At 44.5% G+C, this 72,089-nt stretch overlaps 2 protein-coding genes across 2 annotated transcripts; both read left to right on the top strand.

Annotated features, from left to right (window-relative positions):
* The first annotated feature begins 29,022 nt into the window (after positions 1-29,022).
* Positions 29,023-37,283, top strand: LOC127318731 (F-box protein SKIP28). Its single transcript, XM_051349213.2, has 3 exons — positions 29,023-29,490; positions 35,988-36,304; positions 36,743-37,283. Exons 1-3 carry the CDS (start codon positions 29,143-29,145, stop codon positions 37,032-37,034), a joined length of 957 nt encoding a protein of 318 aa, XP_051205173.1. The 5' UTR covers positions 29,023-29,142; the 3' UTR covers positions 37,035-37,283.
* A 3,970-nt stretch (positions 37,284-41,253) lies between these two features.
* On the top strand, positions 41,254-42,582 carry LOC127318627 (uncharacterized). Its single transcript, XM_051349114.2, has 2 exons — positions 41,254-41,534; positions 41,624-42,582. Exons 1-2 carry the CDS (start codon positions 41,272-41,274, stop codon positions 42,279-42,281), a joined length of 921 nt encoding a protein of 306 aa, XP_051205074.1. The 5' UTR covers positions 41,254-41,271; the 3' UTR covers positions 42,282-42,582.
* The last annotated feature ends 29,507 nt before the right edge of the window (positions 42,583-72,089 follow it).

The raw sequence follows: 72,089 nt of genomic DNA, 5'->3' as shown, positions 1-72,089 counted from the left end.
CTAAGGAAGACTATGGTCTCTCTCCCAGGGCAGCTCTGTAGGTGGGTGAAAGCAATAAATGATCGATCCCCCGCACGAGAGGGGGTAGTGCGGCTTATATAGGCACCGGCACTTTACATATAAGACCCTAAAGTTTACTGGCCGGCTGGGCCGGCTCCGGCTTCCGCTCCTTCCCGAGGCGGTGACGTCAGGAGTGGTTGAGGCATCGTGGCCTGTCCCATCCGGCTGCCACGGTCAGCGGTATGGAGGAGGTGTCCCTGTCGCCGTCAGCCACCACCCGGTACGGATCGTCGTAAGCCCCGACGGCACAGTCCGGTGCGAGGCACTATTGCTCCACGGTGCCCCGCGTTTCACGGGAGATGGAGTCGGCGTGGACTTTGGGAACCCGGATCACCTACCGGTTCCTTCCAGTGCAAGACTCGCCGACCTCGAGTCGGTCCGAGGTACAAACCCCGATCGGATATGGCTTGTAGAAGCCGGCCCAACTACAGCATTGGTGGCCGTAGCCAGGCCGACTAGGACCTAGAGCCAGCCGGCTTCCAGACCAGCCGGCCACGGCGCCAGCCGGCTGCTCCTCAGCCGGCCTTTGCCGCGAGCCGGCCAGTGGCCGGCCGGCTGCTCCGCGTCCATTGCCCTATCCGGGGTCTTCCCCCCGACAATTTCCATTCTGGAATGGGTAAAGGTTGTAACTTTCCTGCCGGACTCTGGTGTTCAGCCTTCACCCTTTGGCAGGTATGGCATTCCGCCACATATTGTGCTATCTCTCTCTTCATGTTGTTCCACCAGAATAGCTCCTTTAGATCCATGTACATCTTTGTAATTTCCGGATGTATGGAGTATGGTGTTTGATGGGCTTCCCGGAGTATTACTTCCTTGATTTCAGCAACATCCGGAACACAAATCCTCTTCTGGAACCATAATGATCCCAATTCTCCTCGGTGAAATTCTGATGGTCTTCCTTCATCTATCCTTCTCATCTCCTCCACGATGAATGGATCGTCCAATTGACCCATCATTATCTCATTCTTCAAGTTAACATTTAGCTCATCGGCTACTTGTAAAGCCGATAGTCCTCCATGAGGTTCTTTCTCCCAAAGTTGTATTTGGGCTTGGCTTATTTCCTTCCTCAACTCCGGTGATAACTCTTGTTCCACTCCTGCAGTGCTCTTCCTACTCAAGGCATCTGCTACAACATTAGCCTTTCCTGGGGTATAATTGATGGTCAAATCATAATCCTTGATTAGTTCAAGCCATCTTTTCTGCCTCATATTGAGTTCCTTCTGAGTGAAGAAGTACTTGAGACTCTTATGATCCAAGTTTTGAGTGCAAATACAACTACTGCTAATTCTAAGTCATGTGTTGGATAATTCACTTCATGAGGTCTGAGTTGCCTCGATCCATAGGCTATTACCTTCCTATCCTGCATGAGTACGCAACCCAATCCATGCTTGGATGCGTCACAGTACACGGTGTAATCCTTGCCAACTTCAGGAACTGCTAACACTAGTGTTGTGGTGAGTTTCTCCTTCAGGGTTTGAAAACTCTTCTCACACTCCTCTGACCACACGAATGGTGTGTTCTTTCTTAACAGCTTCGTCATTGGTCCTGCTATTTTAGAGAATCCTTCAATGAATCTCCGATAGTATCCTGCCATTCCTAGGAATCCTCGGATTTCCTTGACAATCTTGGGTGCTTCCCATTCTAAAACTGCTTCTACCTTGCTCGGGTTAACAACTATTCCATCTTTGCTAATGACATGACCAAGAAATTCCACTTGATCTAGCCAAAATTCACACTTGCTGAACTTGGCATAGAGTTGATGTTCTCTTAGTGTTTGCAACACTAACCTCAGATGTTCAGCATGTTCTGCTTTGTCTTTGGAATAGATCAGGATATCATCAATGAATACGATGACAAACTTGTGTAGATATGGCATGAAAATCTTATTCATGAGATTCATGAAAATTGCTGGGGCATTGGTTAATCCAAAAGGCACTACAAGGTATTCATGATGTCCATACCTTGAGACAAAGGCTGTTTTCGGAACGTCTTCCTTCTTGATCTTTATCTGGTGATAGCCGGATCTTAGATCAATTTTGGAAAAGACTCCCGCGCCTCTAACTTGATCGAATAGATCTTGTATTCTTGGAAGTGGGTACTTATTCTTGATTGTGACATTGTTCAAATTCCTGTAGTCTCCGCACATCCTTCTACCACCATCTCTTTTATCCACGAAGATCATAGGTGATCCCCATGGTGAAACACTCTCTTGTATGAATCCTTTCTGTTCCAAGTCATCCAATTGCTCCTTAAGTTCTTTCAACTCCTTAGGCCCCATCTTATATGGTGCTTTAGCGATCGGAGCTGTTCCTGGAATTAGGTCGATAGTGAATTCTATCTCCCTATCTGGTGGCATTCCAGGTAATTCCTTAGGAAACACATCCTGGAATTCATTTACTACAGGTATATCTTCCAACTTCACCTCCTTCATGCTGTTCAACTGTAGCTCAACTTCAATCTGTGTATGCTTGTCTCCTTGGTAGATCATTCTACTTCCATCGGGGCTTTTCAAGGACACAGTCTTGTTCACACAGTCGATCAATGCTCCGTTAGCTTCTAACCAGTTCATACCAAGAATGACATCAATGTCCTTCATCGGTAAAATGAACAGGTCTGCGTCAAACGCGCATTTGTTGATCATGATGACTTGTTTTTGTTTGGTATGGGTTATTACTATCGTCCCCCCCCCCCCGCTGAAAGTATGGTTATGGGTGTATCTAACTTAGTGCAACTAATCCCATGTTTGATGATGAATTGCTGAGAAATGAATGATGTAGTTGCACCAGTATCAAAAAATACTTTGCCAGGATGAGTGAGTATCTGGAGCGTACCTATCACTGCCTGATCGGAGTTAACCACCTCCTCCAGGCTGGTGCAGTTCAATTTGCCGAAGGGTTTCTTGTTCTTCCAGTTCCCTCCGTTGTTTCCTCCTCGGCTTCCTCCCCCTCCAGACTGACCTCCTCCAGTATTTCTCTTGGGGCAGTCCTTCAGCATGTGCCCCTCCTGGCGACAACCAAAGCATATTATCCTTGGCTTCTTGCAATCCTTGGCAAAATGTCCTGTGAGTCCACAACTTCTGCAAACTATTTGATTTGCAGTCTGAAACGCTTGGTTCTTCCTGCTATTGTAGTAGTTGCTGTTGTTGTTGTTGTTGTTGTTGTTGTTGTTGTTGTTGTTGTTGTTGTTGTTGTTGTTGTTGTTGTTGTTGTTGTTGTTGTTGTTGTTGTTGTTGTTGTTGTTGTTGTTGTTGTACCTTGGCTTGAAACTCAAGCTGGTATTCTTGAGTTGTTCTTGGTCTCTGATGGCTTACCCTGCTGCCTGTCGATGGATGAAGATAATGGCTAGGGTTTTGGGCTGTGAAAAGCTTTTATACCAAGCTCTACTTGCTTCCCTGGTCGACAGCTCCACCATTTCACTTTGGTGACTCACTGTGTGTGTGCTGCATGCACACAGCCTTGTGAGCAGGCTGTGTGTGTGTGTACACCAGATGCTGTGCACTTGGGCTTGGAACTTGGTGGTGAGCTGATCAGCTCGGCAGCTTTGGTCATATCCTCTCCTGATTCAATATTTTTGCTAACCTGCCAAGTGGCATTGCCACTTGGCATAATGTTGTGTTGGTTTTGTTTGTGTGCAGGGATCAAGCAATTGATCAAGATGAACATGAAGATCATCAAGTCTAGGATCAGATGATAATTACCTTGTAGTATTTAGGATAGAATCATAACTTGTACTTTTCTTTTCTTTTCATTTTCTATTTTTTTCCAATTTGTGTAATGTGTTGTAATATATCATATTTCTATTCTGGATATTGTAAATGACATTGTATTATGTGTGATTATCAATAAAGCTCAAGTTTTCCTTAATGAGCTTTATCTAAGTGTTATATTATTTATATTCTTGATTACTTATAATTATTTATTGTATTATCTCAAGTTTGGATTATGGAATATTAATTTGATGTTTGAATTTGAAATTCAAACTCAATTTTTGGTTTGCATCCAATCATGCAACTTAATTTTGAACTCAATCATGCAACTTAAGATTGTGATGCAATATCTCTTCTCTCTTCTCAAAACCCTAATGTAGTTGAGTAGGAACAAGTTCGTCGCACTCTCGAAACCCTAACCCTGTAAGGTGTCGAGAGAGAAACCTGTCCCCCTTCGATGCAGTTTTGTTTTAAAAGCGTGAAATTTCCCCGGAATTTACGATGCAATGCACATCCCTTTCTGAAATCTACCCCTCGATCGTCTCTAAACCTGGGACATTACAGGACATGGGTGAAGTCTAAATGTTAGTAGTGAATTATGGTTGAGTAATATTCAATGTTATGATATTTAAGTTGTGGTGTTATTCTTCTAGTTGTGTCATGTGAACGTCGACTACATGATACTTCACCTTTATGGGCCTAGGGGAATACATCTTGTATTCGTTTGCCAATTGCAGGGTTGCCGGAGTGACAGAAACCTGAACCCCATTGGTATATCGATGCAGGAGGGATAGCAGGATCTCAGAGTTTAAGGCTGTGGTTAGATTTATCTTAATTACTTTCTTGTAGTTGCGGATGCTTGCAAGGGGTATAATCACAAGTATGTATTAGTCCTAGGAAGGGCGGTGCATTAGCATAGGTTCACCCACACAACACTTATCAAAACAATGAAGATTAATTAGCTATATGTAGCGAAAGCACTAGACTAAAATCCCGTGTGTCCTCAAGAACGTTTGGTCATTATAAGTAAACAAACCGGCTTGTCCTTTGTGCTAAAAAGGATTGGGCCACTCGCTGCAATTGTTACTCTCGCACTTTACTTACTCGTACTTTATTCAACTGCTACATCAAAACCCCCTGAATACTTGTCTGTGAGCATTTACAGTGAATCCTTCATCGAAACTGCTTCTCAACACCTTCTGCTTCTCGTTGGGATCGACATTCTTACTTATCGAAAATACTACGATACACCCCCTATACTTGAGGGTCATCAAGACTATTTTCTGGCGCCGTTGCTGGGGAGTGAAGCGCTATTGGTAAGTGGAATTGGTAAGGGAAACTTTTACTGTTTGTGCTGATTTTATTTTTCCCTGCTGCCATAATTCATTATGGAGAGATCTTCTCTTGAATTTTTATTTGGAAAATCTACTACTACTTTAAAGGTAGTGGATGAGGTGCCAGGTGAGGAAGAAATACCATACAAATACCTATGAAAATTATTGAACGTGTAGTGGATAACCGTTATACAGGGGATGGAACTGTCCACCCTGGAGATCATTTACTGTTCTTACATGAATTATGCGGTTTATTCAAGTGTGCAGGTATTGCTATGGATGAAGTGAGGAAGAAACTATTCTCTATATCGCTGTCTGGTAAAGCGGCGCATTGGTATAAATTACTGGATAATGGGGATTCTCTTGAATGGAATGATATTGTGCCCCGGTTTTATTCTATGTTCTATCCTCCAAGTGAAATTCACAAGGATCGGAACCGCATATATAATTTTTGGCCTCATGATGGAGAGAGTATTGCCCAAGCGTGGGGGAGATTGAAGTCTTTAATGCTCAAATGCCCCATTCATGAGCTTCCTGGTAATATTATTATTGATAATTTCTATGCAAGACTTTCTTTTCAATACAAGACCTTGCTGTATACTTCTTGTTCTGGATCATTTACACGCAACAAAGAAGAGTTTAAAAGGGACCTTCTTAATCGGATCCAGGAGAATACTGAAGGATGGGAGAACGACAAGGATAGAGAATCAGGTATAAATTATGATTATAAATGCATTGAAGCTTTTATGGATACTGATAAATTTCGTAATATGAGTGCTACTTATGGTCTTGATTCTCAAGTTGTTGCAAATCTTTATAAAGCTTTTGCCTCTCATTATGAATTGCCTAAGAAGAATTTTGATAAGTATCATGAACCGTATAAAGATAAAATTGATTCATCTATAAATAAATGTGTTGTAGTTGAAACTGTTGATCATGTTATTCCTGAAGCTTATATTGAAAAAACTCCTTTTCCTGCTAAAATGAAGGAGTACTCTGTTATAAATAGTGCGGTTAATAAAAGTGAAAAGAAACCTATAGAACCTGAAGAACAAATAAAGGTTGAACCTGTTGTTGCAATAGTTAAAGATCTTGTGACTGAAAATGTGGAGGATGGTCATATTATTTTCTGTGAAGATGCTTCTAATATTGTTTCACATCCTAATAAGTCCAAGAAAACAAGTGTTCCTATGCTATCTGTTAGAATTGGTGATCATTGTTATTATGGTTTATGTGATATTGGTGCAAGTATTAGTGCTATTCCTCATGAGCTTTACACGGAGATTATGCACGAAATTGGTTCTTGTGAACTTGAAGATATTGATGTGGTTATTCGGCTGGCTAATAGAGAAACTATCTCTCCAATTGGTATTGTTCGAGATGTGGAAGTTCTATGTGGTAAGATTAAATATCCTGCTGACTTTTTGGTACTTGGTTCTGCTGCTAGTAAATATTGTCCTATCATTTTTGGTAGACCTTTTCTAAATACTTGTGGAGCTATTATAGATTGCAAGAAAGAGAAAATTTTGACTAAATTTGCTGGTGAATCTTATGAGTTTAATTTCTCTAAATTCGCCAAAACTCCTTATAAAGCTGATTCACCTAATAATGATTTTAGAGTTGAACAGTGTGCATCTATTGCTCTTGCTCCTAATAATCCTTTGCAGCAACATTTGGAGAATAGTGAGAGTGAAGTTTTTAGGGAAGAAAGAAATGAGCTTGATGAAATTTTCCTTCGTCAACCTATTCTTAAGCATGATTTACCGGTAGAAGATCTGGGTACAACACCACCACCAAAGGAAGATCCTGTCTTTGATTTAAAACCATTGCCTGATAATCTTAAATATGCTCATATTGATGATAAGAAAATATATGCTGTTATTATTAGTTCTAAGCTTTCAGAGTTTGAAGAAGAAAGGTTATTGGAAATATTGAAGAAACACCGAGGTGCTATTGGCTACACTCTTGATGACTTGAAGGGGATTTCTCCCTCTATTTGCCAACATGCCATTAATATGGAAGATGATGCAAAGCCTGTTGTTGAACATCAGCGTCGTCTAATTCCTAAGATGAAGGATGTGGTAAGAAATGAGGTATTAAGACTTCTTGAAGCTGGTATTATATATCCTATTGCTGATAGTAGATGGGTTAGTCCTGTGCATTGTGTTCCTAAGAAAGGAGGAATGACTGTTGTGCCTAATGATAATGATGAGCTCATCCCTCAAAGAGTAGTTGTAGGGTATAGAATGTGCATTGATTATCGAAAAGTTAATAAGGTTACTAAGAAAGATCATTACCCTTTGCCTTTTATTGATCAAATGTTAGAAAGGTTGTCTAAGAATACTTATTTTTGCTTTCTTGATGGTTATTCTGGGTTTTCACAAATTGCTGTTAAAACTAAGGATCAAGAGAAAACCACTTTCACTTGTCCCTATGGAACTTATGCTTATAGACGTATGCCTTTTGGTTTATGTAATGCTCCTGCTACTTTTCAAAGATGCATGTCTGCTATTTTTCATGGCTTTTGCGAGAATATTGTGGAGGTATTCATGGATGATTTTTCTGTCTATGGGAATTCTTTTGATAATTGCTTGCGGAACCTTGATAAAGTTTTGCAGAGATGTGAAGAAACTAACCTTGTTCTTAATTGGGAGAAATGCCACTTTATGGTTAATGAAGGAATTGTATTGGGACATAAAATTTCCGAGAGAGGTATCGAAGTTGATAGAGCTAAAGTTGAAGCAATTGAGAAGATGCCCTATCCTAGGGATGTTAAAGGTATTCGTAGTGTTCTTGGTCATGCTGGTTTTTATAGGAGGTTTATTAAAGACTTCTCCAAGATTTCAAAGCCTCTTACTAATCTTCTTCAAAAAGATGTACCTTTTGTTTTTGATGATGATTGTAAGGAAGCTTTTGAAACTCTAAAGAAAGCCTTAACAACTGCTCCTATAGTCGAACCTCCTGATTGGAACTTACCATTTGAAATTATGTGTGATGCTAGTGATTTTGCTGTAGGCGCTGTTCTTGGACAGCGAGTAGATAAAAAGTTGAATGTTATTCATTATGCTAGTAAAACTCTTGATGCTGCTCAAAGAAATTATGCTACTACTGAAAAAGAATTGTTAGTTGTAGTCTTTGCTTGTGATAAGTTTAGATCTTACATTGTTGATTCAAAAGTTACAATTCATACTGATCATGCTGCAATTAGATACCTTATGCAAAAGAAAGATGCTAAGCCAAGGCTTATTAGATGGGTGCTTCTGTTACAAGAATTTGATTTGCATATTGTAGATAGGAAAGGTGCTGATAATCCTGTTGCTGATAATTTGTCTAGATTGGAAAATATTGCTTATGATCATGTTCCTGTTAATGATAGTTTTCCAAATGAACAATTGGCTGTAATAAAGGTGAGCTCGCGAGACAGTCCTTGGTATGCTGATTATGCTAACTTTATTGTTTCCAAGTACTTGCCTCCAACCTTTTTAGCCCAGCAAAGGAGGAAATTCTTTTATGACTTGAGGCATTATTTCTGGGATGACCCACACTTATATAAAGAAGGAGTGGATGGTATTCTGCGAAGATGTGTTCCCGAATATGAACAACAAGAGATATTGAGTAAATGTCATGGTAGTGCTTATGGAGGACATCACGCCGGAGATAGAACCGCGCAAAAGGTTCTACAATCAGGTTTTTATTGGCCAACTCTCTTCAAGGATGCAAGGAAGTTTATTTTATCTTGTGATGAATGTCAAAGGGTTGGTAATATCTCCAGACGCAATGAAATGCCTATGAATTATACTCTTGTTATTGAACCATTTGATTGTTGGGGATTTGACTTCATGGGACCTTTTCCCTCTTCAGAAGGTAACACTCATATACTTGTCGCTGTTGATTATGTTACTAAATGGGTGGAAGCCATACCTACAAAAAGTGCTGATGGTGAGACCTCTCTAAGAATGCTTTTAGATATTATTTTTCCTAGATTTGGAGTTCCTAGATATATTATGACTGATGGAGGTTCTCATTTTATTCATGGTGGTTTTAGAAAAACTCTTGCTAAATATGGTATTAATCATAGAATTGCTTCCGCTTATCATCCTCAAACTAGTGGGCAAGTAGAACTATCAAATAGAGAGATTAAATCTATCTTGGAAAAGACTGTTAATAAAACTAGAAAGAATTGGGCTAGTAAATTGAAGGAAGCACTATGGGCTTATAGAACTGCTTATAAAAATCCCATGGGTATGTCACCTTATAAAATGGTCTATGGAAAAGCTTGTCATTTACCTTTAGAACTAGAGCACAAAGCTTATTGGGCTGTAAGAGAATTAAATAAAGATCCTAAACTAGCCGGTAAGAAGAGGTTGCTACAATTAAGTTCTCTAGATGAATGGAGAAGTGAAGCTTATGAAAATGCTAAACTCTTTAAAGAGAAAGTTATGAAATGGCATGATAGAAGAATTATCAAAAGAGAATTCAATATTGGGGATAAAGTCCTATTGTATCGGTCTCGTCTCAGATTCTTTGCAGGGAAATTATTCTCAAAATGGGAAGGACCATATGTCGTTGAGGAGGTGTATCGTTCAGGAGCAATTAAAATTAGCTCTCTCCAAGGCGACGCCACACATGTGGTGAATGGACAAAGACTCAAGCATTATATCTCAGGTGATTCTTATAATGAAGATGTTGATGTTATTCGAGTGGAAACACCGGAGGCTTTCATCAAAGGTCAAATTGACAGTCCGCCAGAACTCGACTTTGAATAGGTAACAGTACGGGTAATAAAAAGTTCGCGATTTACTTTCCGAACAATGTTTTTGCTGGTTTTGGAAAATATGAAAAATTACGAGATCGAAACGGAGTGGAGGAGACACACGAGGGCGTGCCCCCATAGGCCGGCGCGGGCCCCAGCCTGGCCGCGCCGCCCTCGTGGCCCCTCTCCGACTCTGGTTCGACCTGGTACTTTCCTTGTGTCATAAAAATTCCTGCTATATAATCTCCCGGACCCCTGGAGGTCCGTATATCGTTTTTCTCTACGTGTTTTGTTTCGAGCTGTTTCTGCCAGGATCTGTCTTTGATCTAGGAGCACCATGGCCTCCAACAACAAGGGCAAGGGGCTTTCGGAGGAAGAAGTGAAGAGGGTGTCGTCAAAACAAGAGCAACAAGCCGTTGGGAGTAAGCAAATCTTGGTGGGATCTGTTGACACTCGACGTTCTTTCTCTCATAACTTGCAGGGACCCTTACCACCTGCTCTTAGCCTCGACTCTTTCCCTGTGTTGGAAGAAGCTCTACGGGCTACCGATGAGTTTTGTGATCAATACCGTGCTCTAAGAAGAGAAGTGGAGATACTTCGGGAGGAGAATTACCGACTTCGTAGAATGCTGGAATATTACTCGATTCCCATCAGAAGGCTGCCACCGTCACTTTCAGATAACAATGAATCTCTTCGAGTCTTAGTGCAGAACTGCCAAACTGAGAAGCTGAAGCTGAAGGAGATCTGTAAGAATCGCGGGAAGGATTCATCACCACCACCACCGAAGGAGTAATTCATCATCGGTATTGGCATCCCCTTGGTTTGTTCCAAGCTTGGGGGAGTGCCGCGGTATCACATCATCACTATCTTTTACTTTTTACTATCAAGTAGTGTCATATCATGAGTAGGGAAGTTATCATATAAGATGGGTTGCAGTGTGGAAGTATCTCTCCTTTAGTTGGTTGTCTATGTATTTCTTGGTGTGAGTTATCGTTATGGAATATTAATGAGAAGTCTTATCATTTACATATTGCACATCTTATTTTAGTTTGCAATCTATATTATATGATTGATCTTGTTATTAGTATTGGTATCACTTTGGGAGCATTGAGTTAATCTATTTGGTTTTGGCAAACTTAGCATTGGTCAATAGCAATAACACTTTGAGGTTTAAGTAGAAAAGAGAAATACGTGTAGATATGTTGTTTCATTGTCTTTCTTTCTTGTTAGCTCCTTAGCTTATTATTCTGAAGTTAAAATTGTTTGTGCTTACAAGGAAGATGCATGATTGTTTCTATCACATGTATATTTGTTTGTTTCCCTCAACTCTTGTGCTTGCTAATTAACCTTGCTAGCCAAAAACCTGTACTGAGAGGGAATGCTTATCGTGCATCCAAACCTCAACCCAAACCTATGCCATTTGTGTCCACCATACCTACCTACTACATGGTATTTCCTGCCATTCCAAGTAAATACTTCGTGTGCTACCTTTAAACAATTCAAAATTTACTATCTCTTATTTGTGTCAATGTTTTATAACTCATGAGGAAGTATGTGGTGTTTTATCTTTCAATCTTGTTGGGCAACTTTCACCAATGGACTAGTGGCTTCATCCGCTTATCCAATAATTTTGCAAAAAGAGTTGGCAATGGGGTTCCCAGCCCCAATTAATTAACCTTCATAATTTTACAAATAGACACTCCTCCATGGTATGTGATTGTTGGACGGCACCCGAGGATTCGGTTAGCCATGGCTTGAGAAAGCAAAGGAGGGGAGGAGTGTCATCTAAATAAAACTAAAATAAAAAGGCACTCCTTCATGGTATGAGATTGCTGGCTGGCACCCGAGGATTCGGTTAGCCATGGTTTGTGAAAGCAAAGGTTGGGAGGAGTGCCAACCTAAAATAAAACTTTATGGGAGCCGCTCTTCGAGAGTTTGTCTGGCAAGGGGGTTAGAGTACCCGCTACCATTCGTTGACAACAACAAACACCTCTCAAAATGTTACTTTTACTCTCTTTATATGATTTCAAAACTGAAAAAGCTCTAGCACATGATTTAATCCCTGCTTCCCTCTGCGAAGGGCCTCTCTTTTACTTTATGTTGAGTCAGTAAACCTATTTCCCTCTATCTCAAGCAAGCATTAGAGTTGTTGTGATCAAACCATCTACATTGTGATTTACTTCATCATGTCTTTTACTCTTCCTTGTTTAGTACAAGTTTTATCCGAATGAATATAGCTTTGAAAGTTATCAATGATTATGAGGAGATTATTATGATTGAGTATGCAAGTTGTGCCATATAAACTTTAACATGAGAGCGTTGCTCAATAGATAAGTATAACCTGTTAATTGTTCTCTGACCAAGAACGAAGTTTGCCATCACCAATTATGATTTCTTATGCACCTTTATTTGTGATTACCTTCTACTTGTTTCAAGTTGAATTATATGAGGAAGTTGTTTACTAGAATGTCTTGTGTGAATGAATATGATGCTTCTTGTCCGTATTTTATTTATCGACTCTTCACTCCATAAACATGTGGTCCTGTTTACCGAGTTCAGTTTCGCTTGGGGACAAGCGAAGTCTAAGCTTGGGGGGAGTTGATACGTCCATTTTGCATCACTATTTCATATCATAATTTGCTGTTATTCATTGATATATTTCATATTTGGAGATGATACTTATGTTATTTCATCTATTTTGCATGTTTCATGATTATTGGAGGATCGCGCACCGGAGTCAGGATTCTGCTGGAAAAAGCGCCGTCAGAATGCAATATTTCGGAAGATCAACAATTGACGGAAATTATATGAAAATTCCTATTTTTCCAGAAGACGAAGGGAGCCAGAAGGGGGAGCCGAGGAGGGCCGCCATGGGCCCACCTTATAGGCCGGCGCGGGCCAAGGCCTAGCCGCGCCGCCTTGTGGGGAGGGGGCCCACAGCCCCCTCTGGCCTCCTCTCCTTCGCGTATTTCTTCGTCCCGAAAACCTAAGCTCCAGGGGGACAGTCGCGAAGAGTCACAGCCGCATCTGCGAGGCGGAGAACACCAGAGAGAAAAGAGCTCTCCGGCAGGCTGAAATCCGCCGGGGAAATTCCCTCCCGGAGGGGGAAATCGACGCCATCGTCACCGACATCGAGCTGGACATCATCTCCATCACCATCATCATCATCTCCATCATCATCACCGCCGTCTCCACCGCTGCACATCGTCACTGCTGTAACAATTTGGGTTGGATCTTGATTGTTTGATAGGGGAAACTCTCCCGGTATTGATTTCTACTTGTTATTGATGATATTGAGTGAAACCATTGAACCAAGGTTTATGTTCAGATTGTTATTCATCATCATATCACCTCTGATCATGTTCCATATGATGTCTCGTGAGTAGTTCGTTTAGTTCTTGAGGACATGGGTGAAGTCTAAATGTTAGTAGTGAATTATGGTTGAGTAATATTCAATGTTATGATATTTAAGTTGTGGTGTTATTCTTCTAGTGGTGTCATGTGAACGTCGACTACATGATACTTCACCTTTATGGGCCTAGGGGAATACATCTTGTATTCGTTTGCCAATTGCGGGGTTGCCGGAGTGACAGAAACCAGAACCCCCGTTGGTATATCGATGCAGGAGGGATAGCAGGATCTCAGAGTTTAAGGCTGTGGTTAGATTTATCTTAATTACTTTCTTGTAGTTGCGGATGCTTGCAAGGGGTATAATCACAAGTATGTATTAGTCCTAGGAAGGGCGGTGCATTAGTATAGGTTCACCCACACAACACTTATCAAAACAATGAAGATTAATTAGCTATATGTAGCGAAAGCACTAGACTAAAATCCCGTGTGTCCTCAAGAACATTTGGTCATTATAAGTAAACAAACCGGCTTGTCCTTTGTGCTAAAAAGGATTGGGCCACTCGCTGCAATTGTTACTCTCGCACTTTACTTACTCGTACTTTATTCAACTGCTACATCAAAACCCCCTAAATACTTGTCTGTGAGCATTTACAGTGAATCCTGCATCGAAACTGCTCCTCAACACCTTCTGCTCCTCGTTGGGATCGACATTCTTACTTATCGAAAATACTACGATACACCCCCTATACTTGAGGGTCATCAGGCTCTTCTCATCCGTAGCATCTGGATGGCCTCTACGTCGTTGCAGTTGTAGATGTTGTTTAGGTTGGCAATCCTCTCCTGATCTCGTTGTAACATAGGCCCGTAAGTCACACGAGGAAAAGCAGCATGCCTAACTGCTCTCTTGTGCACCATCAGGATCCAGGCTTGTACGCAAATGATGAGTGATGCGGCGTGATGCACAAGCCGAAGCTGGTCGGTCTACTCAAATAAGATCTATGTATTACGAACGATCTTATCGAACCCAACTAGTTCTACCAACATGAATCTAACACTACAATAGAGCAGAGGAGTTCCCACTTACCTCCGTCATGGTGAACGAAGGATAGGGCCGAAAGCCGCCGCAGATGTGCGCAGGCTCCGCCGCGGCTGGAGAAGAGGGCCCTTGTCCGACGCCAGAGAACGAAGGGAGATGCGCGCTGCCAGATCTGGGTCACCGCCGCCGCCGGTGCGAAATTTGGGGGAAGGGAAATTTTGGGAGGGGGCTAATGGAGAGGGTAACCGAAGAGGGAGGTTGCCCCTACCTTTGCCGCGCAACGCCGCTGGGATTTTGGCTTCTCCCGCCATGCCGAGGCGGAGCTCCCGCGCGAACGGCGTTGTCAATTTTCATCTCGCCAGGGCCTGGCCCTGGAGGAACTGTCAAACCGGGCGTTCCTCCGGGGCATGTACCAGGGGTGCTTTAAAACCCGTGCTATGCAAGAACGCGACTGCGCCCAGGGAACCAAACGGCCCGAAAAATGCTGGGCCGATGCGAGCCAAGGGGCGCCCAGGCTACCAAACGCGTCCACAATGCTTCCGACCACGGCGGCCGCCTCAGCGCCTCCGCTGCTACCTGCCCCGACGCCTGGCGAGCCGCACGCTGCCCTGTTCCTTGCCTGGGCTACATGCGGCTGCCCGAGTTGCTGGCCTGCTGGCGGTATGCCGCCTCCTCGGCGACACAAACGTGCTTCTGTTAGCTATTAGGGGCATCTCCAACGGGACGATGAGCGTCCGTTTGGGTTCGCTCGGGCTGAAAATACATCTGGTACCACCTCCAGCGGGGCGACGTATCGTGACCGGGCCGTCCGCGGCGACGCAACGCTGGCGCATATTTGCGTCTAGAATGAGTCGCGGAGGACGCTGCGCGGACGCACTAAGTGACCGCTCGCATCTCCACCGGCCCCGCCTGGTAGCGAGCAAGCATCGAGGGCATCGCTTCCGCGTCTGCGCCGCAGCCTTCGCCATCAATGTCGCGGCCGCCTCTTCTGCGCACGCACTGGCGGGCGGCGGCTCTGCTTCTGCGCCGCCTTCAATGGCATTGTTTCCCGAGCGCGCCCGGCCTTAAAATTCCACCGGCATCGTTCCTCCATCGCCCACACCTCCACTCCCACCACCACCATGGGGAAGAAGAAGAACGACTTCGAGGCGTCCGGCAGCGGCACCAAGAAGGATGAGCGGGCGAACAGGGTGCCACTGCCCGTCAGCGTGGGGAGTGTTATCACCAGAATTTGACCGAGTCGGAGGTGGGCCACGATTGAGAAAGACTTGAAGATATACATGGAAGGAAAAACAAGAATTGGCCTTATACACGAAGTTGGGCTGAATTGCCCATTGTATCTGTAATTTAGTGGATCGTATCTTTAGATTAAAAGTTAGAGTTTTACTCGTGCACGGTTAGGTGCACGTCCGAATTAGAAAGTCCGCCGGACTATAAATATGTATCTAGGGTTTATGGAATAAACAACAACACAACGTTCACCCCAAAAACAAACCAATCTCGGCGCATCGCCAACTCCTTCGTCTCGAGGGTTTCAATCAGGTAAGCGACATGCTGCCTAGATCGCATCTTGCGATCTAGGCAGCACAAGCTCCACGTTGTTCATGCGTTGCCGTCTTGAAGCGTCTTTGATGGCGGGCAACGTAGTTATCATAGATGTGTTAGGGTTAGCATAGCTCTTCGTATAAACATGCTTACGTAGTGCAACCCTCGCATGTCTAGCCGCCCTCACGCCTATCTCAGGCGTGGGGGCGGCACCCTGCTTGTTCATCATCTAGTAGATCTGATCCGTTACGATTGCTCCTTGCTCTGCAAGGATTAGTTTAATATCTGCAATAGTTAGGCCTTACGAAGGGGGGGAGGATCCAGCGGCACGTAGGGTGGCGTTCGCAAGTCCTAAACAGGATGTTCCGATGATCAACGTCACGTTGGTTGTGTGGCCTTGTTTAGGATCGGCTTACGAGCACCGTGCGTGGCCGCGAGGCCCAACCTGGAGTAGGATGATCCGATTATGCGGTGAAAACCCTAAATCGTCGTAGATCTCATTAGCTTTATCTTGATCAAGCAGGATCACCAAGTATTCGTGCACCCCGTACAGATCATGGGTGGATCGGCTCTTTGAGCCGATTCACGAGATAACCCGAGAGCCGATCGAGGCTCTTATTTAATGTTTACGTGTATGCCATGCAGAACTAAGCGAGGCATCCCCATCACCTTCCCGACCAGGTATAGGTCAGGTGGCACGCCCTTGCACTTCGCATCGCCGCGTGTGACCGTAAGAGCATTGCGGGCCGTCGCTCGGAGGGGTCTCGGCCAGCCGCAGCTCTAGGCTCTTCCGGCTCTACCGTGTTGACAGCCGCTGCCCGCCGGTGGGTTACGGCGATCAACACATTCGGCACGCCCGGTGGGACAATCATCTACATCGACCACATCGCCATCTACATCCGAGATGGCGGCGGACGGCACGCCCGATCACCTACGAGGAGCTGCCTGCTGAGCTCAAGAAGAAACATGACGAGATCAAGGCCACCCTCGAAGCCGACCTCATCGGCTCTTTTCAGAGAACCCGTACCCATGGCATCAGATGGAAGGGGTTCTCACCACAAGGTGCACTCGATGGGATAGATCTCTCTGCCCCGTCGGAGGAACGCACCAGGGCCCTACGGCAGGAGATCAACTACTTGGTGGCTCACTCGCTACACCGCCACTCTGAAAACTTGGTCAACGTGTTGGAGCGTCTCGCTGCGCGTGATCCAGGAGATCATGAGCCACCGGTACTCGCCGTCGGGACCAGCTCTCGGACGCACCAAGGAGAGTTGCCACTCCGGTCCGTCCACCGCTGCCATATGCGTTGGCAGCACCGGTGAAGTGCCGGCTACACCGGCATTCGTCGTCTACAAGATCGGTGGTGACCCTAGTGACTACCAGTTCTTGGCTGAGGCACCCAAGGAGATCCCTCAAGGATACGCGTGCACGTATGTGCCAGATTGTGGCAACTGGCCACTCTCAAACCAGGCCACAACGTCAGGGACTCCGGCGCAAACAGGGGGAACGTCAGCAACAGAGCTTGAGAAGCAGACGTGGCTAACTAAGTACGCCACCCTGACGAAACTCCAGAGCCCAGCTCCTGCAGTTGGCTCAGAGCTGGAAAAGCAAACATGGCTGGCTAAGTACGCCACCCCGGCGAATCTTCAGTGCATCTCCTGCAGCCAAAGACGGCGGATCAGATCAGTACCATACCGAGAGACCAATTCGGCATTATGCCGAAAAGGAGGGCAATCGGCTATTCCAAGCCGCACTCGACGAGTACGAGATGATCCCGCTGCCACCTAAATATCGGCTCCCCGACTTCTCCAAATTCGGTGGATCGGATGGCTCCAGCTCCATCGAGCACATCGGCCGATATTTGGCGCAACTAGGACCGGCTTCAGTGTCGGATCAGCTACGCGTGAGGCTCTTTTCACAGTCCCTCACAGGATCGGCTTTTGGATGGTATACCTCTTTGCCAGCAAACTCCATCCAGTCTTGGAAGCAATTGGAAGAACAGTTCCATACGCAATACCATTCAGAAGCTTCCGAGTCTAGCATTGCCGATCTAGCACAACTACGTCAGAAGCGCGGAGAAACGGTGACAGAGTACATCCAGCGCTTCAGGAATCTTAGGAACCGATGTTATTCGGTTCGTATAACTGAAAAGGAAGCAGCCGAATTGGCGGTAGCTGGCCTTGCAACGCAGCTCAAGGACATGGCCTCCCAAGCAGATTATCCTCATTGGCGCACATGGTTCGAAACTATCGGCATATGAACAGCGCCACCTGCACTGTACCAAGACAAGTTCAAGCGTGCAGTAGTCATGGTCGATACAGAGGAAGGTGAAGTGCCTGCGGGAGACCAAGAAGTAGCGGTGGCTGAGTGGACTCGGGGAGGAACCCCCGTATCCTGCAAATGGGTAAAGCCACCAGGGCCGCCCAGGGGATTTGATTTTGACGTGACCAAGACTGAACAAATCTTCGACCTCCTGCTTAAGGAGAAACAGTTGACGATTCTGAAGGTCTCAAGTTCCCTACGGCGCAAGAGCTAAACGGAAAGCCGCATCGCAAATTCCACAACTCGCTTTCCCATGCCACCAACGACCGCAGGTGTGGCGTCGGCACATCCAAGCGGCGATAGAGAAGAGGGCGTTTAATTTTCAACCAAGACGCCATGAAGGTAGACACCCAGCCCTTCCCCGCCGTTAACATGGTAGAAGTCATCTACCCCGAGGGCTGCCAGCCAGGTCCCACGTTCAGCATCAACATGGTAGGGCCTGGGAACCACTCTGGCAGGGATGGAGATGAGGGCAGCTGCTCTCATAGCAAGGACACAGAAGAGGCCGCTCCACGCGATCGGCTCCATCATGATGGCAAGCGCTACGTCACAGAGGGAGAAGTGAAGAACATAAGATATCAGCGACCTCTCTCTGATCACCTCCTCAACAAATATGTGAGTCAGTATGACCAACGCCGACGGTCCAACTATGATGATGAAGGAGATCGCCCGGCTAGAGAAGCCGAAGACATCGTCGGCAGGATCGCGATGAGGAGGAGCACGAGCGCCGTGCCACGGACGGTGCCAAGGGAGCAAGATGACAACGCCAGACACCGGGACTGCCCTTTCTTCGGACAACTGCCGGGATTCAGGAATGAGCCGATTGCCCACAATCGGCAATTGCCCGTAATGCAACAAGAAGAAGAAGGAGGCAGCCAACGTGTCCGTGTGTGAGCGCTAGGGCCTCTCCCACCACCAAGCAAACGCGCCGAGTCACCTCGTTGGGCAGATCTTGAGGATTCGAAGACGAGGGACTAGAAGAAGTAGAAGACAGGTACCACCGTCCGAGGTGGTGCCTCGACGGACTCAGCCGTTCACGAAACGCAGGGTTCGGCGGTTGCGCGGCCCGGAGGAAGCCGAAAGGTTATACCGCATACGCTAAGAAAGGCACGGCCTGATCTCGTCGCAAAGGTTCAGCGAGCCACTGAATGAAGAGGGTCGTCCACGGAGAATGGAGTGGCGCCCCAAACAAAGGAGAGCCGATGATGAAACATCGGCTGGCACGAACATGGTGTTCATCCTCCCTTCAGAGTTCAGTGCTCCAGGGTTAGATGAGACATCCGTGGCACAACTTGACTGCGGCCCACGGCCGGTTATCTTTGAGAAGCCACAAGATAAGAGCTACAGGCATCTGAAGGCCCTATATTTGCGAGGATATATCGATGGGAGGCCTGTGAACAAGATGCTGGTAGACACCGGAGCGGCGATTAACATCATGCCGTATTCTATGTTACGTCGGGCCGGGACGCTCTAGCTCGGATTTAATCAAGACCAATGTAACATTGAGCGATTTCAACGGCCAAGCTGCCCGAGGCACAGGGAGTTACGAACGTGGATCTGACCGTAGGAAGAAAAACTATCCCTACAACGTTCTTCATCGTCGATAGCACGAGCAGTTATGCTGTGCTGCTGGGAAGAGATTGGATCCACGCCAACTACTGTATTCCCTCCACGATGCACCAATGCATAATACAGTGGGATGGAGATGAGGTAGAGGTCGTCTGTGCCGATGATTGATTGAAGTTTCAACGGTGGCATGAACGCATGGGAAGCAGCAGGCCAAGAACCCCTCTCGAGGCATCAACTTAGACGCATCGCGAACGCATCGATGTGACAAAGGGAAGGGTTAAGCTGGTTTTATCCACCGGCCTGACCATGTAGTCGAAGCAAAGCGACGTGTAACTTGGCGAGGCTGATCCTTGTGATCGGCCCCAAAGGTCTATGAAGGGACATTTCGGAACCTTCAGTCAGCGCTCCAATCATTATGGAGGCCGATCCCAGCAATCGGCCAAAATTATCCTCACCACATGTTCTGCTTGTGTTCACCTTTGACCCTATCAGGAGCCGACGTGCGAATTACAGAGCCGATATCTGCCATTCTTTAATGTATTCGGCTCGGGGCACCTAAATACGGAGCAGATGCAGGGGTACATGCGTGCAATGAATACTGGGGGCTGATAGGAGAAAATCGGCCAGTAAAAAAAAAACAAAAATTTACAGCCGATGCAAGGGCATCGACTTTAGAATTGAAAGGCAGCCGATGCGCAACCATCGACTTTAGTGGAAATTATGCAATGTCTATCGAGTCTCCACCAGATCCAGGCCAACGGTGGTACCTTCTGTTGCCTCGAGTGAGTAAAACAATGGAAACTTCTTCAGCTACTTCGAGCCGATCCGGGTTCCTGAACCCCGTTGTCAAGGATTTCCAATCTTTGGGGCTAGTTCAGCTGAGACGGAAGATTATCGGCTGATTGGAGGAAGAAAGAGGATCGGCTGTGGCGCATTCTCTTTGACATTCTCGCCCCGAGTAAGGCTCGGGGGGCAGTAGGCGCGAGTAAGACTCGGGGGGCAACAGGCCTACTGGATACTCTGTAAGAGCCGATGGGGATGCCATCGGCTGATTTTTCATTGCAGCCTCCTTCACAGATGATGAGTATTGAAAAGGACCATTGGTTTTGGTTGGAAGAATTCCAAGGTTTTCCTGAAGATTCTGCATTATCCGCCAGAATTAAAAAAAAAAAAAAATCATCAGTTGAAGAAGGAAAGGGCGAAGTTCGAAGGTCCGATGCGGTGCTATCGGCTCATTACGCATTGGCAAAGGGGACGAATCGGCAAGGTCAGTAGAAGGAGGAATCGGCTAAATTAAACTCAAAGGAAATCGGCAAGATCAAATTGGGGAAAGTTCTTCATTGATTAGATTTCTTACATAAAGAGCTGATTGCTCTCAAAAGGAAGTACTAGGGGATACATTGCCCCATCTACTACTACTGGCCCTATTCTAGAGGTCCTATCTACGGGCCATCACTGCCCTCGTCGTCGCCGTCGTCGCCGCTGTCGGCGCTGCTCCCGGCGGGCTCGTCGTCGCTCCAATGGCCGCCGACCGGGTCCTCGTTGTCTTCATCCTCTTCGTCAGCGTCGTCCTCGTCGCTGTCGAAGTCGCTAAGATTGCCCGGCCAAGGGCAGAACCGCTTGGCCGGCGGCTCGTCGGAGGAGCTCTCGTCGTCGTCCTCCTCCTCCTCTTCGTGCTCCTCCTCCTCCCCGGAAGAGGTGAAGTCGCAGGAGAAGCTGTCGTCATCGCTCTCCTCCTCCGTTGCCCCAACGGCGAGGAAGCGGAGGTCGCTCTCCCCGTCCGTCGAGGACTGGTCGTCCTCGGACCAGATGGAGAAGTCGTGGTCTGACTCCTCCCCGGCCGCAATGGCGCGGCGGATGTTCGCTGCATGGACCTCTGCCGGATTGTACTCCGCGTCGGCTCACGGGATGCGGAGGACTGGCTGGAAGGACCCGATGGAGCAGAGGAGGAAGAAGACATGGTGGCAGGAGGGCTTTTGGAGTGCTAGTGCGATGGAGATACGGAGGAGAACTGTGCGTAGCGGTTAAATAAAAGGAGATATAGTGGAAATTCAATGCCACAGCAGTTTCCGAGGAAGTGGTGCCTAAGAAGAAAAAAAAAAAACTGCCAGATCACGCGGAGGAGTTGAGGAGGCAGGGCATCATGACGAAGGATACTGCGACGGTTCTGCCACGACATGACCCGACGAAGGAAAACAGAGTGATTTTGGAATTACCAATTCCAAAACCAGGGGGGCATGTGTTATCACCAGAATTTGACCGAGTCGGAGGTGGGCCACGATTGAGAAAGACTTGAAGATATACATGGAAGGAAAAACAAGAATTGGCCTTATACACGAAGTTGGGCTGAATTGCCCATTGTATCTGTAATTTAGTGGATCGTATCTTTAGATTAAAAGTTAGAGTTTTACTCGTGCACGGTTAGGTGCACGTCCGAATTAGAAAGTCCGCCGGACTATAAATATGTATCTAGGGTTTATGGAATAAACAACAACACAACGTTCACCCCAAAAACAAACCAATCTCGGCGCATCGCCAACTCCTTCGTCTCGAGGGTTTCAATCAGGTAAGCGACATGCTGCCTAGATCGCATCTTGCGATCTAGGCAGCACAAGCTCCACGTTGTTCATGCGTTGCCCGTACTGAAGCGTCTTTGATGGCGGGCAACGTAGTTATCATAGATGTGTTAGGGTTAGCATAGCTCTTCGTATAAACATGCTTACGTAGTGCAACCCTCGCATGTCTAGCCGCCCTCACGCCTATCTCAGGCGTGGGGGCGGCACCCTGCTTGTTCATCATCTAGTAGATCTGATCCGTTACGATTGCTCCTTGCTCTGCAAGGATTAGTTTAATATCTGCAATAGTTAGGCCTTACGAAGGGGGGGGAGGATCCAGCGGCACGTAGGGTGGCGTTCGCAAGTCCTAAACAGGATGTTCCGATGATCAACGTCACGTTGGTTGTGTGGCCTTGTTTAGGATCGGCTTACGAGCACCGTGCGTGGCCGCGAGGCCCAACCTGGAGTAGGATGATCCGATTATGCGGTGAAAACCCTAAATCGTCGTAGATCTCATTAGCTTTATCTTGATCAAGCAGGATCACCAAGTATTCGTGCACCCCGTACGGATCATGGGTGGATCGGCTCTTTGAGCCGATTCACAGGATAACCTGAGAGCCGATCGAGGCTCTTATTTAATGTTTACGTGTATACCATGCAGGAACTAAGCGAGGCATCCCCATCACCTTCCTGACCAGGTATAGGTCAGGTGGCACGCCCTTGCACTTCGCATCGCCGCGTGTGACCAGAAGAGCATTGCGGGCCGTCGCTCGGAGGGGTCTCAGCCAGCCGCAGCTCTAGGCTCTTCCCGGCTCTACCGTGTTGACAGGCCGCTGCCCGCCGGTGGGTTCTGGCGATCAACAGGGAGGTTGATGCACCGGAACTGGACGCCGTGCGATGCCTGGGGGGATGTGCACATGCCTGGCGGCAGGCGGCTCAGCTACCGCCGGGTGCCCGTCCCTCCCGTGCCTGCGCGCGAGCTAGATAGGAGTGTCGAGATCTGGCGAAGGAGGCGGTACCTGCCGCCAGACCTCCGCGCCGATCCCGCCTACGCCATCGAGTCCGACAGCTGGCGCACATATCTCGTGTCCGAGAGGAATCGGAGGAGGAGGGCAGGCTTCATGGGCGACATGGACTTTCCCTTCGACCGTCCACCGGCGCCTTGTCTTCGAAGACAGCAGGCGCCGACGCCTGCGTAGTACGACGACGACTACTACATCGAGGCGCTAACGTACCACAACGAGGAGGTCAAGGACGACAGCGACGACTACGTCGCGGTCGTCTTTTAGGAATGGCAGCTGGCCATGGCGGAGGGCCGCAAGTTTGAGTACCTGGACAACATGACGGGCGACGAGATCGCAAGGCTCGGCGTCCTCGTCTCCGAGAACGACCGACTTGTGCAGCCACCGCTGTCCCGGTACGCCACCGGCATCATGCCGCGGGGCCTGTCGGAGGATGAAGCCCTACGACTGGCGCTACAGGACTCGGCCACGCCACAACCGCCGCCTCCACCTCCGCCGTACAACCCGTGGGGGCCCCACCTTAGCCCTGGGCTCCTCAACCTCTGCCACAGTCCTGGGCTCCTCCACCTCCGCCACAACCCTGGGCGCCTCCACCTCCGCCACAACCACATGACTGGGCTTCTCCACCTCCAGCACCGCCGGTGCGCCCGGCGTACGTTCCGCCGGTTCCCAACTGGTTGTGGGTGGTACCGGAGTTCGTCGTGCTCGACAGCGACGAGGAGAAGCAGTAGGCGCAGGCGTTTAGGTTTTTTTTCCATGTGTTCAACTATGTAAATTATGTTTTCATGTTATAAAAAATGGAAATTCGACAAAAAATGCGTCGTGCCGCTGGAGCCACCCCCGATGCAAACGGACACGCGGTCGATTTCGACCATTTTGACCTACGCAATCGGACGCGCACGAATATTTTCGAACGCTGAAATACGTCGCCTCGCTGGAGATGCCCTTACCTAGCTCGATGTATGCACTAGTACTACTCTACTTAGTGGTGGTCATGCACTCATGCCAAACAAATCAACTCGAGTTTATTTCCATTTGGACTAACTAATCCATTTGGTAGTTGCATGCAAAGATTACTATGCAATTTTAAATCTAGAAATTAACCAAAATCAAACTAATTAGAAGATAATTATTTTTCAACTCAATTTTTTTAATAACTTAAAATTTTGGGTTATCACATCTTATAGAGCACAAAATGTGAGTTTGGTTCGTCTGAATTTTGTTTAGAACCAATGCAGGGTTGAGAAAAAAGCATGCACAATCTTTACGGAAATAAAAAATATAACTTCGGCCGGATTTAAGAGAAAGAATAGAACTTCGGCCGGATTTATTCCTGCCACTCAATCACGATGTAAGAGCATCTCCAGTCGCGTTCCCCAAAACTTCCCCCAAACCGCGCCAGATCGAGCGTTTGGGGGACGTGTTTTGTTCGTGCCGCGTTTGGGGGACGTCGCTCCCCAGCCGCGTCCCCCAAACGCCTCCCCCAAATGAATATTGGTGCACGAAAATAAAGGTTTTCATTTAATTTTGATTATATATTACAAAATTTGAATGAAAATGGCTAGCTTTCATCTAAACCTAGCCTACTGACCGCCCGGCGGTGCGTTCGACGGCCCCGCCCCGGCGTCGCCTGCCCTCCGCCGCAGCTCTTGCTGCACGCGCCGCCTCTCCGTGTGTAGGGCGGTGGCCAGACGCCGCTGCTCCAGCACCGCGTCGACGTCCGCCCTCCCCTGCTGCACCGCCTGGAGGGATAGCTCGACGGCGCGACGAATCTGCGCCTCTTTGCGGGCACGAGCGTCGTTCTGGAGCTTCTTCTCCGACTCGAACGACTCGACGAGCGCGCTGCTGATCGGCCGTCTCGTCCGGGTGTGGCCCGTCGTCGTCGGACCACTCGAACTCGTTGCCGTCGTCGTCGTTCTCCTCCACCTCGGTCTCCTCCTCTTCCGCCTCGGCCTCCTCCTCCTTCACATCAGTTGGCGCCTCCATCATCGCTGCCGCCAACGCGTTGGCCTCCGCCGCCAACTCGTCCGCCCGCCTCGCCCAGGCCGCCTCCGTTGCCGCCAGCGCCGCCTCCCGCTGCTGACGCTGCTCCGCCGCCAGCTGCTGCTGGCGCTCGATCGAGTCCCGCCGTTCACGGTACAGCGTGTCCTGCTCCTCCTGCTCGCGGTGGAGCTCATCAGCCCACTGCTGCTCCATATCCTCCGTCCGGCGCCGTCGCGCCTCTTCTGCCATCGAGGCGTCGAACACCGCATTGGTGTCCGCCATTGCCTGCTCGTGCCACGCTGCTGCCGCCGCGGCCTCGTCAGCTGTGCGGGCAGGGGCGTAGAACGCCGCTAGATCCGCCACGTGCGCCGCCTCACGCCGCTGGCGGGCCTCCTCCTCGAGTACCTCCCGCCGCTGCTGACGAGAGCCAGGCCAAAGCGACGTCCCTCGCCGCCGCCGCTCATCCCGGGCGGCGGGGTCGATGTCGACCTGCGAATCCTGGACTGGAAGTGGAGGAGACGGTGGTGGAGGGAACTGGCCAGCGCCGGGGCGGTTCGCCATTGCCACTGGTGGTGGAGGAGAAGGCGGTGGAGCGACGAGGGCTGTGTTTGTTGCCGGCGGCTGTGGTGGCTACCAATTACGCCGGGAGGCCTTTTATAGACGCCGGGGTCGGGAAGAAAGCACGCGAAGAGGCGGGAAGATCGCGCGGGAACGGGCGGTGGCGTGCGAACGCCGGCGACGCGTGGAGGCTGCGCAGCACCGACGGGACGTCTCGCCTGCCCCTCCGTCGCCATTAAGGCAAAGATGCCGTCGCGCGATTAACTTCCGCCGCGAGGTAGGCGACGGTTAGGTCCAAACTTGAATGAGTTGCTGATGGGTCGGCCCCGCCACTCCCCGCCTCGCTTTTCGTTGTGTCCGGCGTGCCCGGAGCGTCCCCTGTGGGACGGAGACGGGGACGGGCTCGGGGCGCCGGACACCGTATCGGACCGCGCCGGACAAAAATGGGCTTTGGGGGACGCGGCTGGAATGGATTTTTGATCCGGCACGCTCCAAATTGCTTTGGGAGACGCTTTCGGAGACGTGACTGGAGATGCTCTAACGTGGCTTAATTCTACAGGAAGATAGGAGGCTTTAGTCAGAGTAGAAAAATCTCTATGGGTAATGACTAGTCAGCACACATGTCCTGGACTTAGGCAAAAGTGAGTCAGCTCTTTAATGTCAATCAGGGAGAAAACAACAACTAGCAGCCCCCGACCGGTCCTGTTATTCCTGACATTTCTCTATGATATTTAGACTAGGGATCAACGCATGTCTTTTGTGCGTATTTTGTTTTGATTCGCGCGTATCTGAAAATGACTTTCTCTTCGGTCATCTATCCTCAGACCCTTCAGATCAAACACGCTTAACCCTGAAGTTCTTTGGAGATGAGCTTGTAGAAAAGAAGTTGCAACAAGTTCTTTAGAGTGTGACATCCTGACCCAGGTCTCAATATGATCGATGAAATACTCATACCAAGTTACCAACAAGTTATAACTTCTTAGTGTTGGTCTGTGGGACCAGTCTAGAGATCTTGTAGAGTTGCCAGGGTAACAGGCTCGGACGGGGGTGGTCAGGATGTTACGTTTGGTATTAGAGCCGACCCTCCGGTTACACGGGCGTGTGCGGGCTGGGGGTTTAGGCACCCTGTCTCAATTCTATGCTCTGTAAAAAGGCAAAAAAGTATCTCGTGCAAAGCTCTTATTTTAGCACCAAAACTTATCTTTTTTACACAACCTATGTAAAAAGTCGGTTTTTGTGAAACAACTTGGTGCACACATATGAAGATGTCCATATTTTTCAAATATCTTTTGTATCTTAAAACATGCATACAATATATTTCGAATAAAGTGAGTATATGCACACTAGAGTCAAAAGGCTGCTCTCGTTCAAATGGGACAAATTTGGATAATTACCATCTAGCTTCGCGCCCATCATGGTTCACATTTGTCCATTTTGAATTTGAGAACCGATTTCCATCGGGTTAAGTTGCCAAGTTTAAAAATTGGTACACAATATACGTATATTTGTTGTTTTCATAAGCGCTGCCTTGTTCCTTGCCTTAGGCTACATGAGGCTGCCCGGGTGCTGGCCTGCTGGCGCGTATGCCATATCCTCAGCGAGGCCTTCGCGGGGGACACCCTCCTATGGCGTCGCGGTGGAGCCACCTCTCAGTAACCGGGTGACCGATGAAATCCTCGTCAAGTTGACCGCGATGGCGGAGGGGACGATGCGGTCTCTTCACTAAGAGAAGTCACCATGCAACATTACCTACGTGAACCATCAGATCAAGATCCAACGTACATGATTGATCTAAATTTTGAAGTCGAAATTTAAGTTGCTCAGAAAAAATTTAAAATATTACAGTAAGACATATATCTTCCATTGAGTATTTTAGAAAAAAATAGTCCATTTAATTTTTTTTGTTTAATTTTAAGTTCAAAATTTAGATCAACAATGTGTATTGAATCCTTAAGGTTCACGTAGATAAAGTTGTACGATGACTTCTCTTAGTAAAATCATTGTCCGTCTGTGTATAGCTACGCATAAGAGAAAGAATAGAACTTCGGCCGGATTTATTCCTGCCAGTCAATCACGAAGTGTAACGTGGCTTAATTCTTGAGGAAGATAGGAGTCTTTAGTCGGAGTAGAAAAATCTCTATCGGGAATGAGCAGTCAGCACACATGTCGTGGACTTGTGCATCCTAGGCAAAAGTGAGTCAGCTCTTTAATGTCATCAAGGGAGAAAACAACAACTAGCAGCCCGTGACCGGTGCTGTTAGCTCTGGTAGTTCTCTGGGATATGTAGACTAATTTCATGGATTAACACGTATTTTTTCCGCGGACTTTATTTTCACTCGTGTGTATCTAAAAATGACTTTTCATTCAGTCACCTTTCCTCAAATTTCTTCAGACCAAACACGCTTAACTTCGAAGTTCTTTGAGATAAATTTGCAGAAAAGAAGTTGCAACAAGTTCTTTGGAGTGTGTCATCCTGGCACAGACTTCAACATGATTGATAGAATACTCATAACAAGTTACCAACAAGTTGTAACTTCTTAGGGCTCCTTTGATTTAAAGGATAGAAAAAACATAGGAATATGAAAGGTATAGGATTGGAATGACATGTCTACTTGAAACTTATAGGAAGATGAAGTTTGTTTGATTGTAGCAAATGAATTTTTTTATGAGGTATGAGCTAATGCTTTTTTCCTATAAAAATTACACTACAAGATTTCTATAGGAATTTTTCCTATAGGATATGTTCCTATGAATCAAACAACATGTATATGAATTTTTCCCATAGGAACCAAATCCTACACAATTCCTATGCAAATCCTTTGAATCAAAGGAGCCCTAGTGTTGGTAAATGCGACCAGTCTAGAGATCTTGTAGAGTTGCTAGGGATAATACGCACGGACGAGGATGGTTGGGGTGTTACATTTGATGTCAGAGGCGACCCTCCGGTTACACGGCGTGTGCGTTAGGGGTTTAGACATACGACACATGGCTGGTGTGGTCTATTGTGACGCACAACATAGCACATGTGCTAGCACTAGACGTACAAACGTGTGTCAATAGGGAAAATTTCTAGCTTAGGTTGATCGAGGACGTCAATATTCTAAGGGGATGAGTGTGACAGGACGTCAATAGGATTGAGAAACCAATATATAATGGGGAAGCCGGCTGGAATCAAGATTCGCAGAATTCGGAGTATTAGCAAAACTGAACTCTCTCCATAAATTGGTGGCATCCGAGCCCTACTGTACAAAATTCGGACGAACCAAACTCACATTTGATTTCCTCTTCGGCCGGTGCGTCAGTCAAGCCAGTTATCCTCACCGGTGACCACTGACCAGCCACCACACAATGCTTCCGACCACGGCGGCCGCCTCAGCGCCTCCGCCGCTACCTGCCCCGGCGCCTGGCGAGCCGCACGCTGCCCTCTTCCTTGCCCTGGGCTACATGCGGCTGCCCGAGCTGCTGGCCTGCTGGCGCGTGTGCCGCCTCCTCGGCGAGGCCGTCGCGGGGGACACCCTCCTGTGGCGTCGCGTCGCGGTGGAGCCGCCTCTCAGCAACCGGGTGACCGACGAAATCCTCGCCAAGTTGACCGCGAGGGCGGAGGGGACGCTGCGGTCTCTCCACCTCGTCGGCTGCTCCCGCGTCTCTGACGCTGGCCTGCTCCGCGTCGTCGAGCAAAATCCCCGCGTCACCGAGGTACTGGGATGTTTCTGGCGCGTGTTTGTTTCATCTTCAAGTGTGTGAGACTGTGAATTAGCGAATGAGCTGCATGCTTGGGCGCGCGCCTTGTGTTTGTTGTTATGCCTGATGCTGTGGTTGCTTAGGTTCCTCGTACTAGCTGAACTAGTCTGACGCCTAAAAATGTACTAATTTAAACTTGGACATGATGTTGACAAAGGAGGTTAAGCTTGGTCTTTGCTGTACATAATTAATTATAGGCAAGTAACGATGCCCGTACAAGCTTCTTCATGTGCATCATAGAAGAGATGGCAGTTCAGTTGGTAGGTGTTGCTACTTGCGGTAGGCAAAGCGTTGCGCCTATCGGGCAATAAACAACGCATAGCTGGGCATCCCTTGATATGCTATAGAAGCTTTGGCATTGTAGAACACAGCAAAATTTAGTACTCCGCTACTTCAGCATCAGAATTCTCATCATAGCCTAGTGACGTGAAAAAATTCTAAATACCAATGGAGTAGAACCAATACAGGCATGCCTTTCTCTAATTATTTCTTCACATATTTTCTTGACTTGAAGTTTTTTTCTTTCTTAATTTCTGAGGTTCCACTCTTGTTGAATGACAACCCTGTTCTTTGTTCTCTTCTTGATAATCACTGAAATGCTAAATATCGCTTCTAACTTCAGTTATTTCTTCAAACTGCTTGGCCCTATACCGGCAATCTTTTTTATGTTTTGTTAGTACTTCCTTAAGTAATGAGCATCCCACATTTCTTTAATTATGTCTTCAAACTTTCTCAAATTAATAAATTATTCACCATTCAGAAGTTTTAGTTTCCTTATTTTTGCGAGGAGTTTCAGAAGTTACATGACTGGCAAAAGATAATACTCCATCTGTTCCATTCTATAGTGCCTAACTGCCTATAGTTTTTTGGCACGGAAATTAGCGCAAGAGTATTTTTTACGCAAGACCCCCTAGCTGAACGATTTGAGATCAACGTAAAATTTGGGAAATCCATATCTTCCTAACTTACCATAACAAATCCCACAAATCTCTCTTGTTGATTCTCCATATATGTGCAGCCAAGTTCAATTAAGGAAAGTAAAACATTGCTGCCTAATTTTAAGGAATCGTTGGGCCATGCATTAGGAATCTCAATTAATTGTTTCCAATTTTGTATGGATTTTTTCTCACGCATGTTGTGTGGGAACTGAACAGGGGAGGGGGTAATTGAAAAAAATCCAAGCTACAACCTTATATTCTGAAAAAAATGACAAAAATCTAGGCACTATAGAAAGGAATGGAGGGAGTACAAAACAAAAAACTGCTAGCTTACATAATTGAAATTTTTTTGCCAAAATGAAAATTGGTGCCTGTTTTTACAAATTTACCATATGAAATATTCTTAAACCACTGCGTATTCCTCATTTCATTCACGGAACTGCAACACTTAACTACATCACATCATGTATGAACATCTCATTCCACAACTAAATTATTATTTTATATAACATATTCTACGAGCCACAACTTTTTACCAAAATAACTCTTTTTTCCTCTGAAAATTGACAATAAAGCCTTAACATTTTCACAGTAATGCACGAGCACGACACGGTAAGCACTAATTTAGCGAAGTCGTAGGACAGAGTATAGTGTTACTGGAGATCATTGAGGATTGTAGAAGATCTGCCTTGTGACAGATTATGGCCGCTCCAATTCATGTTTACTATCTGACACCAACTATCCGTGTTGAAAAATGAATCCAAAGAGGGAAGAGCCCCATGACATTATCAACATAATATTGATGTTCTTAACAAAAGAAAATGTTGTTGATTCGGGAGATAGGATCATGTACTCTGATTCAATTTGTGGAGCACATTACTCAATCAACTGCGGGTGATGTGTAGCCTAGTATGCTGGTTATTTGCTTTGGTTCCCATTTGTGTCCTGTGAGCTGTGTGGTGATTCCCTAGATGCTGACATATATATGGACCACAGAGCTTTGGTTATCTCTTCTTTGTCGCCTCAAAAGAAAAAAAACAAAGGTTTCGCTTCCTTGGGTTTCTAAGCATTGCTTCTAACTTTAGTTGTTTCTTCAAACTGCTCGACCCTCTACCGGCAGTCTCTGTCTTGTTGTTAATACTTCTGAAGAAAATTGCATCACACATTTCGTTAATTATGTTTTCAAACTTCCTCAAATTATTCACCATTCAGAAGTTTTCTTTTCCTCGTACTAGCTGAACTAGTCTAGTCTGACGCCTAAAAATGTACTAATTTAAACTTGGACATGATGTTGACAAAGGAGATTAAGCTTGGTCTTTGCTGTATATGATTAATTATAGGCAAGTAACAATGCCCGTACAAGCTTCTTCATGTGCATCATAGAAGAGATGGCAGTTCAGTTGGTAGGTGTTGCTACTTGCGCTAGGCAAAGCGTTGCACCTATCGGGCAATAAACAACGCATAGCTGGGCATCCCTTGATATGCTATAGAAGCTTTGGCAATGTAGAACACAGCAAAATTTAGTACTCCGCTACTTCAGCATCAGAATTCTCATCATAGCCTAGTGACGTGAAGAAATTCTAAATACCAATGGAGTAGAACCAATACAGGGATGCTTTTCTCTAATTCTTTCTTCACATATTTCCTTGACTTGAAGTTTTTTTCTTTCTTAATTTCTGAGGTTCCACTCTTGTTGAATGACAACCCTGTTCTTTGTTCTCTTTTTGATAACCACTTAACTGCTAAATATCGCTTCTAACTTCAGTTATTTCTTCAAACTGCTTGGCCCTCTACCGGCAATCTTTTTATTTTTTGTTGGTATTTCCTTAAGTAATCAGCATCCCACATTTCTTTAATTATGTCTTCAAACTTTCTCAAATTAATAAATTATTCACCATTCAGAAATTTTAGTTTCCTTATTTTTTGCGAGAGTTTCAGAAGTTACATGACTGGCAAAAGATTCAATTAAACAAAAAACTACTAGCTCACAGTATTGATTTTTTTTTCCAAAATGAAAATTGGTGTCTGGCTTTACAAATTTGCCATAAGAAATTCAACTATGCATTCTTAAAACACTGCTTATTCTTCATTTCATTAACGGAACTGCAACACTTAACTACATCACATCATGTATGAGCATCTCATTCCACAACTAAATTATTTTTTATACAACATATTCTACTACTCATAAATTTATATCAAAATGCTCATTTTCCCCTGAAAATTGACAATAAAGTCTTAGCATTTCCACAGTAATGCAAGAGCATGACACTAGTAAGTACTAATTTAGCGAACTCGTAGGACAGAGTATAGATCATTGAGGCATTGTAGAAGATCTGCGTTGTGACAGATTATGGCTCCTCCAATTCATGTCTACTATTTGAAACCAACTATCCATGTAGAAAAATGAGCTTAACGAGGGAAGAGCCCCATGGAATTATCAACATAATATTGATGCTCTCAACAAAAGAAAAGGTTGTTGATTGGGGACATAAGATCATGAACTCTGATTCGATTTGTGGAGCACACTACTCAATTAACTGCGAGTGCTGCGTAGCCTAGTATGCTGGTTATTTGCTATGGTTTCCATTTGTGTGGCGATTCCACTAGATGCTGACATAATGTAGACCGCACAGCTTTGGTTATCTCTTCTTTCTCGCCTCAAAAGAAAAAAAAAAGGTTTCGCTTCCTTGGGTTTCTAAACGTTGCTTCTAACTTTAGTTGTTTATTCGAACTGCTCTACCCTCTACGGGCAGTCTTTGTCTTTTTGTTAATACTTCCTGAAGAAAATTGCATCACACATTTCGTTAATTATGTCTTCAAACTTTCTCAAATTATTCACCATTCAGTAGTTTTGTTTTCCTTAATTTTTGCGAGGAGTTTCAAAATTTCCACGACCAGCACAAGATTCTACTGAACAGAGAGACACTTAACTAGGATAAATTATTGTTTTTATTTTTGCAAAAATGAAAATTGGTGCCTGTTTGACACTTAACTACATCACATCATGTATGGACATATCAATCCACAGCTCAATTATTCAAAAAATTCTATTTGGCACAAGTTTTTACTGAAATGCTCAGTGTTCCCTGAAAATTGACAATAAAGTCAACAATTCCACAGTAATGCACGAGCACAACACTAGTAAGAACTAATTTAGCAAAGGTCGTAGGACAGAGTATAGTGTTGCTGAAGATCATATTGAGGCACAGTAGAAGATTTCAGTTGTGACAGAGATTATGGCTGCTCCAACTCATACCGTACTATTTGACACAAACTATCCATGTAAAAAATGAGTCCAACGAGGGAGCCCCATGGAATTATCAATATAATCTTGATGCTCTCAACAAAAGATAACGTTGCTGATTGGGGAGATAGGATCATGAACTCTGATTCAGTTTGTGGAGCGCATTACTCAATCAGCGGCTACTGTAGGTAGCCTAGTATGCTGGTTAATTACTTTGGTTCTCATCTGTGTCATGTTAGCTTTATGGTGATTCCACTAGATGGTGGCATATATGCTGACTGGAGAGCTTTGGTGATCTCTTCTTCATCGCCCGGAAAGAAAAAGAAGAAGGTTTCGGTTCCTTGGGTTTCTAAACAATTGCCATTCAAGCGTTGCTGATTCCTTCCTATTCCATTGCAAAACGTGCGGCTCCTTCTACACTACTGCTTCTTGAAACTACATGTCTTCAGCCCCTCCCATGAAGTCTCTTTCTTCACCCTCGTCATCTTGTGTGATCCCATTGCTGACTCCCCAGTTACCAATCTATGTTGGTGCTGCTGGCTAAATCTGCCTCGATGGACGATATGTTTTGTTAAAAGTTCCCACTTGCCAGTGCACAGGATATATATGAACAAAAGTCATCACAGCTGGAAGGCTATAATTTTTTTTTATCATATTCACGAAAAAAAGATACACACATGGGCTCCATCTCCTAGAAACAGGTTTACAGTCAGCACTTATGAATTACTAATCGTATTTCTAAACCGCCAGCCTAACCGTCTGAAAAAACCCCGTGCGACCATCACAAAGGTGGTGGCACTCAAAGTCCAGAAGCTCCCGAGCTTCTGTACACTGAAGTGAGGACCGTACAGATACAATAGGTAGTTTTCTTCTTCTAAAGTACTCTTTTGTATGTTTTTTCTTCTATTGTTCGCATGATTGACTCTCTTTTATAAAACAAACGTAGCCGCCACTGTCCACCACCTTTAAAACCATTAAGATCCTAGACAGGGAGAGAGAATAGTTGTGATTTGAGAACCACCTTAACTATATTTCTGAATGAACTTGAGTTTACCATGATTTTCATTGTCGTCAATTTAGTGCCATTGAATGCTTAATTTATGTACAAGATCCATCTCATGGTGCAGTGTTTTCCTTTTCCCTTTTCTTAAATCACACAACCTCTGTGAAACCACCGCAGATGCAGAATTCTTCAAGGGTACAGTATAGGGTGTTTATTTATTATATATAGTACGAGGTTATAGATTCTGCTGGATTCCTCTCCCTCACTTTCCCAGGGAATGGGATTTCTTAACGCTTTATATTTTTTTTGCTTACTTTGCTCATGATGATTGTGACTGGGTTAGGGTATGTACAGTTGATATTGGCATTAATACGTAGAAATATACAGTGCACTGATGGGGTCCTTGATAGATTTTCCTTGGAGATGCTTGCTTATTCTTGGCTACAAACTGCTGGAGCACTTAGATCACTGCAACGTTCGCAAATAATATCGGATGCTACCTTCGACCTGGCTGCTTTGCTGGGGACATCAAGCCCTATTGGTTGCATATTATCCAGTTGTATTAATTTACATTTCTGTCTTTCTTCTGTAACGAATGATCTCAGTTAGGAAACTTGTAGATTACTAAAGTGCAGTATTATCGATCTAGAGCCAAAATTAGGATGGTCAGTATTAATTTACATGAAGTTTATTCAGATATTTATTTTGTATTTTGAACTACATAATCCTGAAACTGAATGGTATGCAGCCTTTTTCTTTTCAAACCAAATCGCTCACCAGATACCAAAAGTTTTGTCAAAATAGGATTCTCCCTAACATACTGGGAACCATTTTTGAGTTACTAATGTGGACCCATTTATTCCAAAATCATGGTTATTGATCCCAACATCGTATGGAACAGTAACGGGCCTGTCAAGGTGCCCCTGTTGAATTGTTGCAGTGATTTTCGAGTTTCTAGTCAATGTGAGAATGAGAAATACTTGCTTGACTTTATTACTCTATGGAATCTTGAAGTCACCGTAAGCTCTGCTTTTTGATCATGTTCTTTAGTTTACATAAAGATGGATACTAGCCTTTACAGTTCTTCTATATTTGCTTCGTTGCTAATTTCTCATTTGTGGATAATACAATTATGGTTATATGCCCGTGATAAATTCTACATAAAACTATTTACCGAGGGCTTTGCTCAGTTCCTCCTATGCAGTAGCTGCATGGAGCCATGGACCTCTAGATGCATTTGATCTAACTTACTCTTAATTTGCAGCTCTATGTGCCCACATGTACAGGCTTGACTGGTGATGGGGTGGTGAAAATTGTTCAGCTTCTGCATGAACACAAGGGAAATATAGACCATCTCCGACTCAATGGTATTAGCAGGATGAGTAAGCATCATCTTGATGTTATCATGTCTCTGATGTCCAAAGGTAACCCACAAGTACAGCAAGATAGAAGCCCACTCTTCTACAACCATAGAGCCCACGAAGTGCTGAACACCAATGATGAACGCCCTATTGATGTTGATGTCTGCCCATTGTGCACAAACGTCAGGCTTGTGTTTGATTGTACGAAGGATGACTGTAGGTATGTACGTTGTGATCCTCTATCAGATCTCTTTGTGACTTGCCGTAGCACTTTATTCGACTCGTTTTCATTGTTTTGACTCTTCATTTGTCCTGCTGATACAAGATTCATCTTTGATTTGTGATGGTCACAAGAGTCAGTGCTCATAGCTATTGCTCCCCCTTTTGCTCTCTCCTGTGGTTGTGGAAGGGGTAGCTGACTTGGTCATGTCTTCTTTTGTGAATAGCTTTTTAAGTAATGGTCCCGAAGCTCACTTATTTGCCCTATGGGCTACATGATAGCAACATGGTTTTATAATTTGTTTCATTGCTCTTGTCTTGAGAACAACTGCAAACACTTCAGGATTCTTGTATGGCTGCCAGACTAATGGCTTTGACCTGAAGCTGATTATTATAAGGTCTGGTACACCTCCATATTGATAATTTGGTTATATTTCAGGAAAGTGAAGCATAGCTTGCTGCGGTGTCGAGGCTGCTACTTCTGCATTACTAGATGCGAAAAATGTGGTGCCTGTATCAGTTCGGAGGATCGAACCGAGGCTGATCTTGCTTGCTCAGACTTTATGTGCTTGGATTGTTGGCTTACGCATGCAAAATGTAGCAGCTGCAACCGGCCTTACTGTGAGCGGCATGAAAATTTGATGGTCCCTTTGTCAATGCCTGGCCAGTTTTCATGCCAGCGGTGCGCGGAGCTCGGTGCATCACTGGAGAGTCAGGAAGATGGTTATTAGAAGTGAGCCCCCCTCTCTTATGTACGCTTGTGTACTTAGTGGTTAGATATGCAGGTAGAGTTTCTATAGAAACATTTGCTATTGGATTTTACCCAAGCTCGAGCTTACAGGGCTGAACATACTATGATGCTGAAGTATCTATTGATATTCATCAGATGAAGCGGCTGCAGATTCCATGGAGCCGTGCAAATTATTGTCTGTCCAGTGGTCACAACTTATATATGCCAATGAACGCCTTAATTTTGCTTTTTTTCTTCGAAATGGGGTACCCCTGCCTCTGCGTCAATTGATGCATACAGGCCATACGGCTCCTTATTAAAACAAGTCACACCAAAGCAGTACACAATTATTACATCTCAAGGATCACTTAGAGTATCAATATGGATAAGCCATCTAAAAAAGCTAGAAGAAAAAAAGCGATGGAGCATCCTGATGTGATTCTCTTATCAGACCGCCAACCGCACTGGTTGTAGAAATCCCGTGCGACCGTCGCCAAACTGTTGCACCAATATTCATGTTCTGGAGTTCCTTCGCCAACTGCAGGAAGGACCACGTATGGATCCAATGCGTGACTAAAGCGATAGCCTGCATAAAATATGGAAAGCTTCTTTTATTAAATATGAAGTCATTATGGACTGTTAATATAGCTCACAATAAAGCGCACACGTCAACTCTAATGTGGCCTTTATGTTTTCTTTACCCCATTTAACCAATTTCCAAAAAAAATTTGAGACACTGGAAGGAGGAGGTAAATTAAATATCATATAAATAACCCTGCAAATAACTTTGGCGAAAGGGCACGAAAATAATAATGCTGTATTGTTTCCTCTTGATCACAAAAACTACATTTAGTGCAACCATGCCAATTTCGGTTGCAAAGATTGTCTTTGGTTAAAATAACTTCCTTAGGGAGGAAACACATAAAAATTCTGATTTTTAGTGAAACCTTGATCTTTCAAATATATTTCCTAAGATAACCTATGTGTCCATTAAGCAAGTCTAGGTATATTGATTTAACACTGAACAATACAGAAGTAGTTATTGACCACCTAAAGACATCTTCTGTATCCGTCAAATGAAATATCATGAGGACCCATCTATCCCATTTGTTCCTTGATAAAACTCTTCCCAATCCTATGTTCAGAGGTGTTGAACCATCACATGTGCTACCGTAACATTTGTATGGTTAACAATGTTATAAAGAGTCGTATATTGATCCTTAAGAGGCAAGTCCCCTAGTTACTTGTCTTCCCAAAATCTAGTATTTTATCCATTTCCTGCTACAAGAGATCCTCTTATGAAAAACTCATCTTTGACATTCATTAAACGCCTTAATTTTGCTGGTGATATTTTAAACTACAGTATAGTTGGATGATGGCGCACCTAATCACCCACTGAACATTTAGCCCATTGAAATATGCACCCGTATGTGCATTAAGTTTTACAAGCTCTGTGCTATTTTTCCTAAAAGATGTTTTTTTCTTCAGACTTCAGTAAAATCTCAAATAAAAATCAGAGATAGGTGAGCACAAAATCTAGCAGTTTTTTTATCTTTGTTATTTGTGTTTTTTCACCATATTGATCTGATGTAAGGTTTTTAGTCAGCCAATGGCCCTTCAGGGCCTATCCCTGTTCAAAAAAAAAGGTCAGCCAATGGAGTCAGATCATTTATTAAAAAAATAACACCGATTTATATTCTCCTTCTTGAAACTAAGTCTAGTTGAATCTGAATGTGGTCATTTACTTAGTGCGCAAAGTAATTTCCGAAAGAATAACACTCCAGGGTGTTAGAACATACAATCTCCTTGAATGATGATGTAGCCATGTAGGTATAGCACTTTGTTCGCGTCACTGAATTTACAATACTGGTCGACATTGTTCACATTGGGCGCGTTCCCGGCCGTTGAAAATAGGCTCATGCTGTACACACCACGCATGAAGCTCGATAGGAGTACCAAACTTCAGTGGTTGTTCCTCTTTGATGTGAAGCTGGAGATGGATTTTCCCATCTCATGCTCAAATCTGTAAAATTAGCTGTCGACAAGCATCGCATTTCACGAGTGCGATCATCGTGGAATTTCTCCCAACCACTGTCCACACAGGTTCCCAAAGTTGAAAACAGAGCTGATGAACACGTGGCAGCGCTCGATTCGTGCCCGAACAAACAAATTCACACAAAAGGAACCTGTAACTACTAGTGCTACTGTTACACCCTTCACCAGTGAGTTCGAAGGCAAGGCAGCAGCTGGGCCGTTCCATCTGTCCAATCCCCTGCTCCTTGCCATGAACTCAAGTGAAGGCCACCCCTTTCTGCGTCCACCAGAAAATACATCAGCTACGTACGCCATCCTAGGACTACTAACCACCAATCCATGCCACCCAAATACACGACATTTACATGAGCACTACCAACGTCCCCGAGCACACGCGTCCGGAGACAGACCGGGGTTCGCATGCTGAGAGCAACAGCGGAAAAGGGGCTGGATCTGTGACCGCAAGCGATACATGTCATGAGCAGCTAGCTAGGCACGATCTTGATTCTTGCATGAGCCACTACCTCCTCTCCAAGAGAGAGAGGAGGCGTTGGTTGGGAGAACACGATCTTTGGACCACCCCCTCCAAACCCAATCCATCCACCCAACATGGGCGAGTGACTGGTGATCCAGCTCTTTCTTTGTGTGGAACTTGTCAAGTGGCTTTGCATTGGCAGTGGCACCTGGCCCTCCTCCATCTTCAGGGTGCTCCTGGTGCTTTCACCCCTTTCACTGTTTCACATTCCCCATGTCGAAGAGCCTAACAGCTCCCATTTTTCTGAATCGTGCAATGAATAAGGTTGCACAGCTAGCACCAAAACTGCATCTGTGATATGATAATCTCTGAACCTAGCTTTTCCATTGTTTCTGACTATCTCTACATCTAGCGAGTGCTGGTGGCGACACCGAAACGCGGTTTACCGACGGGTCTTATCCGAGCCTTGGATTGCCCAGAGAGGGTATCGTCATGCTGATGCTAACATCTGCTATGCTTATTCTATCCTGACTAGATACTGCTTTCTAGGATGATTTCTGCATTCCTACCCTGATTTGACCCGGGAGTTCACATTAAGCACGACCACATCTTGCTTGCTCCAAAAGTCAGTCAATAGATGAAGTAAACCGCTAGTTCTTTTCTTTATAAACTTCAGCAAAGAGAGTTGATCATTCTGGAATGGGTGGGTGGATCAGATTAATCCAAGGTCAAGAGGTCAGCTAATAGAACAAAGTACAGGCTAAATGTCTGACCAGCTGCCCGCTATTATCCACAAAAAAAAGAATGCAATGCTCGTTTTTGTATTTAGCAGTCATAATCCACAGTCTTGCAGTACTCGCGCGCAGTCTACTTGTAGGAACAGAGCCAAGACTTTCGGGGGCTTTGCTTGCTAGCCCAGCTCAAATCTGTGAAGACGTCATGGGAAGCTCCATTTCTTGACAAAAACAAGTGAGAGCACGTGTTGACCTTTGTGCGGATGGCGCCATCATTCAAATTTTGCAGCTCGCTGCTTGCTGCCAGATTTTTGTCAAACCAGTAGAGTGGACTGCGGCTACAAACCTCTGAACTGCTGACCAAAGCTTGGTACGTTGTGCCCAACATATATGGGCGTTTCGTCGGTGTAATTTATACAGTAATATTCAGGAGAAAATATGAGGGCCACTTTACATCCTTGATGGGAAGCAAGGAACCATTTTCTCTGAAGGTCTACAACGATGGCTGAACTTTGCTAGAAATAAGAACAATGACCCAACGCTCGCAGTAACTGCTCAATCCGAAAAACAAAGCACGTGTAAAAGAAAAGAAAACTAGTCAGCGGTGAAATATTCGGGATTAATAGAGAAATGATGTAAGATGGACCGGGGATAATCTTGTTAAGAAGACACACCAAAGGAAAGGAAAGAAAAGAAAAGGCAAGGAGGCTTTGTAGTGCAGCACTTGCAACCGCAAAGCAAGCAAAAGGGACCCATGAGCAGCAAGCTCCTGCCCCAGGTTGGCACGTAGGCTCACACGCTGCCGACGAACAGCTGCCCGGGCCCGCCGTGCAGCCTCTGGCAGTTAGTTGTTCACTTGTCTCGTCTATAGGTCGTTCCGTTCCTCTTTATAAAGGCAGGTGAACATTGCTTCTCTTGTTCCTTAGTACTCCTGCATCACAATTCACAACAACTCGCCACGTACGCACGACCGAGCGATCGGAGGTGAGAGAGCAATGGGGAGGCAGCCGTGCTGCGACAAGGTTGGGCTGAAGAAGGGGCCGTGGACGGCAGAGGAGGACCAGAAGCTCGTCGGCTTCATCCTCGGCCACGGCCAATGCTGCTGGCGCGCCGTGCCCAAGCTCGCCGGGCTGCTGCGCTGCGGGAAGAGCTGCCGGCTGCGGTGGACCAACTACCTGCGGCCGGACCTCAAGAGAGGACTCCTCTCGGAGGACGAGGAGAAGATCGTCGTCGACCTGCATGCCCAGCTAGGCAATAGGTGCGTTGCTGTGTCCTCCCAAAAATATGCACTGCCTTCTTAATTATGGTTTAACTAAAGTTTTTATTTCACAAAAATAAATAAATTAGGTGGTCCAAGATCGCGTCGCACTTGCCAGGACGGACGGACAACGAGATCAAGAACCACTGGAACACGCACATCAAGAAGAAGCTCAGGAAGATCGGCATCGACCCGCTCACACACAAGCCACTCCCGGACGCTTCTCCTCGGCACCAGCCGGAGCAGAAGCTCCCGGGTCCGGAGGAGAAGCTTCCGGTTCCGGAGGAGAAGACGGAGACGGTGGTAGACCAGAGAGACGAGCGCGAGGAGCAGATCATCCTGACCAAGTCACCCGGTTTCTGCACCGACGAGGTGCCGATGCTCCGCCCAGACGAGATGGTGGTGCCATTGCGCGACCCACCTCCGCCTCTGGCGCCACCGGCGTCCTCATCAACGATGTGCACCGCCGTCTCCACGCCGACCACGTCCTACTGCTCCTCCTCGGTGTCCACCGGCTGTGAAGACGACACCCTGTTCCCGATCGCGGAGTGGCCGGACACCGCGTACCTGATGGGGCTGGACGACGACATGATCGCGGCGGCGTCAGCATCTTGGGAGGACTGCCTGGTGCAGCCACCGCTGCAGCCGTTTGCGGAGGACACCTTCGGCGCGTACATGTACCAGAGTAGCAGTAGTGCTTCGTTCGACCAGCAGGAGGCGATATGGAACAAGCTGGAGCTCTTCTAATTTACTAACACACCCCGTTCAACTAAATTTTACAGTGTTTAATTTGTAACTAATACTACTGCGTTTTCTGGTTAGCTTTAGTAATTAGTATAGTACTACTATGAACCTGAATAGTAGTGCAGTGCGATGTGCTTATCTTCGTTTTTACAGAATTCGCTTACTAGCCTAGACTGCTCGAGAGAAGCACAATACCAACAACTGAAGCTAGGAGAAAGACAGGGAGTGTTTATCTTCTTTTTCATGTCTTCCTTTCCAGCCTCGTCTTTCAGAACTCACTACTCTCATGTAATTATTTGACAAACACGGTGTAGACGAAAAGGGAATTGCACTTTCCTTCGTCAACGCAATGCACAGGTAGGAGGGAAAAAGTTGTGAATGAGCAGGTGCTCATTGTACACCCACATTTTCTTTTGACCTTTTCTTGTTCATATCTCTCAAACTATATAAAATATTGAATTTAAAACTTTGCAAGTCACGGAAACATAACAACTAGTATGTAAGAAAAATAGTTCTTGTCACCGTCGTAGGCACACACCGATCTACCGAGAACCAACAATCATAACACGAAAACGACACCGAGATTTGTTAACAGTTGGGTAAACTTGCTACTCTGCGGAGCATAACTACGGCCCCTCTCCCCATTCGTAACACCGACCGTCTTGGGCACTGACGCCGCCGGCTCCTATGCTAATATCAAGTCATCATAGGTTACAAGTGTGGTGCCACCTAGCTCATTATATGGGAAGCGCGGGGATACACGTGTTCGACTCCAACACTACTTGTATCTTATCCTCACCTATTACAACACAAGTCCAAACGTAACCCAACTTGTACACTAGTATTCAACATAAACTCAACAATTCCGAATTTATGCCATAATTTTTTTGAACTATTTTCCCCAAATTATTTTTTTAAACATATTTCCCCCAAATTCTAGTTGTTATGTTTCAGTGATTTGCAAACTTTCAAATTCAAATATTGTATGATGTGAGAGATAAAGAGAGAGAGAGAGAGAGAGAGAGAGATTGTTTGAGAGGGGAAAAAAAGTTAGAACAGATCTTGATGCACCTATGAACAAACGAGATAGAGGTACTTCTCTCGAACCACAATTGTGTTCCTTGTTGCGGAGTGTGTGTGTGTGTGTATATATGCATGAAAGAATACTAAGTAATACCTCCATTCCAAAATATGTGTTACAACTTTGTCTAAATACCTTGTGAGACTTACTTTAAAACAAAGGGAATATGTTGTATAAATATGTGGAGCAATGCAAGTTAATTTAAATGTCTCGTGTGCATGTTCAACTGAAACATAGAAGTTACCCTAAGAAAACTTTGACACAAAAATCTGCCTTGTAGCTTTGATCATCCTTGGAAGAAAATTGGAAGAAAAAATAAAGCTTAGTATCATCACGCATGACGTATGACCATGCTTACCCGCGTGACCGCACCCTTGCATCAGACAGGAAAGCCCGGCTCGTAGCGAGATGTCATGCAACAAGCGAGCTGACCGGATACCAAATTAAATTTCATGACATATGAGCGTTTTTTTTTTCAACCGTTCGTTGCTCGTGGTCACACCAAAAGAACAATCGAGAAGGATGGTGCATTTGTAAGCGACCACGAAATATTCTACAGCACGAACAATTGCACGTGCGTTTCTGAATTTTGTTTCACCACGACACGCAGAAATGCGTCCGTGTAGTCCAAACGAGGTGAATTGGACATCGTGATTGTTTTCTTCAAATGCACTACTCATATAAAAACAAGCATAACTCTAACATAACAACAAATGTAAATGAGATTTTGTTTGCATATTTAACTTTCTCGCGATGAACTCTTCCAAATGAGTCTAGTATTATTTTTAAAAAAACATTGCTAGACTGTATCTATAGAGTTTTTTTGGTTAGGTATGTAGTCCGGATAGTATGTCTATGTATCTTGCGATATGTCGTGCTGAATTTATAAGGTTCTTCAAAGTTTATTTAAATAATACATACAATACTACCAAAAGTATATGCATATAGTGGAGATGTAAATGCCATATTTTTGGATGTTACATAAAAAATATATAGTACTATTTAAATAAACTTTAAAGGGTAAATCATGCTGGATTCATAAAGTCTTTCAAAGTCCTTTAGTGTTACACGCATGACAACGATAGGTTCTCTTTTCATGGGGTATCATTGACCCAAATCTCGAGGACCGTGAATAACAACAACAACTATGATATGAACTTCGTCCCATTTCAACTTTACAAACTGCACGCCAAACGACGTGCCCACATACACACTTGGTGGAGGGTAACACCTAGATTTAAATCCTCAGAAACTCACTCGTGAATTTTAGTTCAGCTTTATTATTCAGGATTAGGCTGTTTTGGGGCTTGTGTAATTATACAGATCATGCTAGATGCATGACTAAAATTTCAGCAATTGGGTGGGTCCTGAATATGCATAAACCGGTGTGAACAAGGTTTGTATCAGCGCGTGCTTGACAATAACTTTTGAGTTTAATAAAACACGCTTTATCGAGAAAATAATGGTATGCGGACATCATCATAAAAAAGAGGTAGAGTGATGTTTTGCCTCTTGAGTGTATATCCTACCTTATTTTAAAATACATCTTTGATATATTTTGAAATATTAAAAGGTAAAATTCACGTGTGTATCTTCACATGCTACGTGCGTACAAAATATTTTCATAAAAAATCGATTTGTCGTTTAGGCCGTGCAAAAAGATAAAAAAATATGATGCTAAAATAAAGCTTTTTGTGAGACATGTTTTTATAATCGACCATAAAAACAATGGTTTTTTCGTGAAACTGTACAAATGCACATAGATTATGAAGATGTACATGTGATTCTTTTTATTAAAATATTTTAAAAATTAGAAATATGTTTTTTTTGGTGGAGGGAGCATATGCATATGAGAGCTGAATTTAACTTTTATAATATTCATCGGATCCCAGCAAACACAACATGTAGGATTACATAAGGATGATCTTGATCATGTAGGGCAGTTCAAAAGATCTATACATGAAGCACGAATTGGAGAAGACAACCATCTAGCTACTGCTATGGACCCATAGGCCAGGGCCAGGCCGCGCCTAGGGAAGGTGTGGCCGCCCTACTGCCCCCTTCGACTCCCCTCTGGACTCTGTCTTCATTACGGTAAAATATTGACTTCGGCTTTTGTTTCTTCCAATTCCGAGAATATTTCCTGTACAACTTTTCTGAAATACAAAAACAACAGAAAACAGAGAACTGACACTGTGACATCTTGCTAATAGGTTAGTGCCGAAAATCATTAAAAGTGCACCGAAGTGTAAGCAAAACATATATGAATTGGTGTAAAACAAGCATGGAGCATCAAAAGTTATAGATATGTTTGAGACGTATCAATCATCCCCACGCTTAACTCCTGCTCATCCTCCAGTAGGTAAGTGATAACAAAATAATTTTTAAGATGACATGCAACCAACACAATCTTGATCAAGCATTGTAAAGCATGTGAGCTGGGATCAAAGTACTCTAAACATAGACATAATAGATATAATTCAATAGAACTTAACAACTATGTTATAACATGAACAGTAACTCAAACAAAGGACCATGAATAATAGTGCATTGAAAGCAACTGTTTGTTTATGATCATAGAGTAAACATAACAAAGTGGTACTCAACATGTCCTTTATGAAGTAGCAAATCATAAATGCTAGGACACCTTTAAAGTTCAGAGGGTGACTAGATACAAGTAATTTAAGAACAAGCAATAGCACAATCATGAATCAATCAATAATAATTTTGGGACTATGCACATTGCACTAAGAATGACAACTATGCCCTCTTAATTGGTGCATAAAGTAGAAGATGAAGACTCAGCATAAAAGTAAAAGAGAGACTCTTTGCAGAGTAAGCAAGATAAACAAATTTTATAAACCTTCCAAAAAGTATGGTACTCATTAGTTTTGGGCTCTCATTGCCCCTATCATAAGCATCTTGAATGGTTAAAGTTAATGTGAATCAAATATGAGCTATATGCTTGCAAATCACAAGTTGAAAATCTCATGCCCCTTGAATATGAGTACCTAAACCTCATGCTACTCAACTTAGGTCCCAAATAAGTTCTTGCCATTGTAAGTATACATGTATCATTGAGAACCGCCAACGGGGTACCTCTTGCCCGATGATATGGAGGTACTCTTGTAGGAGCAATCCCATGCCAAAATGACAAGACAAATAGATAATGAGCATCTCAGCAATTTTTTATTTACTATGGGTATAGCTTTTTATTGGAAATGCTTCATAGAATGCTCACTATGGTTCGTTGTAAATTTCCACCATGAATGATGCATGGCTTAGATTAGCGGCCCAGGCGTTTCTCTAACTCATATACAAACTCCGTGGACTTACAAGTTTCTATTTTATTTCGCACTGCTAGGCATCCATAAGCAAAAGAACTAAATATGAATAAGTGCAATGTCAAAAGTGTTCCCCGTGAAAGCATGGTTATACTAACTCCGAACTTGCAATTTGCAAACATATAAACTTCATAAGATAGTCACAATGATCAAGTTTATTAAGTGCAGGAAAGTAAATGTGCCATCAAGTTCGTGAGAGCCTTACTAACTAATTTTCTCATGCCAAAATTTAATTTGGAAGATAAATAAAAACATGATGAATTACTTGGAATAACAATAATGCTAATATGTAGATATGGTGGACACAATTGTTGACCTTTGGTTATTGGTAGTTGGATGCACGAGTAGAGATCATACTCAGCACAGGCAAAGGCTAGTAAAAGATTGGGAGCGACCAACTAAGAGGCAGTAATGGCCATAATCATGCATATCGACAAAATATTATCAACCAAAGCATAAAGTGATATTACAAGTCAAAAGCTAAATGATCATAGAGGCTTTAGTTGACTGGTTATAATCATAACATGGTATAAGCATGCACCAAGTCAACCCAATAAAGCATCAAAGGAGAATACCACAATATTATGCTTTTATGATGGAAACAACACATGATTCTTTCAATGACACATTATGCACTCTCAGCTATTTGAGACAAGTCATGATACAACAATAAATACTAAGCATATGACAAGAATAATATCCAACATGACATGCCAAATTCTATGCCACAGTCTAGACAAGCTTCCTTTTGCATTACTATAGTCATGAAACATTTTACTCGTCTCCAACACCAATCAATCTTATTTGAAATAACTCTCAGAGATGAAAATCAATAGGGACCAAAGAGCTCATCATACATAATGATAAGGACATCCCTACCGAACTACTACCTCCGTCATTGCAAGATGAAGAAGATGTTGCTGTGAAGCTCAAGTCCAATGATGTCGGGATTAGACCTATGACAAGAGCTCGTGCGAAGCTGCTAAAACAACAAGTGAACTTGTTCTTAAACGATAATTTGATTGATGAGAATTTTATACTGCCTAAGTCCTTTGACTTGTGTATGATCAGGTACGAGGATGGAGGAAGCATCGCACGAGGAGAAGAGAAGCAGCTGGACATGGTGCTGGACGAGAAGATACCCCATGGACGCGCGAGGGAGGAGAGGGAGGCATGCCCGAAGGAGGGAGAATAAGAAGTCCAGGCCGGCGCCACGCTCGGCGACACCGGCCGCCACGCCAGTCAACCCGGCGCCACACCCAGCGCCACCAGCCCACACACCGGGTGACCAGGCGCCTGCCGGCTCCTGCACTGGTGCACACCGGGCACCATTCCAGCAGGGAGTCTGGCGCCTCCGCCCGGTGCTAGCCCGGTGCCAGGCCCAGTCCCTGCCGGCCCAGTCGACCGGCCCCCACGCCGGCCGTGTCCGAGTCAGTCTCGACTAGATCCCGATCTGGGTCGGTTTGTAATCGTATTTTTCGACTTCTGGTCATCCTGAACCCCTATATAAGTGACCAGGACGCCCCCAAAACAAACTTAGACCACGTTTAAGATAAACCCTAGTTCATAGTTGATTGCTTTGCAACTCTATTGAATCTATACACCAATTCACATCGATCTGGTGTTTTGCTACTGAAAGTTTGTGTGATCTGTTGTTCCGCTAGGAATTAGAAAGTTTCAATTTACCGTTTCGTGGTCGGCGGCTACGTGCGCAAGTGTGCGGAGTTGCGAATATCTTGCAGGTTTGAGAGCTGTTGCATTGGCGACAGGAATCAATGAGAGACTTCGTGGCGTCATACAAGTTATCTCCACCTCCTCATCGTATTATCTCCGCTGTGTTCATCGTGTGTTCATGACCACCACCGTGCTTACTGAGAAGATCGGGCAACCCCTTATCATCTTGGTATCAGATTTCAGCGTTTCCTCGGTAAGCCATCCACAATCCACCACATAGTTGACTTGTGAGTGTTTCCTATCCAGAAAAAGCCAAAAAAATATTACGGTTAGGGTTTTCCATAGCCTTAGATTGCATCAATTTCGATTTTTAGTTGCTTTTCGTAGTTGTTTTTGCGTATCTTTTTCTTCCATCTAGTAGATTGTTAGGGTTTTTGTTTTCGCTATCATCTATTTTTCAGTTTGTGTTACTCCGACTCCACATAGCGTACAGTTTGCTTGTTCCCAACCATAGACACAACTTTTCGATATACATGACTAGGAACTTTCCTAAAAGAGACTAGTTTTACCGCTCGACAGGCTGCTCGTTAGGGTTTTGGTGCTTTACAATTTCTATTGGCCATGTTACAAAGAGTAGAGTCATAAAATAAAAAAAAAGAAAATAGAAAAGAAGCAAAAAGAGCTACATAGCTGCGTGTGTGATAAAAAGAAAAATAAAAAAGTGAAGAGAAACAGTGAAGTGCTAGTAGAATCAAGTGAAGGCCTAGTTATATTTTCTACGCCCTAGTTGAGAAATCTTGTGCCTGTTCGTTGAGCTTTGCTAGTGTCGCTCGAGTGCATTGCAACCTGTTCATCCATATAGTTGCATTGCCACAGTTATCGCCTTGTGTGAGTATCATTGGTTGTTCTACGGTCAGTGACATAGGCATCCCAAATGGGCCTACCGAAGATGGTACCCGGGGTTTACTGAAGGCCCACGACTCGAAGGATAAGAAGAATCGGAAGCCCAAGTTATTATTAAGGAAAGCTAGAGTTGTATTAGGAAATACTACTTGTAATCTTGCGGGATGGGTTGGAAACCCTCCCGGACTCTGTAACTTGTGTATTACGAATCCCTCGGCTCCGCCTCCTATATAAGGGGGAGTCGAGGGATAAAGAAAGCATCAATTTTTTGTTTCACGCAACCCTAGTTTTCACATCGTCGAGCACTTTTTGGATGAAACCTTCGAGATCTACTTGCCCTCTACTTCCGACTAAAACCCTAGTCTACAATCCATAGGCATTGATAAGTTAATCCCTTGTCAATTGGCGCCGATCGTGGGGATTAGAGGCGTCAAGGATCTGATCTCGATGGCACGTTCAAGATCGTCGATTTCGTCAACTGCAAGCAACGCGATGGACAGAGGTAAACAGATCGAAACTTGTCCAGTCGATTTTGTTCCTCACCCGCCCTCCCGTTTGGATGCATATGCGAATCTGGAGGAGCCTATGGAGATGATGTTCGGAAGGTTTCACTTTCGCGTCGAGAAAGAAGGAGCGTATCGTCTCGAAATTCCGATCTCATCGGGATTATCAGCGGTCGATCCCGATTTTTCAAGTTCTACATCGTCAATCGAGTCAGGCGACGAGGAGATTTCGTCGCCATGCTTCATCAACACCATGGCAAGCGAAAAACTCGCCAAGATCTTCAGCGACATGTCTTTCGAGTCATCTGCGGACTCTGATATAAGCGATGACTCGAGCAACATCGACAGCTTCAACTTCATCGACAGATCCACTATTGTTGGAGAGGTCTTCACCAATCTCTATGATGGTGTCACCAAACCCAATATGGTTCAGTATCCAAAATATCATCAGATCTATGCAATCGGAGATCCGAGTCGCCCACAAGAGGAGACATCAGAGAACTTCGACGAGGCGGGAAATCCATATGTCGATCCTGCAGATCTCACGAGAGGTCTAGGAACAAAATATATCGGACCAGGAACACGAGAGATGGTGCGATTTCCATAGGAAGTATGGGATCGAGTCGCAAGAGCTATTAATGGTACAGAACCAATGACCGTAACGGCGACACCTGAGGAGTTACAAGCATATCAATATAAGCTTGCACGTACCAGGCGGGAGCTCGAGAAGCAGAAAATCGAGTTGGATAGAAGGCAGGAAGCAGCCTCTGCGTCAAGCAGGCGAAGAGCTAACTTGAGTCAACATTCTGGTACTTCGGGAGATAGTCACAGAGCAGCTCGAAATAGAGCGAGATCTCGGCTGCAAAATATACCTGAGGCAGATAGGGAGAATCTGGTTCAAAACCTCGACATGTCCTTTATGTTGATAGACACAAGGGGGAATATCATCCCTAAGACACCTGAAGCTGGGTACATGGCGACGCAAGCGTTCATCCTCGCATCCAAGCCACCTCCCGGAGATCCAAGAGAAGTATTGTACAACATGGCTATGGCAGGAGTTGGAGCCATGGAAACGGCGTTTGTAAATTTGCCTCCCGAAGGATCAGCAAGGCAAAATAGTCCACGACCTACTGCAGCAGCACCAGGTCCCGAGAGAACAAGTGAAGAGACACAGCAGCACAGGCAAGGGTGGACAGAGCACGACAAAACATAAGGGAACATCGGCATTCCCCGGAGATAGATGACGAGGATATGTGTGGGCTGCCGTGCTTTACAAGGAGGGTCCGGAAAATTTGAGTTCCTTCAGGGTTTAAATTACCCGATAATTTCAAAAAATTCGACGGCCTGCAAGATCCAGAGGATTGGCTAGTCGATTATCTCGAGACGGTGAAGCTGATAGGAGGAACCAGAGCAACAGCCATGCAGAGCATCCAAGTACATCTAAGTGGAGCCGCGCGATCTTGGATAAAGAAGCTTCCTCCGGGTTCCATCGACAGCTGGGAGAGTTTCGAGGATGTGTTCGTCAAGAACTTCCGATCCACCTGCAAAAAACCCGCGTCGCTAGAAGAGTTGAGATCGTGTCGACAAAAGCATGATGAGTCAATGAGAAAGTACATCCAAAGGTGGAACATCATTAAAAACTCGGCAGAGAACATATCTGACGAGAGAGCGATAGATGCGTTCGTAGCAGGAATTCGACAAGGAGACTTTGTCGAGGACTTGGGGAGAACTAACCCAAGAACAGTATCAGCATTGATGGAGATAGCAAACAGGTGGGCAGATGGAGAGGATGTTTTTCACAATAAATGGCACAGGTCGCCTGAAGAGGACCGCAGTCGAAATTTCCAAAATAGGCGATGATTTTCTCGGCAGTACTCGAGTTACGACGCTCCTGGTCAAATCTCGGCTGGGTTGGAGGAGGCAATAGAGATGAATATCAAAGGAGTAGCGAGCAGCGAGGCGACAATAGAGATGATTCTAAAAATAACAGGCAAAATAGTGGGCCAAGGTTCCAGAGACCTTTCGTGTCCCCCGAGGACATGATGAACGGGCCGTGTCAGATGCATTTTTATCTCGACAACAATGGAAAGAGACAGTCAGGACATCTGCAGAAGGACTGTTAAAATTTTCAAGCAATTCTAAGGTTTGCGGGGCAAGCCAATGCTCAGGCGACAAATAGAAATCCTCAAGGGCCCAGGAGTGAGATCCACTTGCCACCTCCTCTCGCAATTACGGACGAAAATCGGCACCAGCTCAGAATAGCGGCAGCACCACAACCACCTCCATACATTGATCCCAACCGCAACGGTGCGGTCTTCAGAAGGGTAGGCCATCCAATAGAGCTCAGAAAGTAATCTCGCGACAAGTGTTCATGGCAGAGAAGATGCCTCCACCAACGATTGAGTACCTAAATTGGCCAGAGCAGGACATTGGCTTCACAATAGCGGATCACCCGCAGCAAGTTCCTCGACCAGGGCTGTCAGCACTTATCTTACCAGCAGTAATTGCAGGATTCGACGTATCTCGAGTATTCTTAGATGGAGGCAGCAGTCTAAACCTTATGTACGCAGATACACTAAGGAAGATGAACATATCTCTAGCAAATTTAAAACCAACCGACACACGTTTCCATGGTATCACGCCAGAGAAGCCGAGTTAGCCGTTGGGGAAGATCAATCTCGATGTTCAGTTTGGGACCCGAGAAAATTATAGAATAGAAAGGCTGGAGTTTGAAGGCGTGGATTTCCCGTCGCAATATCACGCCTTGTTGGGACGACCAGCGTACGCTAGGTTTATGGCGGTACCGCACTACACGTACCTGTTGTGGAGGATGCCTGGACCTAAAGGACCAATTACAGTCAACGGAAGTTTTGCGTTAGCCGATAAATGCGACAAGGATTTTCATCGACTGTCAGAAACTTTCGGGATGCAAGCAGAGTATATGGCGTCAAGGCTCACGACTGATTATGATGTGCTGCCAGATGTAGGGAGGCCTCTCAGGGAGCCAACCTTTAATACTATGAAAGATTCCAAGGAGGTGCAAATTCACCCGACAGATCCAAAGAAAACGACGTCTATCGCGACAGACATGGACCTCGCATAGGAAAGCGCGCTCGTCGAGTTCCTTCGTGAGCACTGGAAAATCTTCGCATGGTGTCCAGCTGACATGCCAGGAGTACCCAGGGAACTTGCCGAGCACCACCTAAACTTGGATCCACTAGCGAGACCAATTATGCAACCCTTGCGGCGTTTTTCGGAACCAAACCGCAAAGCTATGCTGTCAGAGATTGATCGACTCAGAGAAGCTGATTTCATTAAAGAGCTACATACAGAGGCCACGTGGGTAGCAAACCCAGTGCTGGTCCCGAAGAAAAACACTATAGTCCTTCGCATGTGTGTCGACTTTACGTGTCTCAACAAGCACTGTCCAAAGGATCACTTTCCCCTCCCAAGGATCGATCAAATCATCGACTCCACGGCAGGATGTGAACGTCTTTCCTTCCTGGATGCATATTCTGGCTATAACTAGATCAGGTTGAAAGAAGAGGATGAGGTCAAAACATCGTTTATTACACCTTACGGCGTGTTTTGTTATAAAACAATGCCCTTTGGTCTGAAAAACGCGGGAGCAACATATCAGCGGATGATGCAGAAGTACTTATCAACACAGATTGGGAAAAACGTACAAGTGTACATTGACGATGTCGTCATAATGTCAAAAAAGGGGACAACGCTGATCGAGGACTTAAAGGAAACTTTTGACAACCTCGACAAGTTTTGTCTCAAGCTGAACCCGATGAAGTGTTCTTTCGGCGTCCCTGCAGGAGAACTTCTTGGGTTCTTAGTCTCAGCAAGGGGGATTGAAGCTAATCAAGAAAAAATTCAAGCTATCGTAACAATGAGGAAGCAAACAAAGTTGAAAGAAATACAGCAGTTAACTGGGCGAGTCGCAGCTTTAAGCAGATTCGTCGCCAGGCTGGGAGAAAAGGCGTTACCGTTCTACGCTCTAATCAAGCAAGGAGAGAAGTTTCAGTGGAACGAAGAGGCGGATAAAGCTTTCGAGGATCTCAAGCGCACAATTTTGACACCACCAATCTTGGTGGCGCCTAAAGAGAGGGAACCCCTCCTGTTATATATTGCAGCCACACCTCAGGTGGTCAGCACGACACTCGTTGTTGAAAGAGAAGAGGAAGGAAAACTCCATGGAGTGCAAAGGCCGGTATATTTCATCAGTGAAGTTTTATCGCCTTCAAAACAGCGGTACCCGCAGTACCAGAAGCTAGCATATGGAGTGTTTACAACTGCAAGAAAATTGCGGCACTATTTTTCGGTGCATCCGATAATAGTGGTTAATGAGGCGCCTTTATCCAACATACTAAAAAATCCAGAAGCTACGGGTCGTGTCTCCCTTTGGGGAATAGAACTTTCCCCTCGGGACATCACGTATGAAAAAAGAAAAGCAATAAAGTCGCAAATTCTACCAGATTTCATTGCAGAGTGGATGGAACTACAAAATACAGGACCCCCGGATTTATCAAGAACCTGGACTATGAACTTTGACGGGTCCAAGAGATTAGAGGGAGCTGGAGCAGGCGTGATACTAATATCACCTGAAGGCTACAAATTAAAGTATGTCTTACGGATGACATTTCCAAACGCGTCTAACAATGAGGCAGAATACGAAGCTCTTATACACGGGATGAAGATGGCGAAGGCGTGTGGTGCAACTCGACTAAAAATATTTGGCGACTCACAATTGGTGGCTCAGCAAGTCATGAACCAATGTGATGCAGTCAATGATAGTATGGTAGCATACAAAGAAGTGTACAATGAGTTAGAAAAGCTATTTGATGGATGCGAAGTAAATCACATCAGTAGGCTGAGCAATAATGAAGCCGATGTTCTCGCAAACATCGGGTCGCAGTGCCTCGCAATTCCACCAGGCGTGTTCTGGGAAGAGATAGCCGAGAGATCTACAAAGCCGAAGAAAGCACAGAAGAAGCAGAAGGACGAGAAACCCTCGGGGGATCCTAAAGAAGCATTAGAAGAAGAAGAGGAACAAGAACTAGTGATGATGGTGCAGATTCCATGGATGCAAGCGTACATATCATACATCCTAAGGAAAGAAATACCCGACGACCCAGTTGAAGCAAGGCGAGTTATTAGATGATCCAAAGATTTTACGGTGGTCAAAGGGGAGCTGTACAAGCGAAGTATTTTGGGTGTGTTACAAAGGTGCGTCACACCCGAAGAAGGAAGGATAATCCTGAAGGACGTACACGAGGGAATATGTGGTCATCACGCAAGCAGTCGAGCTATCGCGGCCAAGGTTTTCAGAGCTGGATTTTATTGGTTGACAGCAATCGAGGATGCGAAGGAGATAGTACGAACTTGTGACGCGTGCCAGAGATTTGCCGCGAAGCCTCACTCTCCGGCAGCTGAGTTGATGCCAATACCGCTGTCTTGGCCCTTTGCTCAATGGGGCTGATACGCGTACAACACGCGTCCGTTGGGAACCCCAAGAGGAAGGTGTGATGCGTACAGCAGCAAGTTTTCCCTCAGTAAGAAACCAAGGTTTATCGAACCAGTAGGAGCCAAGAAGCACGTTGAAGGTTGATGGCGGTGGAGTGTAGTGCGGCGCAACACCAGGGATTCCGGCGCCAACGTGGAACCTGCACAACACAACCAAAGTACTTTGTCCCAACGTAACAGTGAGGTTGTCAATCTCACCGGCTTGCTGTAACAAAGGATTAGATGTATAGTGTGGATGATGATTGTTGCAGAAAACAGTAGAGCTAGTATTGCAGTTGATTGTATTCGATGTAAAAGAATGGACCGGGGTCCACAGTTCACTAGTGGTGTCTCTCCGATAAGAATAAACATGTTGGGTGAACAAATTACAGTTGGGCAATTGACAAATAAAGAGGGCATGACCATGCACATACATGTTATGATGAGTATTGTGAGATTTAATTGGGCACTACGTCAAAGTACATAGACCGCTATCCAGCATGCATCTATGCCTAAAAAGTCCACCTTCAGGTTATCATCCGAACCCCCTCCAGTATTAAGTTGCAAACAACAGACAATTGCATTAAGTATGGTGCGTAATGTAATCAACGAATATATCCTTAGACATAGCATTGATGTTTTATCCCTAGTGGCAACAGCACATCCACAACCTTAGAGGTTTCTGTCACTCCCCCAGATTTAATGGAGACATGAACCCACTATCGAGCATAAATACTCCCTCTTGGAGTTACAAGCAAAAACTTGGCCAGAGCCTCTACTAGCAACGGAGAGCATGCAAGATCATAAACGACACATAGATGATAGATTGATAATCAACATAACATAGCATTCATTATTCATCGGATCCCAATAAACACAACATGTAGCATTACAGATAGATGATCTTGATCATGTTAGGCAGCTCACAAGATCCAACAATGATAGCACAATTAGGAGAAGACGACCATCTAGCTACTGCTATGGACCCATAGTCCAGGGGTGAACTACTCACTCATCACTCCGGAGGCGACCATGGTGGTGAAGAGTCCTCCGGGAGATGATTCCCCTCTCCGGCAGGGTACCGGAGGCGATCTCCTGAATCCCCCGAGATGGGATTCGCGGCGGCGTCTCTGGAAGGTTTTCCGTATCGTGGCTCTCGGTACTGGAGTTATTCTCGACGAAGGCTTAAGTAGGCGGAAGGGTAGGTCAGGGGGCGCCACGAGGGGCCCACACCACAGGCCGGCGTGGCCAGGGCCTGGGCCGCGCCGCCCTGGTGTGTGGCTGCCTCGTCGCCCCACTTCGTTTCCTCTCCGGACTTCTGGAAACTTCGTGGAAAAATAAGATCCTGGGCGTTGATTTCGTCCAATTCCGAGAATATTTCCTTACTAGGATTTCTGAAACCAAAAACAGCAGAAAACAGCAACTGGCTCTTCGGCATCTTGTTAATAGGTTAGTGCCGGAAAATGCATAAATATGACATAAAGTATGTATAAAACATGTAGATATCATCAATAAAGTAGCGTGGAACATAAGAAATTATCGATACGTTGGAGACGTATCAGGGGCCTCGATATGGTGGGAAAGTTACACAAGGCCTCGCCAGGAGGATACGAGTATATGCTCGTCGCTGTCGACAAGTTCACCAAGTGGATAGAAGCAAAGCCGATAAATTCACCGGACGCAGCGTCGGCAATCTAGTTCGTGAAAAGCATTGTCTTTCGGTTTGGAGTACCTCATAGCATCGTCACGAACAATGGCAGTAATTTTACATCCAAGGAGTTCAAGGCATACTGTGCAGAAGTAGGCATCAAGTTGCACTTCGCGTCTGTTGGGCACCCGCAGACCAATGGTCAAGTCGAGAAAGCCAATGGTATCATCTGTAGTGGCATCAAGAAGCGCTTGTTGGGGCCATTGGAAAAAGCTCGACATACTTGGCCAGAAGAGTTGCCGAGTGTATTATGGAGCATCCGAACAACACCAAATACAGCGACACAGGAAACTCCGTTTTTCCTGGTCCATGGAGCCGAGGCAGTACTGCCGATAGAAATAGAGCATGATTCTCCAAGAATCACGGAAGACGATGAAGAAACTTCCAGAAAAGCATTAGAAGACGATGTCGATGCACTTGACAAAGCTCGGGATGAAGTATTATCACGGGTCACTAAGTACCAGCAAGACTTGAAAAACTACCACAGTCGATGTTTGCGACCAAGATCCTTTAAGGTTGGAGATTTAGTTCTACGACTCAATCAAAAACACACTGAAAAACTCGAGTCGCCGTGGCTTGGCCCTTACATCGTCACAGAAGTAATCGAAGGAGGAGCGTATAGGATAAAGGACAAGAAGACAGGGGTTCCCGAGCAAAATCCCTGGAACGTGGCTCAGTTAAGGCATTTTTACGCCTAGAGTCGAAATATAGTCCTCCTTGTAAAAATACATTGTACTGAAACGCCCGCGAGTTTTCAGACGCACTCTTTTCCTTTCAGGGCACCGAGTGGGGCTAAAAGGTTGTTAATGAGGCGGGCTCGCGGTGCTGCAATATAATAAAAGATATTGGTGATATACATCTTTCTTCATCGACAGGCTCGGGGGCTCATAACCCGTGTCAACAAAATATATATACTCTCGCAAAATAGTAAATTTCATCGAGACGCAAAAATAGCTTGAGCTCCGGCCAAAGGCTCGGGGGCTTTACAATATAGATTATACTTTACAATACAGACAACTTCATTATCAAGAAAAATTCGACACAAAAAATATATATGAATTCCCGCAATATAGTACAACTCAGTTGCTACCTAATATATCATCTATTGTTACACCTTTGTTGTTTGCAGCACCTGTCGTATGTTCAACATAGCTACCTTTTACAAAGAATTCTGAGTCCATCCGACGAAGTTCGTCCATCATTTCTTCGGCTACAAGAGTTACACTGTCGTTGATTTTATCGATGTTCCTCTTTCGCTTCGACTGCTTGGCCAGACACTTGGTGACAATCTTCGTCAGATCTAATTTCGGGTAGCAGATCTATATCATAATCATGGCGAATCTTGCCCTAGCAGATAGTTGAGCCCGCACAAAATTATGGATACGAGGGGCATCCCGGAACTTCTCCATCAGAGCAGGAAGAGTGTCCGGTATTTTGTTCCGAGGAAACATGGTACTATAAACTAGAGACAAGGTTCTTGTACAGAAATCAAGGAACTCACGAACTTGACAAGCGCGGTCCTGGAATCTGACAATTTGTTGGGTGCATTCTGGAGTAACCCAGAAAAGAGAACCATGGTCAAGTGAAAGATTAACAAGGAGATTTGTCCTTGTGTCCACCCGTTGGTCCTCGGTAGCAGTGTCTAGAAAGGAACCTATTTGGTGACAGCACAAGAATTTCAAAGGAGGAAACAGGGAAAAAATAGAGGAAGTTTTGGTTTGCAAAGCATACCTGTCATATCCAAACTTGCTTCATTCATCAACTCGAGCATAAAATTCTCTCGGGTGGTAGCCTGTGCAGCTTCAGCAACGGCGGCTTCTTTGGCAGCTATGGCCTCTTGTGCCTGCTGTAGTGCAACTTTCTCCTTTTCGGATGATTTTCGAGACTGGTCCATTATTATAAGTGTCTGCTTCTTCATATACTGAAGCTGTTGACGAAGTTCCTCCAAGTCTTGTGCTGAACCCTTATTCGAAGATTCTTCAACAAACTCATTATCAACAGGCGTTTTCTTCGAGTAGGAGGAAGCAGGAAAAACATCGGAGGGACGAGGAGTTGAAGTGTACTTATCAAATATCAACTGAAAATAAAAGTTTTGACATCAATCATCAAGCAAAATAGATTTCCATTGATTTTCAAAGTATTTACAAGGCATTACAAAAGGAGGGTACCCTATCGAACTAGTGAGATAGGTGTCGCCAAAGCTACTCTGGTGAAAGCATCAAAAGAAAAGAGAAAACAAAAGAAAGACAGAGTGGTCTACTTGACCTCCGGCTTCGACGAGCTGGGAGCAGGAGTTGGCTTGCAGCCAAGGAAGGCAAGGATTGGCTTTGAGTTTGGCTTGGCAGCCTTAATCAGAGATTGCCATTTCTTCGTCTCCATCTCCCTTATATCACCAACTTTAGCCCAGTCGACGTCTTGTTGGCTGTCAGCAACTAAAGCAATGGTACCTTCAACACCAATCTTCAGACCTTCTTGTCGCAGATTCAGCCCAAGATCTTCCTTTGAGTTGAAGCATTTGGCGAGAGCAGTAAAAGTCTTGGGCTCTTCTTTCTTAGCAAAGAAGTAGGGGAAAAGCTTCGACAGACCTGCTTCGGCATCAGCAAGGCCTTCGCGTGCCTCCTCTCTATGAAATTCAAGGAGAGAAAGCGCGTCAAGAAGCCGATCACCTTCAGGACATTCCAGGTCAAAATCTTGATGCGTTCTCCCTGAAAACAAGCAAAAGGAAGTTCGTCAAAAAGTGAGCCAGGAAAAGCGTAGCAACCCAAAGAAATAACAAGGAATTGAGTACTTACTACCAAAACGTCGACTCTACGACTGCAAACGACTGAGGATTTCTTTTTCACGAGCAGCCTGCTCAGCTATGTTGTCGCTCAAAGAAGTTTCCGCGTCATGAAGTCTTTGTCGAAGATCTTCGACAGCGGCAGCATCTACTTCAGCTTTCTTACGAGCCTTTTCACTTTGCTCCAGTTTAAGAGCAAGAGAATCAGCGCGCTTGTTGGCTTCCGCAAGATTTTCTGGCAAAATAATCGACGGCAATAAATATCATGGCAAGAAATGATGGAGAGGTTATTTACCAGAAGAAGTAGCAAAATAGTACCTTCGGCTTTTTTAGCATGGTCACGGTACCCAACGAATTGGGTACCGAGACGGATAAACTCCTTCATCAAAGGCTGAAAATAAAGATAGAGAAAGAAACATCAATGTAGGAAGTAAAAAGTTCGAAAGCAAAAGGAAAAGAGAAGCAAAAACAGAGAAGAGTTGACAGCATTGAAATATTCGACACAAAAAAAGGAAGAAGTGAGCAACTTACATCATCCAGAGGAGGAGTCGTGGAGGTACCAAGTAGCAAGGTAGGCTCTTTGGCTGGATCGACCCTAGCCCTCTTTGGCGAAGGGGCACGGGGACTTGCAGGTGGAGTTGGATGCTCGATGTTTTGCTGAGGAGGCGAGGTTTCATCTCCATCAGGCTGAGCTTCAGAGACAACTAAAGTACGCGACGTACTCGTTCGAGCAGTCGCGTCAATAGGCTGATCTTCATCCTCATCACCACTACAATAAAAGACGACAATATAAGAAGCAACATAGACAAAAATATCGAGAGCAAACAACAAAGAGCAATAAGAACTTACGAGCTGACAAGGGCATCCTCGTAAGGATTGAAAGTTGTCTTCTTTTCAGAAGGACCAACTTCTTCGGCAGGAGGTGCGCCGGCCTTGGAGGTGCCAGAATCGGCACCTTCGTCCCTTTTTCTTTTGTTCCTTGGAGAAACAGCAGAAGGAAGGGAGTATGTCGATGCGGTAGCCTCGGATTCATACTCCTTTTCAGAGGAAGCTGCGGGTTTGTGCGAAACCACGACTTCGCTCTCAGGATGAGGAGGAACCTGGGTGTCTTCAGAAATGACTGCGCGCTCTTCGACTTCTCCACCTTCGGGAAGGGGAGGAAGAGGCGACGCAGTTTTGTGGTTCTAAACAAAACATAGAGAAAGCATCGACAAGACTTTGTGTCACTAATAGCAGTCGAAGATAGCAGTCAAAAGAAAGAAAAGAGAACTGAGCAAATAAGCAGACGATAAAAGTTTTACCTGCGGGAGCGCGTTGGTGGCACTGTATGGCGTCACACGGCAAGATGACGGGACGGTGTCTTTCTTGCTGAGCGACGAGATTTTCCGGACAAGTTTTTCTAAGTCCTTGACCGGTAAATCTATCGACAGGCGATCTACATCCTTGTCGCCAGCATACATCCAAAGGGGGTTTTTACGAGCCTGCAAAGGCTGCACCCTAGTCCTAAGGAAATATGCTGTGATTTGGATACCCGACAATTCTTGTCCGCGGGTATTTTGGAGCTCGTGGATGCGTGTCATCAGCGCCTCTGTCGCCGCTTTTTCTTCATCACTAGCTTCTGCATCCCAAGACCGGCGGCGACAGATCTTTTCGTTGCCATCAAAAGGAGGAATGTTGTGTTCCACCGAGTTGTTTCTTTCCTCGTGGATGTACAACCATTTTTTGCGCCACCCTTGAACTGAGTCAGGGAATTTGACATCGAAGTATTCGACATCAGGGCGGACGCAGATAACAACGCCGCCTATGTTGTAGGTGACGTTGGGAGAGCCATTACGGCGAAGGAGGAAAATGCGCTTCCATAGAGCCCAGTTACGCTGGACTCCAAGGAAGGATTCGCAAATACTGATAAAAATCGAGATGTGGAGGATGGAGTTAGGAGTGAGATGGTGAAGTTGCAATCCATAAACAAAAAGCAACCCACGCAGAAAGTCGTGAATGGGGGAAGAAAGACCGTGGATGAGGTGGTCGACGAAACTAACCCGGTACTGGATTGGAGGAGAGGGATAGCTCTCCTCGCTGGGGAAGAGCAGCGACTCCTTCTTCTTGCTGATCCCAAGCTTCTTCAGCAAGTTGATGTCTTGGGTGGAGATCTTAGATCTTTCCCACTCAGCGCTCCCCAGATCCGCTGTCGCCATCTTCAACTCGGGTGTGCTGTGCCTGGTGAGCCGCGCGCGCGGAGGCATCAACAAAAGTGGAGGAGAAAGGCGCGAGCGTGGTTGAGCGCAAGAGGTAATGGGCGCAATGGAGGATTTTTTGCAGAGGAAAGTGATACGTCTCCAACGTATCTATAATTTCTGATGTTCCATGCTTGTTTTATGACAATACCAACATGTTTTGTTCACACTTTATATCATTTTTATGCGTTTTCCGGAACTAACCTATTGACGAGATGCCGAAAGGACAGTTGCTGTTTTCTGCTGTTTTTGGTTTCAGAAATCCTAGTAAGGAAATATTTTCGGAATCGGACGAAATCAACTCCGGAGATCTTATAATTTCAGGAAGCTTCCGGAGCACCGAAGAAAAGTCAGAGGGGTGCCAGGGGGGCCCCACACCCCAGGGCGGCGCGGCCCAAGGGGGGGCGCGCCCCCCTATGGTGTGGGGACCCCGTGGCCCCTCCGACTCCGACTCTCGGCCTATTTAATCGTCCCTGACCTAAAAACCTTGACAAGTTCGACGGAAACAGAGAAAACCATCCAGAGCCGCCGCCATCGCGAAAGTCCAATTCGGGGGACAGAAGTCGCTGTTCCGGCACCCTGCCGGGACAGGGAATTGCCCCCGAAGCCATCTCCACCGCCGTCTCCACCGCCATCTTCACCGCCATCGCTGCCTCCATGATGAGGAGGGAGTAATCCACCCCCGAGGCTGAGGGCTCCGCTGTAGCTATGTGGTTCATCTCTCTCCCATGTACCTCAATACAATAATCTCATGAGCTGCTTTACATGATTGAGATTCATATGAGTTTTGTATCACTATTCATCTATGTGCTACTCTAGTGATGTTATTAAAGTAGTTTTATTCCTCCTGCACGGTGTAATGGTGACAGTGTGTGCATCCGTGTTAGTACTTGGTTTATGCTATGATTATGATCTCTTGTAGATTATGAAGTTAACTATTGCTATGATAGTATTGATGTGTACTATTCCTCCTACATAAGCATGAAGGTGACAGTGTGCATGCTATGCTAGTACTTGGTTTAGTCGAATTGATCTTTCATGCACTCTAAGGTTATTTAAATATGAACATTGAATTGTGGAGCTTGTTAACTCCGGCATTGAGGGTTCGTGTAATCCTACGCAATGTGTTCATCATCCAACAAGAGTGTAGAGTATGCATTTATCTATTCTGTTATGTGATCAATGTTGAGAGTGTCCACTAGTGAAAGTGTAATCCCTAGGCCTTGTTCCTAAATACTGCTATCGCTGCTTGTTTACTGTCTTACTGCGTTACTACTGCTGCAATACTACCACCATCAACTACACGCCAGCAAGCTATTTTCTGGCACCGTTGCTACTGCTCATATATATTCATACCACCTGTATTTCACTATCTCTTTGCCGAACTAGTGCACCTATTTGGTGTGTTGGGGACACAAGAGACTTCTTGCTTTGTGGTTGCAGGGTTGCATGAGAGGGATATCTTTGACCTCTTCCTCCCTGAGTTCGATAAACCTTGGGTGATCCACTTAAGGGAAAACTTGCTGCTGTTCTACAAACCTCTGCTCTTGGAGGCCCAACACTGTCTACAGGAAAAGGAGGGGGAAGTAGACATCAAGCTATTTTCTGGCGCCGTTGCCGGGGAGGAAAGGTAAAAGGTACTCACACTCCGGATCTCGGCTACTAAGCTATTTTCGCCGTTGTAAGTACTCAAAGCTATTTCCTTTAGATCCTGCAATTGCTTCTTTTTGTTTCTTGTTTACACTAGTTAGGCATAATGGAAAACAACAAAAAAATTGGTGAGCTTTTTAATCTTTTTCCTGATTTAGAATTGTTTGATGCGAAAATTAAAAAACCTATGGAACCTTATTTGCATGTTAGTAGCGATGTTATTAGTATGAATGCAATTACTGCTAATGCTATGGAGAAGTCTAAGCTTGGGGAAGCTAGTTTTTGTGATCTTTTTAGCTTCCCATCTTTAGGGGAGAAAATTTGTTCTGATAATGCTTTATCTCCCATATGCGATAACTCTAATGATGCTTCTGATATTTTGAATCCACCTGCTGAAAGTATTCCGTATAAAATACCTATGAAAATTATTGAACGTGTTATGGACAATCACTATAAAGGGGATGGAACTGTCCATCCTAGAGATCATTTACTGTTTTTGCACGAATTATGCAGGTTATTCAAGTGTGCAGGTATCTCTATGGATGAAGTGAAGAAGAAGCTATTCTCCGTTTCGCTGTCTGGTAAAGCGGCGCATTGGTATAAATTGTTGGAGAATAGGCATTCTCTTGGTTGGGAGGAAATTGCATCTCTCTTTTATTCTAAATTTTATCCTCCTCATGAAGTGCATATTGATAGGAATTATATTTATAACTTTTATCCTCGTGATGGAGAGAGTATTTCTCAAGCGTGGGGGAGATTGAAATCACTAATGCTCAAATGTCCCATTCATGAGCTCCCCCGTAATGTTATTGTTAATAATTTTTATGCGAGGCTTTCAGGACAACACAAGGACTATCTGGACGCGTGTTCAGAGGGATCTTTCACAAGCAAGGAGGTTGAAGCTAGGTGGGATCTTCTTGATCGGATTGAGGAGAACGCTGAAGGATGGGAGAACAATGAAGGTAAAGAGTCAGGTATAAATTATGATTATGAATGCATTGAAGCTTTTATGGATACCGATAAATTTCGAAATATGAGTGCTACTTATGGTCTTGACTCTCAAGTTGCTGCAAATCTTTATAAATCCTTTGCTTCTCATTTTGAATTGCCTAAGAAGAATTTTGATAAGTATCATGAACCTTTTAAAGAGGCTTGCATGAAGAATGAAATTGTTGTTAATTATTGCAATAAGCATGCTCAAACTCCTAAGAATGCTATTTCCTATAAGCATGTTAATTTTTGTGGAATGTATAGGCCTTGTGGAATTAATCAAGTCAAAGATGAATATTGCATCCATCATATTAATGAAAAAACTAGAAAGTGGTCTAGGGCTCTAGATGATCTTGGTAAAAAGGTTTGTGCCCTCTATCCTTTTATTTGTGAAGTTTGCCATGAAGTGGGTCATTTTAATTTTCAATGCCCCTCCAATGATAATTTGAACCCAATGAGTGCTGCAAATTTGTATTGTGATGATGAAATTACTCCTAATCAGCATGATGAACTTACCTTATTTTTGGGGTGTGAAGAACTGTCGAGAAAAATCTCTTTGTTACATATGAGTGATCTTGATATTGATGATGTCCTGCATGGGTGTTTTTCTTATTGCATTGATAATAGCCATACAAATACTTACATACAAAATATTTTAGAAGACGACACCTTGCCAAAATATGATAGGACCGCCATGTGTTTTGAACTAATTAATGAAAAGGAGGAATCCTCCCAAGTTTCTTCTATTGTTTCTAAAAGTAAATCAGGTTATGCGGACAAGCCATCCTTCAAGCCTCTTCCTCCTAAAGAAGGAAATGAGGAGAAGGAAGAGAAGAAGAAGAAGAAGAAGAAGGGAACGAAGAAGAAGAAGAGGAAGAAGAAGGAGAATAAAAAGAAAGAGGTAACGGCGTATCCCCACGTGAATGAGATAACGCTAAGTAACCGTAAGTATGTTGCTCCTAATGATTATTGTGATAATGAATCTAAATATGATGATCTTCCTATGCCCTTTACATACATTAGAGATCATGATTTGAATGAGCACACTACTTTTGATATTGCAAATCTCTGGGAAACTAATTCTGAAAATGATGATGATAATAATTGCCATAGTGTCAGTGCTATCCATGCTTCCTCCCATAATGATATAGAAATCTCTAAGCTTGGGGAAGAGGTGTTTGAAAATCCTTTTGCTACTGATCATTATGTGTTTGATACATCTCCTTCTAATAACAACGATGGTATGGTCATAAATAAACCGACTGTGAAAGATAACTATTCTATTCCTTATGATGACACTGTGCCTCCGATCTTTGATGATTATTATAAAGAATGCTATGATATAGGTTATAATTACCCTTATGAAACTTGTCATAGTCATGATTGGGTTACCAAAAATGATTCCCTTAATATGCAACTTGTTTACCATGTTCAAATTCTTGATAATAATCCTGCTCCAATTACTATTAATCAGAAGAACTCTTCTTATGCCAAAATTAATGATACTTCTATGCATATGAACCATGATAAGAATGTTTTAAGTGATGGGTATATTGTGGATTTCATCAATGATGCTACTGAAAGTTATTATGAGAGAGGGAAATATGGTTGTATGCATCTTAATAATATTAAATTTCCCCTCTTTATGTTGAGAATCTTGAAGTTACTCGTGTTTTATCCTCTTATGCTTGTCACTTTGTTCTTCATGAATTCATTTGTGTATAAGATTCCTCTTCATAGGAAGCATGTTAGACTTAAATTTGTTTTGAATTTGCCTCTTGAAGCTCTCTTTTGCTTCGAATACTATTTCCCGCGAGTGGATCATTAAAACTGCTGAGCCCATCTTAATGGCTATAAAGAAAGAACTTCTTGGGAGATAACCCATGTGTTATTTTGCTACAGTACTTTGTTTTATATTTGTGTCTTGGAAGTTGTTTACTACTGTAGCAACCTCTCCTTATCTTAGTTTTGTGTTTTGTTGTGCCAAGTAAAGTCTTTGATAGCAAGGTTGATACTAGATTTGGATTACTGCACAGAAACAGATTTCTTTGCTGTCACGAATCTGGGCAAAATTCTCTGTAGGTAACTCAGAAAATTTTGCCAATTTACGTGAGTGATCCTCAGATATGTACGCAACTTTCATTCAATTTGGGCATTTTCATTTGAGCAAGTCTGGTGCCATTTTAAAATTCGTCAATACGAACTGTTCTGTTTTGACAGATTCTGCCTTTTATTTCGCATTGCCTCTTTTGCTATGTTGGATGCATTTCTTTGATCCATTAATGTCCAGTAGCTTTATGCAATGTCCAGAAGTGTTAAGAATGATTGTGTCACCTCTGAACATGTTAATTTTTATTGTGCACTAACCCTCTAATGAGTTGTTTCGAGTTTTGTGTGGAGGAAGTTTTCAAGGGTCAAGAGAGGAGGATGATATACTATGATCAAGAAGAGTGAAGAGTCTAAGCTTGGGGATGCCCCGGTGGTTCATCCCTGCATATTTCAAGAAGACTCAAGCATCTAAGCATGGGGATGCCCAAGGCATCCCCTTCTTCATCGACAAATTATCAGGTTTCTTCTCTTGAAACTATATTTTTATTCGGTCACATCTTATGTACTTTACTTGGAGCGTCTGTGTGCTTTTGTTTTTGTTTTTGTTTGAATAAATGCTTGTGTGGGAGAGAGACACGCTCCGCTGGTTCGTATGAACACAGGTGTTCTTAGCTTTTAATTTTCATGGTGGAGGTTGAAACTGCTTCGTTAATTATTATATGGTTGGAAACGGAAAATGCTACATGTAGTAATTGGTATGATGTCTTGAATAACTTGATATTTGGCAATTGTTGTGCTCTTGTTTAAGCTCTTGCATCATATACCTTGCACCCATTAGTGAAGAAATACATAGAGCTTGTTAAAATTTGGTTTGCATGAGTGGTTTCTCTAGAGTCTAGATATTTTCTAGTAAGATGTTTGAACAACAAGGAAGACGATGTATAGTTTTATAATGCTTGTAATATGTCTTTTATGTGAGTTTTGCTGTACTAGTTCGTGCTTGTGTTTGCTTCAAACAACCTTGCTAGCCTAAACCTTGTATCGAGAGGGAATACTTCTCATGCATCCAAATCCTTGAGCCAAACAACACTATGCCATTTGTGTCCACCATACCTACCTACTACATGGTAATTTCCGCCATTCCAAAGTAAATTGCTTGAGTGCTACCTTTAAAATTCCATCATTCACCTTTGCAATATATAGCTCATGGGACAAATAGCTTAAAAACTATTGTGGTATTGAATATGTACTTATGCACTTTATCTCTTATTAAGTTGCTTGTTGTGCGATAACCATGTTCACTGGGGACGCCATCAACTATTCTTTGTTGAATTTCATGTGAGTTGCTATGCATGTTCGTCTTGTCTGAAGTAAGAGCGATCTACCACCTTATGGTTAAGCATGCATATTGTTAGAGAAGAACATTGGGCCGCTAACTAAAGCCATGATCCATGGTGGAAGTTTCAGTTTTGGACATATATCCTCAATCTCATATGAGAAGATTATTAATTGTTGTTACATGCTTATGCATAAAAGAGGAGTCCATTATCTGTTGTCTATGTTGTCCCGGTATGGATGTCTAAGTTGAGAATAATCAATAGCGAGAAATCCAATGCGAGCTTTCTCCTTAGACCTTTGTACAGGCGGCATAGAGGTACCCCTTTGTGACACTTGGGTAAAACATGTGCATTGTGATGATCCGGTAGTCCAAGCTAATTAGGACAAGGTGCGGGCACTATTAGTATACTATGCATGAGGCTTGCAACTTGTAAGATATAATTTACATGATACATATGCTTTATTACTACCGTTGACAAAATTGTTTCATGTTTTCAAAATAAAAGCTCTAGCACAAATATAGCAATCGATGCTTTCCTCTTTGAAGGACCATTCTTTTACTTTTATTGTTGAGTCAGTTCACCTATCTCTCTCCACCTCAAGAAGCAAACATTTGTGTGAACTGTGCATTGATTCTTATATACTTGCTTATTGCACTTGTTATATTGCTTTGCATTGACAACTATCCATGAGATATACATGTTACAAGTTGAAAGCAACCGCTGAAACTTAATCTTTGATGACGCGTAAAGCACACGCTCGTTGGGAACCCCAAGTGGAAGGTGTGATGCGTACAGCAGCAAGTTTCCCTCAGTAAGAAACCAAGGTTTATCGAACCAGTAGGAGTCAAGAAGCACGTTGAAGGTTGATGGCGGCGAGATGTAGTGCGGCGCAACACCAGGGATTCCGGCGCCAACCTGGAACCTGCACAACACAACCAAAGTACTTTGCCCCAACGAAACAGTGAGGTTGTCAATCTCACCGGCTTGCTGTAACAAAGGATTAACCGTATTGTGTGGAAGATGATTGTTTGCAGAAAACAGTAGAACAAGTATTGCAGTAGATTGTATTTCAGTAAAGAGAATTGGACCGGGGTCCACAGTTCACTAGAGGTGTCTCTCCCATAAGACGAACAGCATGTTGGGTGAACAAATTACAGTTGGGCAATTGACAAATAAAGAGGGCATGACCATGCACATACATATCATGATGAGTATAGTGAGATTTAATTGGGCATTACGACAAAGTACATAGACCGCCATCCAACTGCATCTATGCCTAAAAAGTCCACCTTCAGGTTATCATCCGAACCCCTTCCAGTATTAAGTTGCAAAGCAATAGACAATTGCATTAAGTATGGTGCGTAATGTAATCAACAACTACATCCTTAGACATAGCATCAATGTTTTATCCCTAGTGGCAACAGCACAACACAACCTTAGAACTTTCATCCTTGTCCCGGTGTCAATGCGAGCATGAACCCACTATCGAGCATAAATACTCCCTCTTGGAGTTACAAGCATCTACTTGGCCAGAGCATCTACTAGTAACGGAAAGCATGCAAGATCATAAACAACACATAGATATAACTTTGATAATCAACATAACAAGTATTCTCTATTCATCGGATCCCAACAAACGCAACATATAGAATTACAGATAGATGATCTTGATCATGTTAGGCAGCTCACAAGATCCGACAATGATAGCACAATGGGGAGAAGACAACCATCTAGCTACTGCTATGGACCCATAGTCCAGGGGTAGACTACTCACACATCACACCGGAGGCGACCATGGCGGCGTAGAGTCCTCCGGGAGATGATTCCCCTCTCCGGCAGGGTGCCGGAGGCGATCTCCTGGATCCCCCGAGATGGGATCGGCGTTGGCGGCGTCTCTGGAAGGTTTTCCGTATCGTGGCTCTCGGTACTGGGGGTTTCGTCACGGAGGCTTTAAGTAGGCGGAAGGGTAGGTCAAGAGGCGGCGCGAGGGGCCCAGACCATAGGGCCGCGCGGCCAGGGTAGGGGCCGCGCCGCCCTATGCTCTGGCTGCCTCGTGGCCCCTCTTCGTTTCGTCTTCGGACTTCTGGAAGCTTCGTGGAAAAATAGGCCCCTGTGCGTTGATTTCGTCCAATTCCGTTAATTTTTCCTTAGTAGGATTTACGAAACCAAAAACAGTAGAAAACAAAGAATCGGCACTTTGGCATCTTGTTAATAGGTTAGTTCCGAAAATGCACGAATATGACATAAAGTGTGCATAAAACATGTAGATAACATCAATAATGTGGCATGGAACATAAGAAATTATCGATACGTCGAGACGTATCAGCATCCCCAAGCTTAGTTCTGCTCGTCCCGAGCAGTAAAACGATAACACGTATAATTTAGGAGTGACATGCCATCATAATCTTGATCATACTATTTGTAAAGCATATGTAGTGAATGCAGCGATCAAAACAATATATATGACATGAGTAAACAAGTGAATCATAAAGCAAAGACTTTTCATGAATAGCACTTCAAGACAAGCATCAATAAGTCTTGCATAAGAGTTAACTCATAAAGCAATAATTCAAAGTAAAGGTAGTGAAGCAACACAAAAGAAGATTAAGTTTCAGCGGTTGCTTTCAACTTGTAACATGTATATCTCATGGATATTGTCAACATAGAGTAATATAATAAGTGCAATAAGCAAGTATGTAGGAATCAATGCACAGTTCACACAAGTGTTTGCTTCTTGAGGTGGAGAGAAATAGGTGAACTGACTCAACATTGAAAGTAAAAGAATGGTCCTCATAGAGGAAAAGCATCGATTGCTATATTTGTGCTAGAGCTTTGATTTTGAAAACATGAAACAATTTTGTCAACGGTAGTAATAAAGCATATGCATCATGTAAATTATATCTTATAAGTTGCAAGCCTCATGCATAGTGTACTAATAGTGCCCACACCTTGTCCTAATTAGCTTGGACTACCTGGATTATCACCGCAATACATATGCTTTAACCAAGTATCACAAAGGGGTACCTCTATGCCGCATGTACAAAGGTCTAAGGAGAAAGCTCGCATTTGGATTTCTCGCTTTTGATTATTCTCAACTTAGACATCCATACCGGGACAACATAGACAACAGATAATGGACTCCTCTTTTAATGCTTTAAGCATTCAACAACAATTAATTCTTTTCTCATTAGAGATTTGAGGATGTTTGTCCAAAACTGAAACTTCCACCATGGATCATGGCTTTAGTTAGCGGCCCAATGTTCTTCTCTAATAATATGCATGCTCAAACCATTCAACTCAGTGTAGATCGCCCTTACTTCAGACAAGACGAACATGCATAGCAACTCACATGAAATTCAACAATGAAAAGTTGATGGCGTCCCCAGTAAACATGGTTATCGCACAACAAGCAACTTAATAAGAGATAAAGTGCATAATTACATATTCAATACCACAATAGTTTTTAAGCTATTTGTCCCATGAGCTATATATTGCAAAGGTGAATGATGGAATTTTAAAGGTAGCACTCAAGCAATTTACTTTGGAATGGCGGAAAATACCATGTAGTAGGTAGGTATGGTGGACACAAATGGCATAGTGGTTGGCTCAAGTATTTTGGATGCATGAGAAGTATTCCCTCTCGATACAAGGTTTAGGCTAGCAAGGCTTATTTGAAACAAACACAAGGATGAACCGGTGCAGCAAAACTCACATAAAAGACATATTGAAAACATTATAAGACTCTACACCGTCTTCCTTGTTGTTCAAACTCAATACTAGAAATTATCTAGACCTTAGAGAAACCAAATATGCAAACCAAATTTTAGCATGCTCTATGTATTTCTTCATTAATGGGTGCAAAGCATATGATGCAAGAGCTTAGTCATGAGCACAACAATTGCCAAGTATCACATTACCCAAGACATTTATAGCAATTACTACATGTATCATTTTCCAATTCCAACCATATAACAATTTAACGAAGGAGAAACTTCGCCATGAATACTATGAGTAGAAACCAAGGACATACTTGTCCATATGCTAC

This window comes from Lolium perenne, chromosome 7, assembly GCF_019359855.2.
Source record: "Lolium perenne isolate Kyuss_39 chromosome 7, Kyuss_2.0, whole genome shotgun sequence".
In the NCBI taxonomy this organism is placed as follows: Eukaryota; Viridiplantae; Streptophyta; class Magnoliopsida; order Poales; family Poaceae; genus Lolium; species Lolium perenne.
This window is presented reverse-complemented; position numbering and strand designations above follow the sequence as displayed.

Bases quoted from the DNA above. Each gene is read 5' to 3' on its own strand.
- LOC127318627 (XM_051349114.2), top strand. From the start codon at position 41,272: ATGGGGAGGCAGCCGTGCTGCGACAAGGTTGGGCTGAAGAAGGGGCCG. The intron at 41,535-41,623 runs GTGCGTTGCTGT...TAAATAAATTAG, and splicing joins CATGCCCAGCTAGGCAATAG to GTGGTCCAAGATCGCGTCGC.
- LOC127318731 (XM_051349213.2), top strand. From the start codon at position 29,143: ATGCTTCCGACCACGGCGGCCGCCTCAGCGCCTCCGCCGCTACCTGCC. The intron at 29,491-35,987 runs GTACTGGGATGT...CTTAATTTGCAG, and splicing joins AAAATCCCCGCGTCACCGAG to CTCTATGTGCCCACATGTAC. The intron at 36,305-36,742 runs GTATGTACGTTG...GTTATATTTCAG, and splicing joins TGTACGAAGGATGACTGTAG to GAAAGTGAAGCATAGCTTGC.